This window comes from Salvelinus namaycush, chromosome 30 (genome assembly GCF_016432855.1).
Source record: "Salvelinus namaycush isolate Seneca chromosome 30, SaNama_1.0, whole genome shotgun sequence".
NCBI lineage: Eukaryota > Metazoa > Chordata > Actinopteri > Salmoniformes > Salmonidae > Salvelinus > Salvelinus namaycush.
Genome location: NC_052336.1, coordinates 22,440,861 through 22,512,949, shown reverse-complemented (window position 1 = coordinate 22,512,949; position 72,089 = coordinate 22,440,861). Strand labels below are relative to the sequence as shown.

Here is a 72,089-nt window from a genome sequence, read left to right as displayed (position 1 = left end):
CAATTTCCAAACGCTTGAAGGTACCACTATTGTACAAACAATAGTACGCAAGTATAAACACCATGGGACCACGCAGCCATCATACCGCTCAGGAAGGAGACGTGTTCTGTCTCCTAGAGATCAAATCAAAGTGTATTTGTCACGTGCGCCGAATACAACAGGTGTAGACCTTACAGTGAAATGCTTACTTACAGGCTCTAACCAATAGTGTGAAAAAAAGGTGTGTGTGTGTGTGTGTGTGTGTGTGTGTGTGTGTGTGTGTGTGTGTGTGTGTGTGTGTGTGTGTGTGTGTGTGTGTGTGTGTGTGTGTGTGTGTGTGTGTGTGTGTGTGTGTGTGTGTGTGTGTGTGTAGGTAAGTAAAGAAATAAAACAACAGTAAAAAGACATTTGAAAATAAGAGTAGCAAGGCTATATACAGACACCGGTTAGTCAGGCTTATTGAGGTAGTATGTACATGTAGGTATGGTTAAAGTGACTATGCATATATGATGAACAGAGAGTAGCAGTAGCGTAAAAAGAGGGGTTGGCGGGTGGTGGGACACAATGCAGATAGCCCGGTTAGACAATGTGCGGGAGCACTGGTTGGTCGGGCCAATTGAGGTAGTATGTACATGAATGTATAGTTAAAGTGACTATGCATATAAGATAAACAGAGAGTAGCAGCAGCGTAAAAGAGGGGGGGGGGGGGGCACACAATGCAAATAGTCCGGGTAACCATTTGGTTACCTGTTTAGGAGTCTTATTGGCACTCCGGTACCGCTTGCCGTGCTGTAGTAGAGAGAACAGTCTATGAATTGGGTGGCTGGGGTCTGACAATTTTCAGGGCCTTCCTCTGACACTGCCTGGTGTAGAGGTCCTGGATGGCAGGCAGCTTTGTCCCAGTGATGTACTGGGCCATACGCACTACCCTCTGAAGTGCCTTGCAATTGCCGTACCAGGCAGTGATGCACCCGGTCAGGATGCTCTCGATGTTGCAGCTTTAGAACCTTTTGAGGATCTCAGGACCCATGCCAAATCTTTTTTGTTTCCTGAGGGGGAATAGGCTTTGTCGTGCCCTCTTCACGACTGTCTTGGTGTGTTTGGACCATTCTAGTTTGTTGTTGATGTGGACACCAAGGAATTTGAAGTTCTCAACCTGCTCCACTACAGCCCCGTCGATGAGAATGGGGGCGTGCTCGGTCCTCTTTTTCCTGTAGTCCACAATCATCTCCTTAGTCTTGGTTATGTTGAGGGATAGGTTGTTATTCTGGCACCACCCGGCCAGGTCTCTGACCTCTCTATAGGCTGTCTTGACGTTGTCGGTGATCAGGCCTACCACTGTTGTGTCGTCAGCAAACTTAATGATGGTGTTGGAGTCGTGCCTGGCCATGCAGTTGTGGGTGAACAGGGAGTACAGGAGGGGACTGAGCACACACCCCTGGGGAGCTCCAGTGTTGAGGATTAGCGTGGCAGATGTGTTGCTACCTACCCTCACCACCTGGGGGCGGCCCGTCAGGAAGTCCAGGATCCAGTTGCAGAGGGAGGTGTTTAGTCCCAGGTTCCTTAGCTTAGTGATGAGCTTTGAGGGTACTATGGTGTTGAACGCTGAGCTGTAGTCAATGAATAGCATTCTCGCAAAGGTGTTCCTTTTGTCCAGGTGGGAAAGGGCAGTGTGGAGTGCAATAGAGATTGCATCATCTGTAGATCTGTTTGGGCGGTATGCAAATTGGAGTGGGTCTAGCGTTTCTGGGATAATGGTGTTGATGTGAGCCATTACCAAATCAATCCCAGAACAACAGTAAAGGACCTTGTGAAGATGCTGGAGGAAACAGGTACAAAAGTATCTATATCCACTGTAAAACGAGTCCTATATCAACATAACCTGAAAGGCCGCTCAGCAAGGAAGAAGCCACTGCTCCAAACCGCCATAAAGGAAAAGAGGAAAAAGGGGGAGGCTTGCAAGCTGAAGAACACCATTCCAACCGTGAAGCACGGGGGTGGCAGCAACGAGTTGTGGGGGTGCTTTGCTGCAGGAGGGACTGGTGCACTTCACAAAATAGATGGCATCATGAGGCAGGAAAATTATGTGGATATATTGAAGCAACATCTCAAGACATCAGTCAGGAAGTTAAAGCTTGGTCGCAAATGGGTCTTCCAAATGGACAATGACCCCAAGCATACTTCCAAAGTTGTGGTAAAATGGCTTAAGGACAACAAAGTCAAGGTATTGGAGTGGCCATCACAAAGCCCTGACCTCAATCCTATAGAAAATGTGTGGGCAGAACTGAAAAAGCGTGTGCGAGCAAGGAGGCCTACAAACCTGACTCAGTTACACCAGCTCTGTCAGGAGGAATGGTACAAAATTCATCCGTCTTATTGTGGGAAGCTTGTTGAAGGCTACCTGAACCGTTTGACCCAAGTTAAACAATTTAAAGGCAATGCTACCAAATACTAATTGAGTGCATGTAAACTTCTGACCCACTGGGAATGTGATGAAAGAAATGAAAGCTGAAATAAATCATTCTCTCTACTATTATTCTGACATTTCACATTCTTAAAATAAAGTGGTGATCCCAACTGACCTAAAACAGGCTATTTTAACTTGGATTAAATGTCAGGAATTGTGAAAAACTGAGTTTAAATGTAAGGTGTATGTAAACTTCCGACTTCAACTGTTATATATATATATATCACACGCACAGTATATCACCACTGTTAAAGTTATTGTACGTGAAGCTTATACAATGAGGTAATTTTCTAATCTCATTGACAAGGATGTTTTGGTAGGGATGGTGTGTAATGTTATTTATTTGAGTTGGCCAGAGGGGGACAGCCTGATGTCTAATGCTACTTATTAAATGCTGGAATCCAATAAAACACACATTTACAGTTTCTGTATTATTTATCTCATATTAACATAAAGGGCTAAGCTTTTTGTTGAACGTTCATCTTTACCCTATGTATTGTGTGATTGTGTACATGAGTTGTTGTTGCTGCCCTCTTGGTCTCTTGTATAGAGTACAACTATTTATTTCACATCGTGTAGTCTCTAGATGTGTGTGTGTGTGAGAGCGTGTGATGTGTATGTTCTGTGACAGGGATTATTTGGGGGACGTTTCTTTGAAATGCATGCACTCAACACATTTTTATACTGTGTAACGATGGCAAGATTGAAATGTTGTGGACTTGTTTGTCCAGCTATGTGGGTGAAGATTTTTTAGAGACGATTACTTGGCACAGGGAAATAAAGATCAAAGATTCACCTGATCATGGGGTCATCTAAGTGATTTTACTGATTGGATGAAAGAGAGATGTTACCATGGGGATGATGTATGGAGGGGGTTAGGATTGATACAATTCTTCTGGAATGGGAGGAGTCTTCATACTCCCTCCATGGGTCCTAAAGTATCAAGTTTCATTCCACTTAGTCCCCTTCACCTCCTCTCCTTACAACTCTTTTGCCTTAGACTTCGTGTATGTTTCCATCGCTGCTCTTTCTCTTGGTTCTCTTTTTTATTGTCGATGTCTGGTGAAAACCCACTCTCCAAAACAGAAGCGTTTCAGGAAATTGAAAAGATGATCATATTTTCCCATGAACAAACATAAAATTATGAAACTTCAGAAGGATTCATTTGTCCTAGAGTCATGAAATGTTCAGAGTACATTGAGGTGAGTTAGTGCTTTCAATAAAATAATAGTTTTAAAAAATTGGGCAAAACATTTAGTTTGGTTTTCATCAGACAGCAAGCGACATCATAGAAAGTGCTTGTACCGTTTTTTTCATAACAAATTTATAGGCCAAATCCCTCCTGGATAAGAATTGCAATAGGACTGGATATCTCATGATGGATTGAAGATCAGTTTTTTTTGTGGTGGTGAAAATATAGTTTTATTACAATGTTTGTAAATAATTTCACAGACGCGTTGGATCACTCCTTAGTTTTGTGGTTGATACTGGGTTGTTTCCACAGAAATCACAACGTGCATGTTATTTAACATCAATACCACGACGTAGCAGGCACACAAATGCAAACTTAACCTCAAATGTCACATATAATTTACTTGCACGTTTGTATATTAAACAGCACAACTACATTTTACAACTGCTAATGGACTAGATTGTGGGCCAAGCCAACTGTCTACAAATAATCCATTTCACCAGGATTCTTGGAAAAATATAAAACATATTTTGCTATCTTTGTTTGCCAGTTGTCCAGCATAGTCTTGTTAGGTTTAGGAACCTATTTCTGCTGGTGAGGAATGACTTGGACAAGCTGAGGTACCCTAATTTCAAACTCCAAACATGTTCCTCCTCCGTGTTAATACATCGGCTAAATGTGTGTTCAGAGAGTTTGTTAAGAGTTTAATTCTTTAAAGCACATTTCAGCCATTTATTTCAGACATTCGCCACAATGTGTGATTCCTCAGTCAAACCATTCACAGCATCAGAGCACTTAAAAGACGACCACCCGGAGAAGAAAGACAGGCTGTCCTCTATACAAGCCATTACTTTACAGTCACTTTGAGCAACTCTTCATGTCAAACTATTGGTATATATTCATTGTAATATTCCTGGTATCTCTTTAGTTTTGTTTGCACCTAATGGAGGACTTCTAAACCCAACCTCCTCTCCTCTTCAAAAAGAAAGGAGGACCAAGGCATTTTTCATATAATTAATTAAAATGCTTTAATTTGTTTGCATGTTCAATGGAAACAAAGTTAAAAACCCCTTTCCATCAGGGTGTCTCCCAGCTAGGGCTGTGTTACTTTTCTCTGAGAGCACAGAGAAAACAACGCTTTAACCTTCTCATCAATCTGGAAGCTACAGCCCCACACAGTCCCTATAACATTGGGAATAGTGCTTAAATTGATCTTGAAATTAAAATATTATTACAATAAATTGTTATCTGTCTCGTAACATACTTTGCTCTGTCTCTGTGCTCGGTGCATTTCCTTTGGGTGAGGCACGTGGTGGGATTTTGGGAGGCCACACTAAACAGGACATATTAGGACTATAGTTTTGTGTGTGCTCAGCGCCTGGGACCCTATGCCATGTGTGTCCTGTAATGTTTGTGGTATTAACATTTTGCAGTTTCTCAATAAAAAAATGAATAAAAAAATACACTGTAAAGAATGGTTGTGGCTTATTTGTCCTGCCTCAGCACATTATCATTCCAATGTAGGCGTATCACCTTTCGCACATTGAAATCTACATATTTTTTTACCAAAGCTATATGGGCCTTTCAATAATAAAACAAAAATAATTGGGGAAAACATGCTAAACAGAAAGTGCAAAAAATAGAAAAACTTTTTTTTTTTAATTAATTAAAAATATATATATATATGAGCACACTTATGCTTAGATTCAATCAGATCAAGCCTTAACCAGTGATCGCCGACACAGAGCTGGCGTTTTGGCTGTGTCAGAGGTAAGTTAGAGAGCTGTCAAGTCAGTGAGCGGCTACTTGTGTGGTCATCGTCACGAAGACACAGCTGTCCTACTCGCGTTAGAAGTTCAGAACGAGAAACTGTAGGCTATACAGAAATAATGACATTCAAACTGAAAATCATTAAACAAAATAATACGGATTTATATCAGCCTAATGGAGATGTAAGCCTAGATTACACATTCCAGTGTTCGAAAATGTAAGGCTGCATGGTACTATTATTAATGCGACATCCAATGGTAATGTCCGCGATAGGTATAACGCCAGGAGCTGTTTGATGATTTGACATCTCCAATGCTGTTAAACCGACATTGCCTAAATAAAAATAAACCTGCTCTGCAGTTGTCAGAACTGATTGAATCTAACCCTAAACACATGTTTTTAGTGTCGTGCAGCAGCTGGATGCATCTCGGTTGAACACGCTTCAGTGGTTAAAGTGGGGATAGATGCCTATTCTGGCCAGTTCAGGCCCAATAGCGTAGAAACAGGAAGAGGCCTGTAAGGTTGAAAAAAGCGGTTGTGACTCCATGGAAGTGACTTTTTGTAGCAGGTTAGGAGAACATTTTAGCTAGCCCTAACCCAGTGGTTCCCAAACTTTTTATAGTCCCGTACCACTTCAAAACATTCAACCTCCAGCTGCGTACCCCCTCTAGCACAAGGGTCAGCGCACTCTCAAATGTTGTTTTTTGCCATCATTGTCAGCCTGCCACATACACACACTATACGATACATTTATTAAACATAAGAATGAGTGTGAGTTTTTGTCACAACCCGGCTCGTGGTTAGTGACAAAGAGCTCTTATAGGACCAGGGCACAAATAATAATATAATAATAATCAATAATTCCGCTCTTTATGTAACCATCTTACATATAAAACCTTATTTGTTCATCGGAAATTGTGAATAACTCACCACAGGTTAATGAGAAGGGTGTGCTTGAAAGGATGCACATAACTCTGCATTGTTGGGTTGTATTGGAGAGAGTCTCAGTCTTAAATCATTTCCCACACACAGTCTGTGCCTATATTTTGTTTTCATGCTAGTGAGGGCCGAGAATACACTCTCACATAGGTACGTGGTTGCAAAGGGAATCAGTGTCTTAACAGCGCGATTTGCCAAGGCAGGATGCTCTGACCGCAGCCCAATTCAGAAATCTGGCAGTGGTTTCTGATTAAATTACATTTTCACAGAACCGCTTGTTACAATTTCAATGAGGCTCTCTTGTTCAGATATCGGTAAGTGGACTGGAGGCAGGGCATGAAAGGGATAACGAATCCAGTTGTTTGAGTCATCTGTTTCGGGAAAGTACCTGCGTAATTGCGGACCTAACTCACTCAGGTGCTTCGCTATATCACCTTTTACAATGTCCGTAAGCTTGAGTTCATTTGCACACAAGAAATCATACAATGATGGAAAGACCTGTGTGTTGTCCTTGTTAATGCAGACAGAGAAGAGCTCCAACCTCTTAATCATAGCCTCAATTTTGTCCCGCACATTGAATATAGTTGCGGAGAGTCCCTGTAATCCTAGATTCAGATCATTCAGGCGAGATGCAAGCGGTCATCATGCAAGCGGTCAGACAAGTGAAAATTATGGTTAGTAAAGAAAACTTTAAGCTTGTCTCTCAATTTAAAAAAATCTTGTCAATACTTTACCCCTTGATAACCAGCGCACTTCTGTATGTTGTAAAAGCGTTACATGGTCGCTGCCCATATCATTGCATATTGCAGAAAATACATGAGAGTTCAGGGGCCTTGCTTTAACAAAGTTAACCATTTTCACTGTAGTGTCCAAAACGTATTTCAAGCTGTCAGGCATTCTCTTTGCAGCAAGAGCCACTTGGTGGATGCTGCAGTGTACACAAGTGGCATCGGGAGCAACTGCTTGCACGTGCGTTATCACTCCACTATGTCTCCCTACCAACACATATTGACCACCAAAGTCCATTTGATGTCACAAAGCTGTTCAGTACTTTAAAATATCCTCTACTGTTGTCCTGGTTTCCAGTGGTTTGCAGAAGAGGATGTCTTCCTTAATTGACCCCCCATAAACGTAACAGACATATACCAGGAGCTGTGCCAGGCCCGCCACGTCTGTTGACTCATCCAGCTGTAACGCATAGAATTCACTGGCTTGAATGCGAAGCAGTAATTGTTTCAAAACATCTACAGCCATGTCACTGATGAGTCATGAAACAGTTTTGTTTGATGAAGACATTGTATCGTTTTTTTTGGCCTTTGCCCCCAGCATTGTCCCAGCCATATCCGCGGCAGCAGGAAGAATTAAGTCCTCCACAATAGTATGTGGCTTGCCTGTCCTAGTAACTCTGTAGCTCACCATATAAGATGCTTTTAGCTGCTTCTTATTAATGGTATCTTGCTTTTATACATGTCTTGCTACTCGAAAGTCATCTTAATTCTCGCTCAAAAAACTACCATGGCTTATTTTTCAAATTGGCATGTTTTGTTTCTAAATGTCTGCGCAAGAGTGAAGGTTTCATCGAGTTGTGAGATAGTGCTTTTGTACATATAAACACACTGTGGCTGAGGAAAGGCACTTCTCCCAATATAAGTGAACCCCAAATCATATTTGCGCCTCTTCGATGGTCCAACGTCCCTGTCTGTTGTTCAGTGCTTTCCCGGATAAGGGGGCAGTAGCTCTTCGGCTGCATCAGATTCACAACTGTCAGTGTCCATGCTAGCTGGGCTAACAACAAATGTAGAATTACTGATGCTAGCATTGGATGTGTTCGTGGAAGCAGAACAACTTGTCATCGACAGGTGCAGGTGTAGTACTGCTGGTAGTAGCAGTACTAGTAGTATATGTCTCTATGTGTCTCTATGTACATGGGCCTTACTTTTTTTAACCATTTATCAATTTTCGAGCAAACAGATTGAGCAGCAGCTATGTTTGGCTACATACGCACCGTTAATGGAATTCCCCGCGAGAGAGTAACGGTTAATGTGATCGGATGTTAATTATTTGACTAGGCTACCTGTATTTGACATTGTGTTGTTATTTCGCTGAACACTAGATAGTTTCATTTTATTTTTTGCAGTGAAACGAGGCTACTCAGGCGAGGGAAAAAAACTCACTCAAATGTATAGCCCCGTTGGAAAATAGAAATGGACTGTTTGAAAATGTGAAGAAACGTTTTTTACATTTTTTAAAATGTATTTAAATGTGAATCACATTTTTCTTGGACGTACCCTCAGCGGCATTGCATGTACCCCTGGGGGGATGCGTACCCCGGTTTGGGAAAACCTGCCCTTACACATTACAAGAGCTGCTCTTTAAAGATGATAAGTCTGTCTTTGTATACAATATTGACACCTAGTGGTGCAATAGAGCCTAGGTCCCTGATCATAGACCACAGTATCAGACTGGGTTGTTAATCTGGTATCAATGCCACAACCAGGACATTACCTACAGTGTTTTATAATGGCGTGTCTTTACTTACTAGATCTACGTACTATTACATTAATAGCAAAAGTAAATCAATAGAGTCATTAAATTACCACAATGAGCTTTTTATCCTTGAATTTGCATGGGATTGTGCTCCCGTACACAGGACTACTATTTATGTGTGTGCACCTGATATGTAAATGTAAATATGAATGAGAATAGGGGCTGTATTTTATCTCATTGTGGAGAGAGTTGACAGTGAAGAACATGTAGAAGGCAGAGCAGTCAGTCAACCAGCACCTACAGACAGACAGACAGACAGAGAGAGAGAGGGAGGGTGGAAAACAAGATCTTATACACAGTCACGTACATATGAAGACAGGGACACAGTCAGTCAGTTTTTTACAGAGAGAAAGAGAGTCATTGGTGATATGAAAATCCATATAATTATCACGATATTACTTACATTTTAACAGCACCACCGTCTTGCTGGTATTTGTTGTATTCTACTGTAACTACTATGCCAGGTATTCCTGAAAGAGATTAGGAACATTTTCATTGAATTGCCCCACACAATCTAGTAAATCTATATAAAATATCTGGATGAGCAGTGACAGAGTGGCTAAGTTGCAATAGATAGTATAGAATAGATAGTGTAGTATACAGTATATACATATGAGATAAGTAATGTGAGATGTAAACATTCTTAAAGTGGCGTTATTAAAGTGACTAGTGCTCCATTTACTAAAGTGGCCAATGATATCAAGTCTGTAGGTAGGCAGCCGCCTCTCTGTGCTAGTGATGGCTGTTTAACAATCTGATGGCCTTGAGATATAAGCTGTTTTTCAATCTCTCTGTCCCAGCTTTGATGCACCTGTACTGACCTCGCCTTCTGGATGGAAGCGGGTGAACAGGCAGTGGCTCGGGTGGTTATTGTCCTTGATGATCTTTTTTGCCTTCCTGTGACATCAGGTGTTGTAGGTGTCCTGGAGGGCAGGTAGTTTGCCCCCAGTGATGCGTTGTGCAGACCGCACTCTAGAAAGCCCTGCGGTTGAGGGCGGTGCAGTTGCGGTACCAGGCAGTGATACAGCTCGTCAGGTTGCTCTCGATTGTGCACCTGTTAAAAGTTAATGATGGTTTTCGGTGACAAGCCACATTTTCTCAGCCTCCTCAGTTTCAAGAGGCGCTGTTGCACCTTCTTCACCACACTGTCTGTGCGCTTGCACATAGATACTCGTCACTATATCTCTGTGCATTCAAATTGCCATCAATAAAATGCAATTGTGTTCGTTGTCTGTAGCTTATGCCTACCCATACCATAACCCCACCAGGGGGCACCCCTTTCCCCTTTCCCCTCTGTTCAGCAACCAACGCCATACACGTGGTCTGCGGTTGTGAGGCCGGTTGGAAATTCTCTTGTACGACGTACAGAAATGAACATTAAATTCTCTGGCAACAGCTCTGGTGGACATTCCTACAGTCAGCATGCCAATTGCACACTCCCTCAAACTTGAGACATCTGCGGCATTGTGTCTTGTGACAAAACTGCACATTTTAGAGTGGCCTTTTATTGTCCCCAGCACAAGGTGTACCTGTGTAATGATCATGCTGTTTAATCAGCTTCATGCTGTTTAATCATGCCACACCTGTCAGGTGGATGGATTATCTTGGCTAAGGAGAAATGCTCACTTACAAGGATGTAAACACAATTGTGCACAAAATTTGAGAGAAATAAGCTTTTTGTGCACATGGAACATTTCTGGATCTTTTATTTAAGCTCATGAAACATGGGACCAACACTTTACATGTTGAGTTTATATTTTTGTTCAGTGTAGTTACGGCCCTGAGCTGGAGGGGTCTCTGGATCTCTTCAGCTTTCATCGGTTTAAGGTACACTACATATACATAGACAAACATTGGCATAGAATGGCCTTACTGAAGAGCTCAGTGGCTTTTAACGTGGCACCGTCATAGGATGCCACCTTTCTAACAAGTCAGTTCGTCAAAATTCTTCCCTGCTAGAGCTGTTATTGTGAAGTGGAAACGTGTAGGAGCAACAACGGCTCAGCCGCAAAGTGGTGGGCCACGCAAGCTCACAGAGGAGTGGTAGGCCACACAAGCTCACAGAACGGGACAGCCGAGTGCTGTGCTCGGTTGCAACACTCACTACTGAGTGCCAAACTGCCCCCCCATGGCCGAGCAGACGCACACAAGCCTAAGATCACCATGTGCAATGCCAAGTGTCGACAGGAGTGGTGTAAAGTTTGCTGCCATTGGACTCTGGAGCAGTGAAACGTGATGAATGAGTGATGAGTCACGCTTCACTATCTGGCAGTTTGACAGACGAATCTGGGTTTGGCGGATGCCAGGAGAACGTTACCTGCACGAATGCATAGTGCCAACTGTAAAGTTTGGTGCAGGAGGAATAATTGTCTGGGGCTTTTATTCATGGTTCGGGCTAGGCCCCTTAGTTCCAGTGAAGGGAAATCAGCATACAATGACATTCTAGACAATTCTGTGCTTCCAACTTTGTGGAAACAGTTTGGGGAAGGCCCTTTCCTGTTTCAGCATGACAATGCCCCCGTGCATAAAGTGAGGTCCATACAGAAATAGTTTGTTGAGATTGGTGTCGAAGAACTTGACTGGCCTGCACAGAGCCCTGACCTCAACCCCATCGAACACCTTTGGGATGGATTGGAACGCCGAATGCGAGCAAGGCCTAATTGCGCAACATCAGTGCTCAACCTCACTAATCTTCTTGTGAAGATTGTGGCTGAATGGAAGCAAGTCCCTGCAACAATGTTCCAACATCTAGAGGAAAGCATTCCCAGAAGAGTGGCTGTAATAGCAGCAAATGGGTGACCAACTCCATATTATTGCCCATGATTTTGGAATGAGATGTTCGATGAGCAGGTGTCCACATACTTTTGTTCATGTTAGTGTATAAGTGAATTTTTCCCAATATTTTTGGTCCCCTAAAATGTGGGGACTATGCACAAAAAGTGCTGTAATTTCTAAACCTGATACGGGTGAAAATAGCCTCAAATTAAAGCTGACAGTCTGCACTTTAACCTCATATTCATTGTATAATTTCAAAAGTGCTGGAACAACAACAAAAATGGTCACTGTCCCAATACTTTTTGAGCTCACCGTATTTGCATATGTTATGGTCTTGTGAAGGCTGGCTGGATTCTGGCAAGGAGGATGTTCTTTTATCTCATTATGTCTACAGATTCTCCCTTCTCCCTGGTTTTGTTTTTACTGAAATGTTGATACTGGAGACTGTTATCAGAAGTAACTATGTAAACTATAATTTATAGTGTAGCTGTTAAGAAATGCATTGCCATTAATTGGAAGGTTGTTAATCCTCCCACAATGTCGAAATGGATGGCAGGAATGTCAAGTTATGTCTCACTAGACTTGATTTATTACAAGATTAAGGGTATACTGGGCAACTTTCATAAGGTCTGGATGCCTTATATGGAATACAGTATGACAAAAGGAGTGTTTTTTGGTATTTCTTTCAAACCTTTCCCTTGGGAAAAAAAGGTGGAAAGGAAGTTGTGTTGGTGAGAGAGTTGAGTTATTGACTAGACTGGTGGGGGTCGGGCGTGCAGGTGGCTCGGGCTGGCTGGGCTGTCTGGCTGAAATGTGATATAGAGGATGTCTTGATAAAGTCAAGTATTTGTACTTTATTTGAAAGAGTTGTTAATTTGTTAGTCTATTGGTTAAAGGTGCGACACAATATTGATTATTGAAATATCATTGATCTAGTTCAGTCTTATCAATCACGTAAACATATCATCTCTTCCCTAGCTAAAAGACCATGGGTCATATTAGATTGTGTAGAAATGCAGGAAATTAGCTTTAGATGCCAAAAAAGGCAGACCCCAGTGCAGGTTATGTTCCCCCACTTCTAAAAAAAAAAGTTGTGCCCCTGTGTACATTTTATATTTCTGTATTTCATTTTCAAAACATTTGCAAAATGTTCTAAAAACATATATTTTTTACTTTGTCATTATTTGGTATTGTGTGTAGAGGGGTGAGAACAAATATATATTTAATACATTTTGAATTCAGGCGGTAACACAACAAAATGTGGAATAAGTCAAGGGGTATAAATACTTTCTGAATGCCGACTTGGGAGAATGACGATCGGCAAAAGACAGCTAATCAGTATCAGAAGTAAAAATACAGACTGGCCTGCTACTGTGCCTTTCTATAATCTGTCCAGAGTAGTCCCACAACTGATCCAAATGGAATGGAACATTTAAATCCCAGGGCTTTTGGGTCATTATTCAAAAACATGGTCTGTGCAGTTTACAGCCTACAGTAAAATTGTACTCACTTGTACTCTGAAAACTCTGAAAACTGAAAACAATAATGCTAGTCTAGGTAGGATATTTTTTATTATCCATAAACAAGGTTAATAGGGCACCTTTTTGAGTTGCTTGTCTTCACTGTTCTTGCATACGCAATGACACGCAAATACATTATTTACACAAATGACACAATCCAAAAACATTTTTCTTTGTAACAATTCAATTCACATCCCTGCAAATATAGTTATGTTATGATAAGGTACCATCTACTTGACTAATATAGGCTTAACGTTATCTCAGGTATCCCATAGGCTAGGAGGCTATATACTGTAGGTCTGTTCTGCAAAAACCAAAGACATCAAAGTTATCCAAAACGTAACCGATGGACTACAAAAGGACATTCTCTTTCAGAGGATTTTTGATGACAATCAATGAAACGGAAAGGCACCACTTGACAGTTGATCACTCCATCTTACCCTCATGCACAATGGTGAGTGATAGATCGGATAGCCAAACCTATTTGATTCTTTTCAGAGACGAGGATGAAAACCATTTGAACCTAATTGATATGTTGCGTATTTGCCTGGGACTATGCACATCAAAAGTGAATAGGCATGGAATGTGCGTCACAAAATACAATAAAATGCACAACAAAAAAGTGAAATAAACAGCACAACATTGAAAAGTAAAAAAAATTGTATTATGAGCACAGTAAGCTTATGAGCAAACCTGGAAACACATTTTTATTTGTGTGATTACGCTTTAATTTATGCTTATGTTTGCCTGTAGTGGCATGTTAAAAACCTACATACTAAATATTGTGCTTCTGTGGTAATAAAATGGAAGCAGTGGTATTAGTAGTAAAAGGTTTAACCGTGTTAGTCAGGGACTGGCCTCAGCTGGATGCATCGCCCTTGAAGAAGTTACAGTGGTTGCCGTGGAGACAGATTCTTTCTCTGGCCGAGTTAAAGACCAATAGCGTAGAAACAGGAAGAGGCCTGTAGGTTGTAATAAGCATTTTGACTGAATTACAAGATGACACGTCTGTCTTTCTATACAATAGTGACTCACAGTAGTGTAATAGAACATGCTGTAGGTCCCTGACCATAGACCACGTTATTTGACTGGGTTGTTAATCTGGTATCAATGCCACAACCAGGACATTACCTACAGTGTTTTTATAAAGGCATGCTTTTACATAGACCGATGTAAATATGTTTTCCATGCCCCTAGATCTATGTACTATTACATTAACATCAGTTAAATTACCATAATGATTTTTATCATTGACTTTGCATCGGATTGTGCTCCCGAACAAATTGACTACTGTGTTTGTATGGGCTGTTTCTTATCTCACCATGGAGAGAGTTGACAGTGCAGAAGATGTAGAAGGCTGTCTCCTTCAGGGGGCCAAACTGGAAGAGCAGGACCCCCCAGGAGACCCCCAGGAGCCAGGCCAGACCCAGCAGACTGAGTACTGTCCCCCTGCTCATACTTCTCTCCCTCAGGACAGGACTCTGACGGTGGGCCCTCACCACCTTCACTGTCACAGACCCAAAGCACAGCACGTTCACCACGAATGTCAGCACAAAGTACGAGAAGGACACCGTGGTCAGAGCAGAGTCAGTCAGCCAGCACCTACAGACAGACAGACGGACAGACGGAGAGAGGGAGAGAGGGAGAGAGGGAGAGAGAGAGAGAGAGAGAGCCGAGCCACAGTCACGTACATATAAAGACAGGGACACAGTCAGTCAGTTTTTTTACAGAGAGAAAGGGAGTCATTGGTGATATGAAAATCCATATAATTATCACGATATTACTTACATTTTAACAGCACCACCATCTTGCTGGTATTTGTTGTATTCTCCATATTTGCCACAAGCAACAATTATGGTAACTACTATGCCAGGTATTCCTGAAAGAGATTAGGAACATTTTCATTGAATTGCCCCAGTTGAGTCAAACACCAAGAGACAGCGTAGATACTTTAAATACATTAATGAAAGCTGAAGAGATCCAGAGATCCCACCAGCTCAGAGCGGATCAAGCTGGACAATACCATGTGCAGCTGAGTGAAACTGTTTCACTTCTCACTGATCATGCCTAGTCTAATCATACTTGTCTTCACCGTTGAATTACTGCACTCACCCCATCCTACCAGGCCCAGTTTGAGGAGGTATCTGTTGACGTGGATGCTGAAGACCCGGATGATGAGCAGGTAGAGGTGGAAGCCTTCCAGGGAGAACCAGGTGAGGGTGCACAGCAGGGAGTAGTGGGTGGCTGCTGCCATAGCAACACACAGGCCGTGGACACCAAGAGAGGCCAGGCTGCCGTTGATGAGGAAGGTCAGGTTGAGGCACAACAACGCTGCGCACAGGTGGATGTGGATGCACAGGGAATCATCAGATTTACCCCTTCTGGAGGAAGGGAAGTTATAATTCAATTGATTGTCAAAATCAACAATATAGCAAATCTCATTGTTATGGCAGTTCCTATCTAGGTTCCTTCTACTAACTCTTTGGGGTCAGGTTATTGTAAAAGCACTGTATGACAACTGCTGATGTAAAAAGGGTACTTTGAATCTCAAAACTTGTTTTTCCAATGAGGATGTTCTGTCTGAGAGGCATTGTGTGTGGTGGATAGTGGTTTGCATGTCGTGGACATAAGTATTAGTTTTGTCGGTAGACTCTGACCTGAGGTGGATGAGGAGAGCCAGACACAGGAAACAGAGGGATATTCCACAGCCCACCCTGGACAACAACGTCAGCAACCACACAGAGGAGGAGCTCAGATTGTCACTAGAGACACTGCCCGGAGACTGCCGTCAACACACACACACACACAGTGTTCAATGTTGGGCTTAAATTAGTCCGTATCGTGGTATAGCACGATTGAAATGTAAAGGTCATTTCAGATTGATCGGACATGTAAGTCGCTTAGCGTGAATGGAGTCTCCGCGAACACGGGAACATTGCACTTAAATTTAAATCGCGCTATACCGCAGATCTTCCGCAGTACGATTTGAGTCAACCCCTTAATCAATTGGTCGAAAGAATGTTAGTTAGGTCACAACAAATTATTTCTCACCATAAGCACAGCGAAGAATGAAAGGTGGTTACAAGAGCACACTGTTTCATTTTCATTTTTCTTAGTGAGACATCCAAAGGAATTCCAATGTGCAACTTTACCTGTGAAACAAAGACACACAGTAAAATATTTCCAACATATACTTTTGTTGTGTATAGTGCTTCATAAAACTATTTTGTTTAGTTAATAAGTAACACTACCATTTTCACCATCCCAGAATACACACGCTAGTGATTTGTTTTCCTATCAGAGAGAATAGAACCTGATTAGTCCCCTTCACCTATTCCAATCCACACCATATCATAAACATGAATTTTTGGAGCTGTCAAGCAATTGATAGATTGCAGACAGGTGAAAGAACAAAAATATTATAAATATTTAAAAAAAGAGAGTTTGATGGTTGATTGTGATGTAAATATGCACTGCTCACTAACCAGTGATGCATTCTGGAAGCGGAACGTGATATTAATATAGTTACTGAGGCCTGAGATGTCCTCTCCCACATTGATGGATACCACTCGACTGTTTAGGAGCTCAGTGTTGTTCTCCACCACCTAGTAGGGATCAGAAGAGAGGATATATATATATATATATATTATAATGTCAGAGAGGACCACAATTTTCCTCAGAACCAAATACTTTAAAGGATATACGTTTCTATAGGCACTGGGCATGATATTTGAGTCATAACAACAAGCAACAACATATTTCTCAGTAAACTTGTTCTCTTTTATTTGATGTTAAGTCAACAGGTTGTATTGTAGTGTATTTTGAGCATAGTGTGACTGGTAGCTAGCAAAGTAGCATGGCAATGAATAGTGGTAGAGCAGGCAGACATTTGCATTGTAAATTTACAAAGATGACAAGAGATACAAGTGGTTGTTGGGTCAGGAAACTGTCAACATGTTCAAATAGAGCTACTTTCCATAACAGGCTGTCACGATGCAGTTTGCTTAAGGGATTTATTAAAATGTGCACTCCATCAGTGTATGTTTGTACCAATGTGTTGTCACTACATGATTCACATACTGGAGTTAAATGAGAAAGTACCACAGATGTTTTTCTGTGCTTTTGTTAAAATGAGGATGTCCTGAAACTTTCAAAGCAGAAATACTTTCCCATTGTTCCTCAAAAATGTAGTGTATGATATACCATTTTGTAGCTCTGAGTCTCTACTTTTTACCAATGTAAAAAACCCAATTTCAAATTTTGCTACATAAAACCGAATTCAGGTGGTGAGTCACATATTTCTACATGTGTTATGAGGGCAGGTCTGTTTCATTAGTTATCTCTGAGATGTATTTGTTACTGTTGTTTTACCGGGAACAGGCTGTCATTCTCAAACCAAAATACTCCCAGGTTAACATCCTCTTTCGTGTCTCCCATAGCATCATTCAAAGCCTCAGTAGGAATCTCCAACCAAATGTCATCCATCTTCTCCAACTCGGCCTGGTGGAGATGGAGAAAGAGTTATAAATGTGGTGACTGGCGATATCCACATTTTGCTTTTGACCTCTCTCTCTCTTTCCATGTCTCCATTTCGTTGATGCTCACATTATTGGTGGAGGGTAGAGACATTCTAAATATGAGCAAATTGTTCTTCTTATGTGATGTCACTGAGCCTTTGAGGCTCTCAAGGGTCACTTTCTGAGGTCCCTGCTTGGTAATGTTGTAAAATGTGCTGTTGTAGGGAAACAAAAAAATCACAGTTCTGAATAATCCAGCCAAAAAAGAACCCATGAAAATATGTTTAGTTGTCAGTCAAACATTGACATAGCTCAAATTACATTACAAATACATTTCAGTCAGGGCCGGCCCTAGGCATAAGTGACATAAGCTTGAAAATAAAGGAGAGCCGCACACTCTAGGAGCTCAGATGCAAAAATTGAATTACCAACGTTTCGACAGCAAAGCTGTCTTCATCAGGGTATAATCCTATCCTATTATTCCCTGATGAAGACAGCTTTGCTGTCGAAACGTTGGTAATTACATTTTTGCATCTGAGCTCCTAGAGTGTGCGGCTCTCCTTTATTTTCAAGCTTATGTCACTTATGCCTAGGGCCGGCCCTGACTGAAATGTATTTGTAATGTAATTTGAGCTATGTCAATGTTTGACTGACAACTAAACATATTTTCATGGGTTCTTTTTTGGCTGGATTATTCAGAACTGTGATTTTTTTGTTTCCCTACAACAGCACATTTTACAACATTACCAAGCAGGGACCTCAGAAAGTGACCCTTGAGAGCCTCAAAGGCTCAGTGACATCACATAAGAAGAACAATTTGCTCATATTTAGAATGTCTCTACCCTCCACCATAATGTGAGCATCAACGAAATGGAGACATGGAAGAGAGAGAGAGGTCAAAAGCAAAATGTGGATATCGCCAGTCACCACATTTATAACTCTTTCTCCATCTCCACCAGCCGAGTTGGAGAAGATGGATGACATTTGGTTGGAGATTCCTACTGAGGCTTTGAATGATGCTATGGGAGACACGAAAGAGGATGTTAACCTGGGAGTATTTTGGTTTGAGAATGACAGCCTGTTCCCGGTAAAACAACAGTAACAAATACATCTCAGAGATAACTAATGAAAACAGACCTGCCCTCATAACACATGTAGAAATATGTGACTCACCACCTGAATTCGGTTTATGTAGCAAAATTTGAAATTGGGTTTTTTACATTGGTAAAAGTATGAGACTCAGAGCTACAAAATGGTATATCATACACTACATTTTTGAGGAACAATGGGAAAGTATTTCTGCTTTGAAAGTTTCAGGACATCCTCAATTTTAACAAAAGCACAGAAAAACATCTGTGGTACTTTCTCATTTAACTCCAGTATGTGAATCATGTAGTGACAACACATTGGTACAAACATACACTGATGGAGTGCACATTTTAATAAATCCCTTAAGCAAACTGCATCGTGACAGCCTGTTATGGAAAGTAGCTCTATTTGAACATGTTGACAGTTTCCTGACCCAACAACCACTTGTATCTCTTGTCATCTTTGTAAATTTACAATGCAAATGTCTGCCTGCTCTACCACTATTCATTGCCATGCTACTTTGCTAGCTACCAGTCACACTATGCTCAAAATACACTACAATACAACCTGTTGACTTAACATCAAATAAAAGAGAACAAGTTTACTGAGAAATATGTTGTTGCTTGTTGTTATGACTCAAATATCATGCCCAGTGCCTATAGAAACGTATATCCTTTAAAGTATTTGGTTCTGAGGAAAATTGTGGTCCTCTCTGCCATTATAATATATATATATATATATATCCTCTCTTCTGATCCCTACTAGGTGGTGGAGAACAACACTGAGCTCCTAAACAGTCGAGTGGTATCCATCAATGTGGGAGAGGACATCTCAGGCCTCAGTAACTATATTAATATCACGTTCCGCTTCCAGAATGCATCACTGGTTAGTGAGCAGTGCATATTTACATCAACAATCAACCATCAAACTCTCTTTTTTTAAATATTTATAATATTTTTGTTCTTTCACCTGTCTGCAATCTATCAATTGCTTGACAGCTCCAAAAATTCATGTTTATGATATGGTGTGGATTGGAATAGGTGAAGGGGACTAATCAGGTTCTATTCTCTCTGATAGGGAAAACAAATCACTAGCGTGTGTATTCTGGGATGGTGAAAATGGTAGTGTTACTTATTAACTAAACAAAATAGTTTTATGAAGCACTATACACAACAAAAGTATATGTTGGAAATATTTTACTGTGTGTCTTTGTTTCACAGGTAAAGTTGCACATTGGAATTCCTTTGGATGTCTCACTAAGAAAAATGAAAATGAAACAGTGTGCTCTTGTAACCACCTTTCATTCTTCGCTGTGCTTATGGTGAGAAATAATTTGTTGTGACCTAACTAACATTCTTTCGACCAATTGATTAAGGGGTTGACTCAAATCGTACTGCGGAAGATCTGCGGTATAGCGCGATTTAAATTTAAGTGCAATGTTCCCGTGTTCGCGGAGACTCCATTCACGCTAAGCGACTTACATGTCCGATCAATCTGAAATGACCTTTACATTTCAATCGTGCTATACCACGATACGGACTAATTTAAGCCCAACATTGAACACTGTGTGTGTGTGTGTGTGTGTTGACGGCAGTCTCCGGGCAGTGTCTCTAGTGACAATCTGAGCTCCTCCTCTGTGTGGTTGCTGACGTTGTTGTCCAGGGTGGGCTGTGGAATATCCCTCTGTTTCCTGTGTCTGGCTCTCCTCATCCACCTCAGGTCAGAGTCTACCGACAAAACTAATACTTATGTCCACGACATGCAAACCACTATTCCACCACACACAATGCCTCTCAGACAGAACATCCTCATTGGAAAAACAAGTTTTGAGATTCAAAGTACCCTTTTTACATCAGCAGTTGTCATACAGTGCTTTTACAATAACCTGACCCCAAAGAGTTAGTAGAAGGAACCTAGATAGGAACTGCCATAACAATGAGATTTGCTATATTGTTGATTTTGACAATCAATTGAATTATAACTTCCCTTCCTCCAGAAGGGGTAAATCTGATGATTCCTGTGCATCCACATCCACCTGTGCGCAGCGTTGTTGTGCCTCAACCTGACCTTCCTCATCAACGGCAGCCTGGCCTCTCTTGGTGTCCACGGCCTGTGTGTTGCTATGGCAGCAGCCACCCACTACTCCCTGCTGTGCACCCTCACCTGGTTCTCCCTGGAAGGCTTCCACCTCTACCTGCTCATCATCCGGGTCTTCAGCATCCACGTCAACAGATACCTCCTCAAACTGGGCCTGGTAGGATGGGGTGAGTGCAGTAATTCAACGGTGAAGACAAGTATGATTAGACTAGGCATGATCAGTGAGAAGTGAAACAGTTTCACTCAGCTGCACATGGTATTGTCCAGCTTGATCCGCTCTGAGCTGGTGGGATCTCTGGATCTCTTCAGCTTTCATTAATGTATTTAAAGTATCTACGCTGTCTCTTGGTGTTTGACTCAACTGGGGCAATTCAATGAAAATGTTCCTAATCTCTTTCAGGAATACCTGGCATAGTAGTTACCATAATTGTTGCTTGTGGCAAATATGGAGAATACAACAAATACCAGCAAGATGGTGGTGCTGTTAAAATGTAAGTAATATCGTGATAATTATATGGATTTTCATATCACCAATGACTCCCTTTCTCTCTGTAAAAAAACTGACTGACTGTGTCCCTGTCTTTATATGTACGTGACTGTGGCTCGGCTCTCTCTCTCTCTCTCTCTCCCTCTCTCCCTCTCTCCCTCTCTCCGTCTGTCCGTCTGTCTGTCTGTAGGTGCTGGCTGACTGACTCTGCTCTGACCACGGTGTCCTTCTCGTACTTTGTGCTGACATTCGTGGTGAACGTGCTGTGCTTTGGGTCTGTGACAGTGAAGGTGGTGAGGGCCCACCGTCAGAGTCCTGTCCTGAGGGAGAGAAGTATGAGCAGGGGGACAGTACTCAGTCTGCTGGGTCTGGCCTGGCTCCTGGGGTCTCCTGGGGGGTCCTGCTCTTCCAGTTTGGCCCCCTGAAGGAGACAGCCTTCTACATCTTCTGCACTGTCAACTCTCTCCATGGTGAGATAAGAAACAGCCCATACAAACACAGTAGTCAATTTGTTCGGGAGCACAATCCGATGCAAAGTCAATGATGAAAAATCATTATGGTAATTTAACTGATGTTAATGTAATAGTACATAGATCTAGGGGCATGGAAAACATATTTACATCGGTCTATGTAAAGCATGCCTTTATAAAAACACTGTAGGTAATGTCCTGGTTGTGGCATTGATACCAGATTAACAACCCAGTCAAATAACGTGGTCTATGGTCAGGGACCTACAGCATGTTCTATTACACTACTGTGAGTCACTATTGTATAGAAAGACAGACGTGTCATCTTGTAATTCAGTCAAAATGCTTATTACAACCTACAGGCCTCTTCCTGTTTCTACGCTATTGGTCTTTAACTCGGCCAGAGAAAGAATCTGTCTCCACGGCAACCACTGTAACTTCTTCAAGGGCGATGCATCCAGCTGAGGCCAGTCCCTGACTAACACGGTTAAACCTTTTACTACTAATACCACTGCTTCCATTTTATTACCACAGAAGCACAATATTTAGTATGTAGGTTTTTAACATGCCACTACAGGCAAACATAAGCATAAATTAAAGCGTAATCACACAAATAAAAATGTGTTTCCAGGTTTGCTCATAAGCTTACTGTGCTCATAATACAATTTTTTTTACTTTTCAATGTTGTGCTGTTTATTTCACTTTTTTGTTGTGCATTTTATTGTATTTTGTGACGCACATTCCATGCCTATTCACTTTTGATGTGCATAGTCCCAGGCAAATACGCAACATATCAATTAGGTTCAAATGGTTTTCATCCTCGTCTCTGAAAAGAATCAAATAGGTTTGGCTATCCGATCTATCACTCACCATTGTGCATGAGGGTAAGATGGAGTGATCAACTGTCAAGTGGTGCCTTTCCGTTTCATTGATTGTCATCAAAAATCCTCTGAAAGAGAATGTCCTTTTGTAGTCCATCGGTTACGTTTTGGATAACTTTGATGTCTTTGGTTTTTGCAGAACAGACCTACAGTATATAGCCTCCTAGCCTATGGGATACCTGAGATAACGTTAAGCCTATATTAGTCAAGTAGATGGTACCTTATCATAACATAACTATATTTGCAGGGATGTGAATTGAATTGTTACAAAGAAAAATGTTTTTGGATTGTGTCATTTGTGTAAATAATGTATTTGCGTGTCATTGCGTATGCAAGAACAGTGAAGACAAGCAACTCAAAAAGGTGCCCTATTAACCTTGTTTATGGATAATAAAAAATATCCTACCTAGACTAGCATTATTGTTTTCAGTTTCAGAGTTTTCAGAGTACAAGTGAGTACAATTTTACTGTAGGCTGTAAACTGCACAGACCATGTTTTTGAATAATGACCCAAAAGCCCTGGGATTTAAATGTTCCATTCCATTTGGATCAGTTGTGGGACTACTCTGGACAGATTATAGAAAGGCACAGTAGCAGGCCAGTCTGTATTTTTACTTCTGATACTGATTAGCTGTCTTTTGCCGATCGTCATTCTCCCAAGTCGGCATTCAGAAAGTATTTATACCCCTTGACTTATTCCACATTTTGTTGTGTTACCGCCTGAATTCAAAATGTATTAAATATATATTTGTTCTCACCCCTCTACACACAATACCAAATAATGACAAAGTAAAAAATATATGTTTTTAGAACATTTTGCAAATGTTTTGAAAATGAAATACAGAAATATAAAATGTACACAGGGGCACAACTTTTTTTTTTAGAAGTGGGGGAACATAACCTGCACTGGGGTCTGCCTTTTTTGGCATCTAAAGCTAATTTCCTGCATTTCTACACAATCTAATATGACCCATGGTCTTTTAGCTAGGGAAGAGATGATATGTTTACGTGATTGATAAGACTGAACTAGATCAATGATATTTCAATAATCAATATTGTGTCGCACCTTTAACCAATAGACTAACAAATTAACAACTCTTTCAAATAAAGTACAAATACTTGACTTTATCAAGACATCCTCTATATCACATTTCAGCCAGACAGCCCAGCCAGCCCGAGCCACCTGCACGCCCGACCCCCACCAGTCTAGTCAATAACTCAACTCTCTCACCAACACAACTTCCTTTCCACCTTTTTTTCCCAAGGGAAAGGTTTGAAAGAAATACCAAAAAACACTCCTTTTGTCATACTGTATTCCATATAAGGCATCCAGACCTTATGAAAGTTGCCCAGTATACCCTTAATCTTGTAATAAATCAAGTCTAGTGAGACATAACTTGACATTCCTGCCATCCATTTCGACATTGTGGGAGGATTAACAACCTTCCAATTAATGGCAATGCATTTCTTAACAGCTACACTATAAATTATAGTTTACATAGTTACTTCTGATAACAGTCTCCAGTATCAACATTTCAGTAAAAACAAAACCAGGGAGAAGGGAGAATCTGTAGACATAATGAGATAAAAGAACATCCTCCTTGCCAGAATCCAGCCAGCCTTCACAAGACCATAACATATGCAAATACGGTGAGCTCAAAAAGTATTGGGACAGTGACCATTTTTGTTGTTGTTCCAGCACTTTTGAAATTATACAATGAATATGAGGTTAAAGTGCAGACTGTCAGCTTTAATTTGAGGCTATTTTCACCCGTATCAGGTTTAGAAATTACAGCACTTTTTGTGCATAGTCCCCACATTTTAGGGGACCAAAAATATTGGGAAAAATTCACTTATACACTAACATGAACAAAAGTATGTGGACACCTGCTCATCGAACATCTCATTCCAAAATCATGGGCAATAATATGGAGTTGGTCACCCATTTGCTGCTATTACAGCCACTCTTCTGGGAATGCTTTCCTCTAGATGTTGGAACATTGTTGCAGGGACTTGCTTCCATTCAGCCACAATCTTCACAAGAAGATTAGTGAGGTTGAGCACTGATGTTGCGCAATTAGGCCTTGCTCGCATTCGGCGTTCCAATCCATCCCAAAGGTGTTCGATGGGGTTGAGGTCAGGGCTCTGTGCAGGCCAGTCAAGTTCTTCGACACCAATCTCAACAAACTATTTCTGTATGGACCTCACTTTATGCACGGGGGCATTGTCATGCTGAAACAGGAAAGGGCCTTCCCCAAACTGTTTCCACAAAGTTGGAAGCACAGAATTGTCTAGAATGTCATTGTATGCTGATTTCCCTTCACTGGAACTAAGGGGCCTAGCCCGAACCATGAATAAAAGCCCCAGACAATTATTCCTCCTGCACCAAACTTTACAGTTGGCACTATGCATTCGTGCAGGTAACGTTCTCCTGGCATCCGCCAAACCCAGATTCGTCTGTCAAACTGCCAGATAGTGAAGCGTGACTCATCACTCATTCATCACGTTTCACTGCTCCAGAGTCCAATGGCAGCAAACTTTACACCACTCCTGTCGACACTTGGCATTGCACATGGTGATCTTAGGCTTGTGTGCGTCTGCTCGGCCATGGGGGGGCAGTTTGGCACTCAGTAGTGAGTGTTGCAACCGAGCACAGCACTCGGCTGTCCCGTTCTGTGAGCTTGTGTGGCCTACCACTCCTCTGTGAGCTTGCGTGGCCCACCACTTTGCGGCTGAGCCGTTGTTGCTCCTACACGTTTCCACTTCACAATAACAGCTCTAGCAGGGAAGAATTTTGACGAACTGACTTGTTAGAAAGGTGGCATCCTATGACGGTGCCACGTTAAAAGCCACTGAGCTCTTCAGTAAGGCCATTCTATGCCAATGTTTGTCTATGTATATGTAGTGTACCTTAAACCGATGAAAGCTGAAGAGATCCAGAGACCCCTCCAGCTCAGGGCCGTAACTACACTGAACAAAAATATAAACTCAACATGTAAAGTGTTGGTCCCATGTTTCATGAGCTTAAATAAAAGATCCAGAAATGTTCCATGTGCACAAAAAGCTTATTTCTCTCAAATTTTGTGCACAATTGTGTTTACATCCTTGTAAGTGAGCATTTCTCCTTAGCCAAGATAATCCATCCACCTGACAGGTGTGGCATGATTAAACAGCATGAAGCTGATTAAACAGCATGATCATTACACAGGTACACCTTGTGCTGGGGACAATAAAAGGCCACTCTAAAATGTGCAGTTTTGTCACAAGACACAATGCCGCAGATGTCTCAAGTTTGAGGGAGTGTGCAATTGGCATGCTGACTGTAGGAATGTCCACCAGAGCTGTTGCCAGAGAATTTAATGTTCATTTCTGTACGTCGTACAAGAGAATTTCCAACCGGCCTCACAACCGCAGACCACGTGTATGGCGTTGGTTGCTGAACAGAGGGGAAAGGGGAAAGGGGTGCCCCCTGGTGGGGTTATGGTATGGGTAGGCATAAGCTACAGACAACGAACACAATTGCATTTTATTGATGGCAATTTGAATGCACAGAGATATAGTGACGAGTATCTATGTGCAAGCGCACAGACAGTGTGGTGAAGAAGGTGCAACAGCGCCTCTTGAAACTGAGGAGGCTGAGAAAATGTGGCTTGTCACCGAAAACCATCATTAACTTTTAACAGGTGCACAATCGAGAGCAACCTGACGAGCTGTATCACTGCCTGGTACCGCAACTGCACCGCCCTCAACCGCAGGGCTTTCTAGAGTGCGGTCTGCACAACGCATCACTGGGGGCAAACTACCTGCCCTCCAGGACACCTACAACACCTGATGTCACAGGAAGGCAAAAAAGATCATCAAGGACAATAACCACCCGAGCCACTGCCTGTTCACCCGCTTCCATCCAGAAGGCGAGGTCAGTACAGGTGCATCAAAGCTGGGACAGAGAGATTGAAAAACAGCTTATATCTCAAGGCCATCAGATTGTTAAACAGCCATCACTAGCACAGAGAGGCGGCTGCCTACCTACAGACTTGATATCATTGGCCACTTTAGTAAATGGAGCACTAGTCACTTTAATAACGCCACTTTAAGAATGTTTACATCTCACATTACTTATCTCATATGTATATACTGTATACTACACTATCTATTCTATACTATCTATTGCAACTTAGCCACTCTGTCACTGCTCATCCAGATATTTTATATAGATTTACTAGATTGTGTGGGGCAATTCAATGAAAATGTTCCTAATCTCTTTCAGGAATACCTGGCATAGTAGTTACAGTAGAATACAACAAATACCAGCAAGACGGTGGTGCTGTTAAAATGTAAGTAATATCGTGATAATTATATGGATTTTCATATCACCAATGACTCTCTTTCTCTCTGTAAAAAACTGACTGACTGTGTCCCTGTCTTCATATGTACGTGACTGTGTATAAGATCTTGTTTTCCACCCTCCCTCTCTCTCTCTGTCTGTCTGTCTGTCTGTAGGTGCTGGTTGACTGACTGCTCTGCCTTCTACATGTTCTTCACTGTCAACTCTCTCCACAATGAGATAAAATACAGCCCCTATTCTCATTCATATTTACATTTACATATCAGGTGCACACACATAAATAGTAGTCCTGTGTACGGGAGCACAATCCCATGCAAATTCAAGGATAAAAAGCTCATTGTGGTAATTTAATGACTCTATTGATTTACTTTTGCTATTAATGTAATAGTACGTAGATCTAGTAAGTAAAGACACGCCATTATAAAACACTGTAGGTAATGTCCTGGTTGTGGCATTGATACCAGATTAACAACCCAGTCTGATACTGTGGTCTATGATCAGGGACCTAGGCTCTATTGCACCACTAGGTGTCAATATTGTATACAAAGACAGACTTATCATCTTTAAAGAGCAGCTCTTGTAATGTGTAAGGGCAGGTTTTCCCAAACCGGGGTACGCATCCCCCCAGGGGTACATGCAATGCCGCTGAGGGTACGTCCAAGAAAAATGTGATTCACATTTAAATACATTTTAAAAAATGTAAAAAACGTTTCTTCACATTTTCAAACAGTCCATTTCTATTTTCCAACGGGGCTATACATTTGAGTGAGTTTTTTTCCCTCGCCTGAGTAGCCTCGTTTCACTGCAAAAATAAAATGAAACTATCTAGTGTTCAGCGAAATAACAACACAATGTCAAATACAGGTAGCCTAGTCAAATAATTAACATCCGATCACATTAACCGTTACTCTCTCGCGGGGAATTCCATTAACGGTGCGTATGTAGCCAAACATAGCTGCTGCTCAATCTGTTTGCTCGAAAATTGATAAATGGTTAAAAAAAGTAAGGCCCATGTACATAGAGACACATAGAGACATATACTACTAGTACTGCTACTACCAGCAGTACTACACCTGCACCTGTCGATGACAAGTTGTTCTGCTTCCACGAACACATCCAATGCTAGCATCAGTAATTCTACATTTGTTGTTAGCCCAGCTAGCATGGACACTGACAGTTGTGAATCTGATGCAGCCGAAGAGCTACTGCCCCCTTATCCGGGAAAGCACTGAACAACAGACAGGGACGTTGGACCATCGAAGAGGCGCAAATATGATTTGGGGTTCACTTATATTGGGAGAAGTGCCTTTCCTCAGCCACAGTGTGTTTATATGTACAAAAGCACTATCTCACAACTCGATGAAACCTTCACTCTTGCGCAGACATTTAGAAACAAAACATGCCAATTTGAAAAATAAGCCATGGTAGTTTTTTTGAGCGAGAATTAAGATGACTTTCGAGTAGCAAGACATGTATAAAAGCAAGATACCATTAATAAGAAGCAGCTAAAAGCATCTTATATGGTGAGCTACAGAGTTACTAGGACAGGCAAGCCACATACTATTGTGGAGGACTTAATTCTTCCTGCTGCCGCGGATATGGCTGGGACAATGCTGGGGGCAAAGGCCAAAAAAAACGATACAATGTCTTCATCAAACAAAACTGTTTCATGACTCATCAGTGACATGGCTGTAGATGTTTTGAAACAATTACTGCTTCGCATTCAAGCCAGTGAATTCTATGCGTTACAGCTGGATGAGTCAACAGACGTGGCGGGCCTGGCACAGCTCCTGGTATATGTCTGTTACGTTTATGGGGGGTCAATTAAGGAAGACATCCTCTTCTGCAAACCACTGGAAACCAGGACAACAGTAGAGGATATTTTAAAGTACTGAACAGCTTTGTGACATCAAATGGACTTTGGTGGTCAATATGTGTTGGTAGGGAGACATAGTGGAGTGATAACGCACGTGCAAGCAGTTGCTCCCGATGCCACTTGTGTACACTGCAGCATCCACCAAGTGGCTCTTGCTGCAAAGAGAATGCCTGACAGCTTGAAATACGTTTTGGACACTACAGTGAAAATGGTTAACTTTGTTAAAGCAAGGCCCCTGAACTCTCATGTATTTTCTGCAATATGCAATGATATGGGCAGCGACCATGTAACGCTTTTACAACATACAGAAGTGCGCTGGTTATCAAGGGGTAAAGTATTGACAAGATTTTTTTAAATTGAGAGACAAGCTTAAAGTTTTCTTTACTAACCATAATTTTCACTTGTCTGACCGCTTGCATGATGACCGCTTGCATCTCGCCTGAATGATCTGAATCTAGGATTACAGGGACTCTCCGCAACTATATTCAATGTGCGGGACAAAATTGAGGCTATGATTAAGAGGTTGGAGCTCTTCTCTGTCTGCATTAACAAGGACAACACACAGGTCTTTCCATCATTGTATGATTTCTTGTGTGCAAATGAACTCAAGCTTACGGACATTGTAAAAGGTGATATAGCGAAGCACCTGAGTGAGTTAGGTCCGCAATTACGCAGGTACTTTCCCGAAACAGATGACTCAAACAACTGGATTCGTTATCCCTTTCATGCCCTGCCTCCAGTCCACTTACCGATATCTGAACAAGAGAGCCTCATTGAAATTGTAACAAGCGGTTCTGTGAAAATGTAATTTAATCAGAAACCACTGCCAGATTTCTGAATTGGGCTGCGGTCAGAGCATCCTGCCTTGGCAAATCGCGCTGTTAAGACACTGATTCCCTTTGCAACCACGTACCTATGTGAGAGTGTATTCTCGGCCCTCACTAGCATGAAAACAAAATATAGGCACAGACTGTGTGTGGGAAATGATTTAAGACTGAGACTCTCTCCAATACAACCCAACAATGCAGAGTTATGTGCATCCTTTCAAGCACACCCTTCTCATTAACCTGTGGTGAGTTATTCACAATTTCCGATGAACAAATAAGGTTTTATATGTAAGATGGTTACATAAAGAGCGGAATTATTGATTATTATTATATTATTATTTGTGCCCTGGTCCTATAAGAGCTCTTTGTCACTAACCACGAGCCGGGTTGTGACAAAAACTCACACTCATTCTTATGTTTAATAAATGTATCGTATAGTGTGTGTATGTGGCAGGCTGACAATGATGGCAAAAAACAACATTTGAGAGTGCGCTGACCCTTGTGCTAGAGGGGGTACGCAGCTGGAGGTTGAATGTTTTGAAGTGGTACGGGACTATAAAAAGTTTGGGAACCACTGGGTTAGGGCTAGCTAAAATGTTCTCCTAACCTGCTACAAAAAGTCACTTCCATGGAGTCACAACCGCTTTTTTCAACCTTACAGGCCTCTTCCTGTTTCTACGCTATTGGGCCTGAACTGGCCAGAATAGGCATCTATCCCCACTTTAACCACTGAAGCGTGTTCAACCGAGATGCATCCAGCTGCTGCACGACACTAAAAACATGTGTTTAGGGTTAGATTCAATCAGTTCTGACAACTGCAGAGCAGGTTTATTTTTATTTAGGCAATGTCGGTTTAACAGCATTGGAGATGTCAAATCATCAAACAGCTCCTGGCGTTATACCTATCGCGGACATTACCATTGGATGTCGCATTAATAATAGTACCATGCAGCCTTACATTTTCGAACACTGGAATGTGTAATCTAGGCTTACATCTCCATTAGGCTGATATAAATCCGTATTATTTTGTTTAATGATTTTCAGTTTGAATGTCATTATTTCTGTATAGCCTACAGTTTCTCGTTCTGAACTTCTAACGCGAGTAGGACAGCTGTGTCTTCGTGACGATGACCACACAAGTAGCCGCTCACTGACTTGACAGCTCTCTAACTTACCTCTGACACAGCCAAAACGCCAGCTCTGTGTCGGCGATCACTGGTTAAGGCTTGATCTGATTGAATCTAAGCATAAGTGTGCTCATATATATATATATTTTTAATTAATTAAAAAAAAAAAGTTTTTCTATTTTTTGCACTTTCTGTTTAGCATGTTTTCCCCAATTATTTTTGTTTTATTATTGAAAGGCCCATATAGCTTTGGTAAAAAAATATGTAGATTTCAATGTGCGAAAGGTGATACGCCTACATTGGAATGATAATGTGCTGAGGCAGGACAAATAAGCCACAACCATTCTTTACAGTGTATTTTTTTATTCATTTTTTTATTGAGAAACTGCAAAATGTTAATACCACAAACATTACAGGACACACATGGCATAGGGTCCCAGGCGCTGAGCACACACAAAACTATAGTCCTAATATGTCCTGTTTAGTGTGGCCTCCCAAAATCCCACCACGTGCCTCACCCAAAGGAAATGCACCGAGCACAGAGACAGAGCAAAGTATGTTACGAGACAGATAACAATTTATTGTAATAATATTTTAATTTCAAGATCAATTTAAGCACTATTCCCAATGTTATAGGGACTGTGTGGGGCTGTAGCTTCCAGATTGATGAGAAGGTTAAAGCGTTGTTTTCTCTGTGCTCTCAGAGAAAAGTAACACAGCCCTAGCTGGGAGACACCCTGATGGAAAGGGGTTTTTAACTTTGTTTCCATTGAACATGCAAACAAATTAAAGCATTTTAATTAATTATATGAAAAATGCCTTGGTCCTCCTTTCTTTTTGAAGAGGAGAGGAGGTTGGGTTTAGAAGTCCTCCATTAGGTGCAAACAAAACTAAAGAGATACCAGGAATATTACAATGAATATATACCAATAGTTTGACATGAAGAGTTGCTCAAAGTGACTGTAAAGTAATGGCTTGTATAGAGGACAGCCTGTCTTTCTTCTCCGGGTGGTCGTCTTTTAAGTGCTCTGATGCTGTGAATGGTTTGACTGAGGAATCACACATTGTGGCGAATGTCTGAAATAAATGGCTGAAATGTGCTTTAAAGAATTAAACTCTTAACAAACTCTCTGAACACACATTTAGCCGATGTATTAACACGGAGGAGGAACATGTTTGGAGTTTGAAATTAGGGTACCTCAGCTTGTCCAAGTCATTCCTCACCAGCAGAAATAGGTTCCTAAACCTAACAAGACTATGCTGGACAACTGGCAAACAAAGATAGCAAAATATGTTTTATATTTTTCCAAGAATCCTGGTGAAATGGATTATTTGTAGACAGTTGGCTTGGCCCACAATCTAGTCCATTAGCAGTTGTAAAATGTAGTTGTGCTGTTTAATATACAAACGTGCAAGTAAATTATATGTGACATTTGAGGTTAAGTTTGCATTTGTGTGCCTGCTACGTCGTGGTATTGATGTTAAATAACATGCACGTTGTGATTTCTGTGGAAACAACCCAGTATCAACCACAAAACTAAGGAGTGATCCAACGCGTCTGTGAAATTATTTACAAACATTGTAATAAAACTATATTTTCACCACCACAAAAAAAACTGATCTTCAATCCATCATGAGATATCCAGTCCTATTGCAATTCTTATCCAGGAGGGATTTGGCCTATAAATTTGTTATGAAAAAAACGGTACAAGCACTTTCTATGATGTCGCTTGCTGTCTGATGAAAACCAAACTAAATGTTTTGCCCAATTTTTTAAAACTATTATTTTATTGAAAGCACTAACTCACCTCAATGTACTCTGAACATTTCATGACTCTAGGACAAATGAATCCTTCTGAAGTTTCATAATTTTATGTTTGTTCATGGGAAAATATGATCATCTTTTCAATTTCCTGAAACGCTTCTGTTTTGGAGAGTGGGTTTTCACCAGACATCGACAATAAAAAAGAGAACCAAGAGAAAGAGCAGCGATGGAAACATACACGAAGTCTAAGGCAAAAGAGTTGTAAGGAGAGGAGGTGAAGGGGACTAAGTGGAATGAAACTTGATACTTTAGGACCCATGGAGGGAGTATGAAGACTCCTCCCATTCCAGAAGAATTGTATCAATCCTAACCCCCTCCATACATCATCCCCATGGTAACATCTCTCTTTCATCCAATCAGTAAAATCACTTAGATGACCCCATGATCAGGTGAATCTTTGATCTTTATTTCCCTGTGCCAAGTAATCGTCTCTAAAAAATCTTCACCCACATAGCTGGACAAACAAGTCCACAACATTTCAATCTTGCCATCGTTACACAGTATAAAAATGTGTTGAGTGCATGCATTTCAAAGAAACGTCCCCCAAATAATCCCTGTCACAGAACATACACATCACACGCTCTCACACACACACACATCTAGAGACTACACGATGTGAAATAAATAGTTGTACTCTATACAAGAGACCAAGAGGGCAGCAACAACAACTCATGTACACAATCACACAATACATAGGGTAAAGATGAACGTTCAACAAAAAGCTTAGCCCTTTATGTTAATATGAGATAAATAATACAGAAACTGTAAATGTGTGTTTTATTGGATTCCAGCATTTAATAAGTAGCATTAGACATCAGGCTGTCCCCCTCTGGCCAACTCAAATAAATAACATTACACACCATCCCTACCAAAACATCCTTGTCAATGAGATTAGAAAATTACCTCATTGTATAAGCTTCACGTACAATAACTTTAACAGTGGTGATATACTGTGCGTGTGATATATATATATATAACAGTTGAAGTCGGAAGTTTACATACACCTTACATTTAAACTCAGTTTTTCACAATTCCTGACATTTAATCCAAGTTAAAATAGCCTGTTTTAGGTCAGTTGGGATCACCACTTTATTTTAAGAATGTGAAATGTCAGAATAATAGTAGAGAGAATGATTTATTTCAGCTTTCATTTCTTTCATCACATTCCCAGTGGGTCAGAAGTTTACATGCACTCAATTAGTATTTGGTAGCATTGCCTTTAAATTGTTTAACTTGGGTCAAACGGTTCAGGTAGCCTTCAACAAGCTTCCCACAATAAGACGGATGAATTTTGTACCATTCCTCCTGACAGAGCTGGTGTAACTGAGTCAGGTTTGTAGGCCTCCTTGCTCGCACACGCTTTTTCAGTTCTGCCCACACATTTTCTATAGGATTGAGGTCAGGGCTTTGTGATGGCCACTCCAATACCTTGACTTTGTTGTCCTTAAGCCATTTTACCACAACTTTGGAAGTATGCTTGGGGTCATTGTCCATTTGGAAGACCCATTTGCGACCAAGCTTTAACTTCCTGACTGATGTCTTGAGATGTTGCTTCAATATATCCACATAATTTTCCTGCCTCATGATGCCATCTATTTTGTGAAGTGCACCAGTCCCTCCTGCAGCAAAGCACCCCCACAACTCGTTGCTGCCACCCCCGTGCTTCACGGTTGGAATGGTGTTCTTCAGCTTGCAAGCCTCCCCCTTTTTCCTCTTTTCCTTTATGGCGGTTTGGAGCAGTGGCTTCTTCCTTGCTGAGCGGCCTTTCAGGTTATGTTGATATAGGACTCGTTTTACAGTGGATATAGATACTTTTGTACCTGTTTCCTCCAGCATCTTCACAAGGTCCTTTACTGTTGTTCTGGGATTGATTTGGTAATGGCTCACATCAACACCATTATCCCAGAAACGCTAGACCCACTCCAATTTGCATACCGCCCAAACAGATCTACAGATGATGCAATCTCTATTGCACTCCACACTGCCCTTTCCCACCTGGACAAAAGGAACACCTTTGCGAGAATGCTATTCATTGACTACAGCTCAGCGTTCAACACCATAGTACCCTCAAAGCTCATCACTAAGCTAAGGAACCTGGGACTAAACACCTCCCTCTGCAACTGGATCCTGGACTTCCTGACGGGCCGCCCCCAGGTGGTGAGGGTAGGTAGCAACACATCTGCCACGCTAATCCTCAACACTGGAGCTCCCCAGGGGTGTGTGCTCAGTCCCCTCCTGTACTCCCTGTTCACCCACAACTGCATGGCCAGGCACGACTCCAACACCATCATTAAGTTTGCTGACGACACAACAGTGGTAGGCCTGATCACCGACAACGTCAAGACAGCCTATAGAGAGGTCAGAGACCTGGCCGGGTGGTGCCAGAATAACAACCTATCCCTCAACATAACCAAGACTAAGGAGATGATTGTGGACTACAGGAAAAAGAGGACCGAGCACGCCCCCATTCTCATCGACGGGGCTGTAGTGGAGCAGGTTGAGAACTTCAAATTCCTTGGTGTCCACATCAACAACAAACTAGAATGGTCCAAACACACCAAGACAGTCGTGAAGAGGGCACGACAAAGCCTATTCCCCCTCAGGAAACAAAAAAGATTTGGCATGGGTCCTGAGATCCTCAAAAGGTTCTAAAGCTGCAACATCGAGAGCATCCTGACCGGGTGCATCACTGCCTGGTACGGCAATTGCAAGGCACTTCAGAGGGTAGTGCGTATGGCCCAGTACATCACTGGGACAAAGCTGCCTGCCATCCAGGACCTCTACACCAGGCAGTGTCAGAGGAAGGCCCTGAAAATTGTCAGACCCCAGCCACCCAATTCATAGACTGTTCTCTCTACTACAGCACGGCAAGCGGTACCGGAGTGCCAATAAGACTCCTAAACAGGTAACCAAATGGTTACCCGGACTATTTGCATTGTGTGCCCCCCCCCCCCCCCTCTTTTACGCTGCTGCTACTCTCTGTTTATCTTATATGCATAGTCACTTTAACTATACATTCATGTACATACTACCTCAATTGGCCCGACCAACCAGTGCTCCCGCACATTGTCTAACCGGGCTATCTGCATTGTGTCCCACCACCCGCCAACCCCTCTTTTTACGCTACTGCTACTCTCTGTTCATCATATATGCATAGTCACTTTAACCATACCTACATGTACATACTACCTCAATAAGCCTGACTAACCGGTGTCTGTATATAGCCTTGCTACTCTTATTTTCAAATGTCTTTTTACTGTTGTTTTATTTCTTTACTTACCTACACACACACACACACACACACACACACACACACACACACACACACACACACACACACACACACACACACACACACACACACACACACACACACACACACACACACACACACACACACACACACACCTTTTTTTCACACTATTGGTTAGAGCCTGTAAGTAAGCATTTCACTGTAAGGTCTACACCTGTTGTATTCGGCGCACGTGACAAATACACTTTGATTTGATCTCTAGGAGACAGAACACGTCTCCTTCCTGAGCGGTATGATGGCTGCGTGGTCCCATGGTGTTTATACTTGCGTACTATTGTTTGTACAATAGTGGTACCTTCAAGCGTTTGGAAATTGCTCCTAAGGATGAACCAGACATGTGGAGGTCTACAATTTTTTTTCTGAGGTCTTGGCTGATTTCTTTTGATTTTCCCATGATGTCAAGCAAAGAGGCACTGAGTTTGAAGGTAGGCCTTGAAACACATCCACAGGTACACCTCCAATTGACTCAAATGATGTCAATTAGCCTACCAGAAGCTTATAAAGCCATGACATCCTCTTCTGGAATTTTCCAAGCTGTTTAAAGGCACAGTCAACTTAGTGTATGTAAACGTCTGACCCACTGGAATTGTGATACAGTGAATTATAAGTGAAATAATCTGTCTGTAAACAATTGTTGGAAAAATTACTTGTGTCATGCACAAAGTAGATGTCCTAACCGACTTGCCAAAACTATATTTTGTTAACAAGAAATTTGTGGAGTGGTTGAAATAAGAGTTTTAATGACTCCAACCTAAGTGTACGTAAACTTCCGACTTCAACTGTATATTGTCGGAAGTTTACATACACTTAGGTTGAAGTCATTAAAACTCGTGTGTGTGTATATATATATATAATCTCACTACAGGGTGCATTTGCTGGGTTATATCCAAGTGTCACAAATGAATACACAGTTGGAAAATCTTAGTTCATAGTCAATCAAATACGCTAATGTTGAGATGGGTTTAAATAATTAGCATTATTAGTTATAAACCCAATCTTATGTAAGAACTCTGTAGAGGGCACGTTTTATACTGTACTTTACTGCTATAAATACATGTTTTTCTCTCTTTGTGCAACAGTCATCTACTTACTAACCCACCAGCAGTATCTAGGCTACAGCCCTAAAATAAAAGGACTCCATGTGAGGGTCTTCTGAGGCAGGTAACTTATGGACCCGCCCTAGATCTGTGCTTATCCCTCACATGAACCAAATTAAGAGCAATGCCTCCTGATTTATCAAAACACATTTAAAAATAATAATAATAATAATCTTCAAGTGCAAACATGTCAAGAGCCATTTTGGTCAGGCGGTAACCCACCCCACACACCAGAAAGTCTGTGAGACTACAAACACGGGACATTAATAATGATTATCACAACTTCACTAGTTCATTATGCTCTTGTGCCTGACAGGAAACTCAATGAGGAGCCACACTATGACACAGTCCGTGGTGTCTCCCTCAGACCAAGGGCCTCCACAACAATGATGAGGTTCGAGGGAGTGGCTACATCTTTGTGACATTTACATTATTTACCATGTCTAAATTCTCTCTTAACATTGGTTTTAAAGTGGCCATATGTCAGTAACTGTGTATTCCATTCATGCAGTACACACACAGAGGACAGGGTTCCACTACCATTATGAACAGCCTTGGATCTCTTCACAAACCAATGGCAGGAAACCAAGAGAAAACAACAAACGAAGTCATGACTTCAGAGGCATGTGGCTCTCCCTCCCTCCCTCCCTCCCTCCCTCCCTCCCTCACCGCCTCTTTATATCCTCCCAGAAAAATCTATGTCTATTTTCTTTATCACACAGAACAGAATACAAGGCAAAGTCAGGTTGTTATGTCTGCTACAAGTTTAAAAAAAAAGTTTTTTTAAAGAAAGATGAAAGACAAGTGGTCCATTGTTTCTCTGTGGAATTAGACCAGGTGTTTGGTTGGCTGATAGTCCAGGGACAGTCTCTCTTCCACCCACACACACACAGACTTGGAAGCCAAGGCCAGTTCTTGGGAGGAAACTGTTGTCTTACATACGTGTCTGTCAGATTGAGGTTATGGGTTGGAGCTAGCGCCACAATCATTATCATGCTGAAGCTGGATGGTAGGAAGGGGTCCTTCTGTTCTGACCACCAATAAGAGCTATATGGGGACGTCCTGAGCCCGTAACATTGAACTTTGCTAAGAGCTGGCATGAGGTACAAGTAGAGGTCTTTCGCGAAGGGGGTTGAGGTGAATCCCGTCAGAAAAAAAACACGATTTCACAGGGGTTAGAAGAGAGGACACCCACTAAATCACATCCTTACAGCTCACACCCCTCCTCCTCCTGTTCCTCCTCCACGCCCACAGCAAAGCAGAGAGAGATGCACCATGCCACAATGTCAGCTCACTAAGAGGCAACATGCCACTGCCGGCTCACACAATGCACTTTGACCCCACAGTGAGGGATTCTGGGGGTTGAAGTTCCTTCAGGTAACCAGCCTTTGAAGAGAAGACCAGAGGCGCTGTCATGTCCTGCTTCACAGAGCTACCAGCTTTAGGGGAGGTCCTATGACCCCACCCCAACCTGATTGGCTGGAGGGTAGATGAGGGGGCGTGGAGTCGAGGTGAGCACTGCAGAGAAAGGAGAATGGGAGGAGTGTTCGGGTACAGAGTAGGGGTGTGGTGGAGGCTAGGGGTCTGCAATGCACCCCTGGGATCACTGGCTGGGGTAGGTGGGGTAGCGGACGGGCGAGTGTTGGCTGTGTGCCAGGGGCATGGTAGCGTGGCGTGGCTCTGAGGGCAGCCGGGTGGAGAGCAGGTCTGCATCAGCGCCAGTCTGAGAACCACCAAACATGTCACCTACAGGACAGGACAGGACACAAGAGACAGACGAGAAAAAGTCATGTCTACAGGTGCAGCCTACTCCATAAGCTTCTGTATGATTCGTTAAACTCCAGACCCCATGTTCAAACGTTTACACTTTCCATATTCAGACCAATGTTCCCACTCTAGCCCCAGTGCTGTGTGGTTGAGATTGTAGTCTAGGCTGTGGTTTACCATGGGCTGGGTCCATGCCCCCCTGAGTGCCAGTGATATGGTGCCAAAAGGCACTGCGGGGCAGGATGGCCGTGGGGGTACAGGGGTAGGAGCCCGTCTCAGAACCTTTAGACAACTGACAGAGAGAAAAAAATTATAAAAAACACAGTATTATATAATCACCAGAGAGAATACTGTGTGTATGTGTGTGTGTGTGTGTGTGTGTGTGTGTGTGTGTGTGTGTGTGTGTGTGTGTGTGTGTGTGTGTGTGTGTGTGTGTAACTATGCCTTACTCTGCTGTTCTTCTCCATCTCCATCAGAACTCTCTTGTGCTGCTCAGCGATGGCCAGGGTGGAGGAGTGGACTCTCTGGTAGATCTGTTCTCCCTCCCGCGTCTGGAATGTGTACAGGCCTTCTCCACTGTCACACATCCTGGAACACACCAACACACACTGCTCAGTACAACATGCATGTGCATACAGGCCATAATATAGGTAATATCGACAATTCACCATATATAGATATGTTTTTGCAAACAGTCCTTTTGCAGGCACACTGTATTTACCACAAATTGTTCTCAAGCAATTGACAGCCAATAGTACTGCATTCTAACCACCACCAGGGGGCAGTCTGGGACTACGTTCTCCCTACTGGCAGTACACTCTTATCTTTGTCCTTTGGGGGGCACCCTGCAAGTGGACCGAATCCTTTCTTTTCAAGTTTATCAAAGCACAGGAGGAGATAAGAACGCCTCGCTCACCATTGATTTTCCTCTAATCTATTCAATCAATCTCTTTATGAGGCTCTCCTGGGCAGGGCACCTGTCTGTCTGTCTGTCTGTCTGTCTGTGTGCGAGCATGAGTGTGTGTGGTCTGTATGCGTTTTTCATCAAGCAATCTATGGGCTAGGCACATACAACTGGTTACACAGTCCTGCTTTTCTGCAGCTTTTGCATTCTTCTCCCCATGCCTCACTCTCCATACCTCTCCCGCCCACCCTCCCTCAATGAGTGTTTCCCTCACCGTCCAGCCTCAAAGGTGAAGCGCGTGGCATCTCGTCCGTAGCGGCGCAGGGAGCAGAGCGGCCAGGTGACCAGTTTGGTGCGAGGGTTGTGGATGTCCCACAGGTAGATATTCTCATGGGTGATCTGCATCATACACTCCCCATAGATGTCCAGGTTAGGACAGGGCAGTAGGAACACATTGAAACGCTCTGACAGGGAGACAGGAAGGGATATTACTAGTCTTAGTTCAGCATGACATACCACACATTATAAAGTGACTTGTAGAAGCCAGGACCCGTATCCACAACACATCAGAGAGTAGGAGAGATGATCAATTTAGCAATAATAATAAGACACTGGTAGCAGCAGCTGTGTTGTGTGTGTAGCATGAATGTATGTGTGTGTGTGTGTGTGTGCGTGTGTGCTAAGGTGCGGAAAGTCAGTGCAGGTGGTCAGTCCAGTTCAAGTGTTCAGCATTCTGATGGCTTGTAGATAGAAACTGTTGGTATCAGACCCCATGTTCCAACGGTAAAGAAGTGAACAGCTCGTGGGTGGGGTATGCGTTTGAAAAATATAAACTCAGCAAAAAAGAAACGTCCTCTCACTGTCAACTGCTTTTATTTTCAGCAAACTTAACATGTGTAAATATTTGTATAAACATAACAAGATTCAACAACTGAAACAAACTGAACAAGTTCCACAGACATGTGACTAACAGACATGGAATAATGTGTCTCTGAACAAAGAGGGGATCAAAATCAAAAGTAACAGTCGGTATCTGGTGTGGCCACCAGCTGTATTAAGTACTGCAGTGCATCTGCTCCTCATGGACTGCACCAGATTTGCCAGTTCTTGCTGTGAGATGTTACCCCACTCTTCCACCAAGGCACCTGCAAGTTCACAGACATTTCTGGGGGGAATGGCCCTAGCCCTCACCCTCCGATCCAACAGGTCCCAGACGTGCTCAATGGGATTGAGATCAGTGCTCTTCGCTGGCAATGGCAGAACACTGACATTCCTGCCTTGCAGGAAATCATGCACAGAACGAGCAGTATGGCTGGAGGCATTGTCATGCTGTAGGGTCATGTCAGGAGGAGCCTGCAGAGAGGGTACCACATGAAGGATGAGGATGTCTTCCCTGTAACTCACAGCGTTGAGATTGTCTGCAATGACAACAAGCTCAGTCCGATGATGGTGTGACACACCGCCCCAGACCATGATGGACCCTCCACCTTCAAATTGATCCCACTCCGAGTATAGGCCTCGGTTTAACGCTCATTCCTTCGACGATAAACGCAAATCCGACCATCACCTCCTGGTGAGACAAAACCACGTCTCGTCAGTGAAGAGCACTTTTTGCCAGTCCTGTCTGGTCCAGCGACGGTGGGTTTGTGCCCATAGGCAACATTGTTGCCGGTGATGTCTGGTGAGGACCTGCAGGCCTACAAGCCCTCAGTCCAGCCTCTCTCAGGCTATTGCGGACAGTCTGAGCACTGATGGAGGGATTGTGCGTTCCTGGTGTAACTCGAGCAGATGTTGTTGCCATCTTGTACCGATCCTGTGCAGGTGTTGTTACACGTGGTCTGCAACTGCGAGGACGATCAGCTGTCCTTCCTGTCTCCCTGTAGCGCTGTCTTGGGCGTCTCACAGTACAGACATTGCAATTATTGCCCTGGCCACATCTGCAGTCCTCATGCCTCCTTGCAGCATGCCTAAGGCACGTTCACACAGATGAGCATGGACCCTGGGCATCTTTCTTTTGGTGTTTTTCAGAGTCAGTAGAAAGGCCTCTTTAGTGTCCTAAGTTTTCATAACTGTGACCTTAATTACCTACCGTCTGTAAGCTGTTAGTGTCTTAACGACCGTTCCACGGGTGCATGTTCATTCATTGTTTATGGTTCATTGAACAAGCATGGGAAACAGTGTTTAAACCCTTTACAATGAAGAACTGTGAAGTTATTTGTATTTTTACAAATTATCTTTGAAAGACAGGGTCCTGAAAAAGGGACGTTTCTTTTTTTGCTGAGTTTATATATACAGTATACAGTGCCTTCGCACTGTATACTGTATTCAGACCTTGACTTTTTCCACATTTTGTTACGTTACAGCCTTATTCTAAATGAAAAAAAAATAAGATCATCCTCATCAATCTACGCACAATACCCCATAATGACCAAGCGAAAACAGGTTTTTAGAAATGTTTGCAAATGTTTTCAAACTAAAAAACTGAAATACCTTATTTACATAAGTATTCAGACACTTTGCTATGAGACTTGAAATTTATCTCAAGTGCATCCTGTTTCCATTGATCATGCATGAGATGTTTCTACAACTTGATTGGAGTCCACCTGTGGTAAATTCAATTGACTGAACATGATTTGGAAAGGCACACATCTGTCTATATAAGGTCCCACAGTTAACAGTGCATGTCAGAGCAAAAACCAAGCCATGAGGTCGAATGAATTGTCCGTAGAGCTCTGAGACAGGATTATGTCGAGGCACAGATCTGGAGAAGGTTACCAAAAAAATTCTGCAGCATTGAAGATCCCCAAGAACACAGTGGCCTTCAACATTCTTAAATGAAAATACACTCTTCCTAGAGCTGGCCGCCCGGCCAAACTGAGCAATCGGGGGAGAAGGGCCTTAGTCACGGAGCTGACCAAAAACCCAGTCGTCACTCTGACAGAGCTCTAGAGTTCCTCTGTGGAGATGGGAGAACCTTCCAGAAGGACAACCATCTCTGCAGTACTCCACCAATCAGGCCTTTATGGTAGAGTGACTAGACAGAAGCCACTCCTCAGTAAAAGGCACATGACAGCCCGCTTGGAGTTTGCCAAAAGGCACCTAGACTCTCAGACCATGAGAAACAAGATTCTCTGGTCTGATGAATCTAAGACTAAACTCTTTGGCCTGAATGCCAAGCGTCACGTCTACAGGAAACCTGGCACCATCTCTACGGTGAAGCATGGTGGTAGCAACATCATATTGTGGGAGTGTTTTTCAGCGGCCAGGACTGGGAGACTAGTCAGGATTGAGGCAAAGATGAATGGAGCAAAGTACAGAGAGATCCTTGATGAAAACCTGCTCCAGAGTGCTCAGGACGTCAGACTGGGGCAAAGGTTTACCTTCCAACAAGACAATGACCCTAAGCACACAGCCAAGACATCGCAGGAGTGGCTTCGGGACAAGTCTCTGAATGTCCTTGAGTGGCCCAGACTTGAACCCGATCTAACATCTCTGGAGACCTGAAAATAACTGTGCAGCAACGCTCCCCATCCAACCTGACAGAGCTTGAGAGGATCTGCAGAGAAGAATAGGATAAACTCCTCAAGTACAGGTGTGCCAAGCTTGTAGCAATCACACCCAAGAAGACTCTAGGCTATAATTGCTGCCAAAGGTGCTTCCACAAAGTACTGAGTTAAGGGTCTGAATACTTATGTAAATGTGATATTTCTGGGGGGTTTTCAATAAATTAGCAAACATTTCTACAAACTTGTTTTTGTTTTGTCATTATGGGTTATTGTGTGTAGATTGATGAGGGGAAAAACGATGTAATACATTTTAGAATAAGGCTGTAATGTAACAAAATGTGGAAGAAGTAAAGGGGTCTGAATAGTTTCCGAAGGCACTGTATATATATATTTTTTTATTGTGACATACTGTACACCGGATAGGTGCAGTGAAATGTGTTGTTTTACAGGGTCAGCCATAGTAGAACGACACCCCTGGAACAAATTGGTGTTATGAGCCTTTCTCAAGGACACATCGACATATTTTTCACCTTGTAGGCTCGGGTCTAACCACTAAGCTACCTGATGATGATGCGGGCCTTCCTTTTTTTTCATGGTTCAAAACCATTTTAATTAATTTCACAACAAACATACAGTTGAAGTCGTAGTTTACATACACTTAGGTTGGAGTCATTAAAACTTGTTTTTCAACCACTCCACACATTTCTTGTTAACAAACTATAGTTTTGGCAAGTCGGTTAGGACATCTACTTTGTGCACGACACAAGTCATTTTTCCAACAATTGTTTACAGACAGATTATTTCACTTATAATTCACTGTATAACAATTCCAGTGGGTCAGAAGTTTACATACACTAAGTTGACTGTGCCTTTAAACAGCTTGGAAAATTCCAGAAAATTATGTTATGGCTTTAGAAGCTTCTGATAGGCTACTTGACATCATGAGTCAATTGGAGGTGTACTTGTGGATGTATTTCAAGGCCTAGCTTCAAACTCAGTGCCTCTTTGCTTGACATCATGGGAAAATCAAAAGAAAATCAGCCAAGACCTCAGAAAAAAAATTGTAGACCTCCAAAAGTCTGGTTCATCCTTGGGAGCAATTTCCAAACGTTTGAAGGTACCACGCTCATCTGTTCAAACAATAGTACGCAAGTATAAACACCATGGGACCACGCAGCTGCCATACCGCTCAGGAAGGAGATGCGTTCTGTCTCCTAGAGATGAACGTCCTTTGGTGTGAAAAGTGCAAATCAATCCCAGAACAACAGTAAAGGACCTTGTGAAGATGCTGGAGGAAACAGGTACAAAAGTATCTATATCCACAGTAAAACGAGTCCTATATCGACATAACCTGAAAGGCCACTCAGCAAGGAAGAAGCCACTGCTCCAAAACCGCCATAAAAAAGCCAGACTATGGTTTGCAACTGCACATGGGGACAAAGATCGTACTTTTTGGAGAAATGTTCTCTGGTCTGATGAAACAAAAATAGAACTGTTTGGCCATAATGACAATCGTTATGTTTGGAGGAAAAAGGGGGAGGGTTGCAAGCCGAAGAACACCATCCCAAACGTGAAGCACGGGGGTGGCAGCATCATGTTGTGGGGGTGCTTTGCTGCAGGAAGGACTGGTGCACTTCACAAAATAGATGTGGATATATTGAAGCAACATCTCAAGACATCAGGCAGGAAGTTAAAGCTTGGTCGCAAATGGGTCTTCCAAATGGACAATGACCCCAAGCATACTTCCAAAGTTGTGGAAAAATGGCTTAAGGACAACAAAGTCAAGGTATTGGAGTGGCCATCACAAAGCCCTGACCTCAATCCTATAGAAAATGTGTGGGCAGAACTGAAAAAGCATGTGCGAGCAAGGAGGCCTACAAACCTGACTCAGTTACACCAGCTCTGTCAGGAGGAATGGGCCAAAATTCAGACAACTTATTGTGGGAAGCTTGAGGAAGGCTACCCGAAACGTTTGACCCAAGTTAAACAATTTAAAGGCAATGCTACCAAATACTAATTGAGTGTATGTAAACTTCTGACCCAATGGGAATGTGATGAAAGTAATAAAAGCTGAAATAAATCTTAATCTCTACTATTATTCTGACATTTCACATTCTTAAAATTAAAGTGGTGATCCTAACTGACCTAAAACAGGGATTTTTTACTAGGATTAAATGTCAGGAATTGTGAAAAACTGAGTTTAAATGTTTTTGACTAAGGTGTATGTAAACTTCCAACTGTAATTCCAATGCTGTTGTATTAGCAATATCTTTGTATCCTGCTCTCCTCCTCATTGTTGTCTCCTTACATGTTATCATAGTAACCATACATACAGTATGTGTATTTGTGACAGAAACGTGAGGTAACAGAAGGAGTTGTTATTTCCTCCATATTTTTAAAGCTTTGGTTTAGATCACAAAACGGCACAAATAACCTCATTTATGCATGATATATTAGATAATTAAACAGCTAGAGGCAACAAGTCAACAAATGCATCACTGCTCCTATGAAGCAACAGAAGTGAACATGACAGCTCCCTGTGAATACATACTTAGTGGTACACCAGTACTTAGAAGTAATCATCTATGAGGATATAGTGGAGAATCCTCTGTTAGTTGCTGAGGCAGTCATGCCATTCTCCGTGGGGCTGTCAGTCTTTCTTCTTAATTTTTATTCCAAACAAGCTGCAGAGCTTCATCAGCATCAGCTCCACTATCTCTTCCTCCTCTGAGGGCTTCTGATGTATTTTCTCTTGAGTAAACACCACCAGGATGACTGAGATGAACAGGTTCAGAACCACAAAGGTCATGAATATAATGCAGGAGCCGATGAGGAACGCACCAAGCACCGGGTTGTAATCAAGAACCTCGTCATAGTTGAAGATGCCCAGTTACAAGCTAACCGTGGTCAGAGCAGCATCCAAGAGAGTCCTATAAGAGTACAGCTTCCAGCCATACATCACATAAGAAGTGATAGAATAGGCCAGGAACATAATGGTGATGACCACGAGGAAGCCTGATATGTCAGTCCAGGCTCATTGCAGTGCGGCTGTGATCATGTGTAGCTTGGGGTTGAGCCTCAGCAGATGCCACAGTTTGACTGTAGCCAGTAGCACCAGGAATGCGATCAGACACCCCAGCACTACATCTTCTGTGGCTGTCTCATGGAAACTGGCAAACTAGTCTTTATGGTTGTGGTAGTACTCCATATCCCGGTTCCCTAACAGGCTCCTCTTAATGAAGACAGACAGTGCGCTCCAGCTCAGGAGGATGATGGGGAGCTCCAGACGGTTGCACTTTGTCTTGAATTAAGCCCACTTCGGCTGCTTCATCAGCTTGCCCTGAACATACATGTAGTAGAGGATAAAGAGGAAATAGATGACCTCAGAGGCCATGACAAAGATGTGGAGTCCACCGGTAGGCTGGTATAGTCGGACACTCCGCAGGTCACTGCGAAACTGGAACGCTCTACAGCTGTGGTCTCCAGCATGAGTGTGACAATGTGAACTCTACAAAGACTGCTCGGGTGAACATATCAAGCCAGGTGTTGTCAAACAGATACTGAAGGGTACTGCTAGCGTTCTGTGACTCACAGAACTCACTCCACCACAAACCCCCCTCCCCTGTAGAGGACCACAACCGTAGCCAGATGGGTTGGGCTCTGAGTCGGGCCTGGGTTTGGTACTGCCATGGGCTGCGGAGGGTCTTTGAGGTGTTTTCACTCGTAGAGTGGTTCCAGCCTGGCCCATAGGAGCCCATGTCATCCACCTCCTATGAGTATGGACCATGACAATCAGGTACAGCCTGGTGCATGGAGCGGGCGATGCGGCAAGATTTCCTCTGCACCCTCACCTGGCGAAGACGGGCATTACCAACCAGTTTGGAGTTTCATCTGTGATGGAACCTGGGAACTCTCCAAAGAGGTTGCTGAGCAGAGAGGTATTTGCCCAGGTGAACGCATCTCTGTGGCTCATGCTGTCTGAGATCCCTTGGCTGAAGCTGCCAAATGTGCTGAGTCAGGAAGTAAGCGTTAGGGTCCCGCTGAACATACGCCACCAGGAGCAACATCCATATGAACCCCATGTAGGTGAGAATCTCTTTGATGAGGGCAAAGACCTTCTGCTCCTTGATCATGTTGTTCCTCATCCTTTCGATGTCTGTGGGAGGAGGGGGCTGGTGGAAGCTGCATGTGCTATCCCTCCTGACAGCCCACACTACATCAGGGTCATCTGGGTTTCAGAGCTCCAACTGAAACTTTGGATCCCCATACTCCTCCTGATCAACTTTCTTCAGAACGAGCAGGCCCCGTTTCGAGTAATTGTCCAGGATTGGTGGGAGTACGGTCCCAGTGATGTTCTGAGCCATCTTCACCACCCGCTGGAGTGCCTAGCAGTCGTGAACAGAGCAATTCATGTACCAAGCCCAGGGCTCTGAGCTGGTGTCGAGTTTGGAGGGAACTATAGTGTTGAATGCTGAACTGTAGTCAATGAACAGAATTATCACGTAGGTTTTCCTCTTGTCCAGATGTGTTACGGCCATGTGAATAGTAATGGAACTGGCATCTTCCGTAGATCTGTTGGAGCGGTAGGTAAATTGGAGTGGGTCCAGTGTGTCTGGCATGCTGGTCTTGATGTGGTGCATGACCAGCCTCTCGAAGCACTTCATGATGACCAGGGTAAGTGCTACGGGCTGATAGTCATTAGGCATGTCACCTTGTTTTTCTTTGGCACTGGGATGATTGTGGTTTCCTTGAAGCAGGTGGGGAAAACAGGGTGAATATATCAGAGAAGATGCCCACCAGCTGGTCAGCGCACACACTGAGGATGCCGTTTTCTGAGTATTCACTCTTTTGACAGTTCTCACTCTCAAGTCAGCCTTGGAGAGCAAAATCACCTTGCCGTCTGGAGCAGCGAGAGTCTTCCTGGATGGCTCGGTATTGTCTGCTTCAAAGCGTGCATAGAATGTGTTAAGCTTGTCGGGAGGGAGGCTTCGGTGGGCACCACACAGCTGGATTTGCCTTTGTAGTATTTGATAGTCGGTAGTCCTTGCCACATGAGTCGTGAGCCTGAGTTGTTGAACATCAATTCAAGTTTGAGTCTGTATTGTCATTGTGGGTCCCTAATGGATATGTTGAGCTCGTACGTGTTTCCCTTATACACATCGCGCGCCACCGGGTCATCTGGGTTTGTTCTTCTGACATTGAATGCTGCAGAACTTGACTGGCCTGCACAGAGTGCTGACCTCAACCCCATCGAACACCTTTGGGATGAAATGTATAGCCGACTGCAAGCCAGGCCTAATCGCCCAACATCAGTGCCCGACTTCACTAATGCCCTTGTGGCTGAATGGAAGCAAGTCCTCGCAGCAATGTTCCAACATCTAGTGGAAAGCCTTCCCAGAAGAGTGAAGGAATTAATTTCACACATGCTTGGTTAAAATTCCCCATGACAATAAAGACTGCTTCCGGGTGTGAGGATTCTTTCTGGCTAATATACAGTTTGCTGAGTGCCGCCTTGGTGTTCGCTTGTGGCGGTATGTACACAGCTGTGATAATAACATGCGTGAATTCCCTGAGCATATAGTGGGGTTGGCATTTAAGCATCATAAACTCCAGGTCAGATGAACAGGAGCTGAAGATGTTTTCAACTTCGGTACACCAGGAAGTGTTGATGAGGAAGAGTACACCTCTCCCTACTCTTACCAGAAGCCCCCGTTCGATCCATACGGAAAATGGAAAAGCCGTCTGGTTAAATAGCAGAGTCGAGTGTCCATAAACCGTCCCACTGGGAACAAACTGGTTGAATCAATGTTGTTTCAACGTAATTTGTCAATGTATTGTGACGTGGAATCTTTTTCAATAACTAGGTTTTCCATCCAATCTTTTAATGTGAGTAAAGTACATGTTGGATAAAACATTTAATGACAGGCCTGATTGAAACAGCACATTTTTCTGTAAACTTTCCAAATGTCGACAAAACAAAATACGCTAGACAATGTGGAATCTTATTGTGTGTGTAAAATTAATTATGCGACAGATGGCAGTGGAAACGCCTTCATGAACAACTGGAGAGAAAGTACCAAGACCAGAATGGGCACATTTGTTACAGCCTATAAGGCAACATTTTTATGTGGCAAAACTATCAGCAGAGTTGAAAATGCGATGGATGGAGGGGGGGGGGGGGGTACATGGGAAAATCATTTTTATGTGCACTACATCATCAGACACAGCCTGATTTGATTTAGTCCTCTTCTTTAACTTTGATTCTTGGTTGAGATGAAGATGTGAATCCAACATATGATTTATTAATTTGTAGACAAACTGGAATTTGTTGACAACCAAACAATACAAAATCTCTTTTGCAATACAGTATCTTAACAAATGATATGTTGGATTCACCTCTAACTAAAGCAAAAATAAAAGTTAAAGAATAGGATTAAGCCAGTGGCTCAGATGAAACTATCCCAAGCATTAGATATCCTTTAAATGTTGAAATTTGGTTGCGTTGTCAACCAAACACATTTCAATATTACTTTAGTAATATAGTAAATAGCCTAAAGTTAAGGCTATTATACAAACGTATACAACAGTAGTTATTCAACCTTAAAATGAGTAGCACATCCACGGCCACATTGAGGTTAGCATACTGTAACTATAAAATGTCATCATAGAAAGTGGGCATGTTCAAGACAGCGAGTAAAGGCTGCAGATCTGTAGAAATCTTCACCATTGCTGTAATAATCTGCGCAGAATACTGAACAGCGTTGATCACTTGCACCACGTACTTTTAATGTCATCTCAACCGCAATCCAGGTCATTTGGTCGTGCTGTTAGATGAAGCACAGTGATAACACATGAAGATGTAGAAATACTAAATATCTGCCATTGTATTCCTATTTGAACTTTGTTGTGCTTTTTAAATGGTTGAAAGCGCAGTGATAACACATTTAGATGACAACTGAACCAACACTCAGACATGGTTTATTTCCATTACAATTCGGTTGTGTTTTTAGATGGTTGAAAGCATAGTGCTAACTTCCTCTTCTTCGTTGCCTTCGGTTATCTTGGTCAGCAGCAACAGGTAAGCCCGTGTGGGGAACAAAGGAGTGTAGTATCCCAGATCTGGGAGGCTGAGAGATAAGTGTGTAGCCTACGATTGATGATCCAGAAGTGTTTGTCATCGTAGGAAATTGCAAACATTCTGAGCAAACAAAGAAATAATGAATGCAAAAATAGCCATAAAGCAAAGTCGAGCAGGACTGTGCCATGGTGCTAGTCAGACACTCACCTGTATGTTCACACTGAACACCTGCTGCCAGCAAGTCTGGCTCTCCTAGACTGATGTCATTGAGGCGGGTCCCCAGGCATTCGATTGACAGGGTTTTGAACCACTCCTCTGCTTCTAGCTCTGAGTTTAGACCAATGGGATGCAAAGAGAGGTGTCATAAAACAGGAAACTTCAGAGATGATTGTACACTGTGAGAAAACATCTATTGCAATAAGGTAAGTGTGGTGTGGAGCACCTGATTCACAGGTGAACATGCGCGAGGTGTCATCGGTAAAGACGATGGCTACCGCCTGGCGCTTGGTGTCCCTTGGGAGCCTTGTGACATTCTTCACATTGCTGATCTCGGTCACCTGGGCAATGGGAAAGTTCAAGAGGTCAGCAAACACGGAGAGAGGTTGAAAGGGTCAGACAAGCTGTCTAAATACTGTATGATGTGCTGCCGGTTGACCGGATTCAGTTTTCCGAGAGAAAGGAGAGGAGAGAAAGAGGGAGTGTTGTAGCCAGGTGTAGTGGTCACCCTATGCTCAGACACTTCAGAGAGACCTGGATTCTGGCTGGGAGTGGGAGGCTGGCTTTGATCTGTGTTACTCTCATCTCCTTCAGCCTCCTGTGTGTGTGTCTGTGTGTGTGTCTGTGTGTGTGTGTGTTGATCCTTTCAGACACGCACATTTGCTCGCTGCAGCTAAACAGGGGGCTCAGAGAACAGACTGACTGAATGACTGACTTTCTAATGACACACACCACACACACACCCATATATATCACCCACTCACAGTAATACCATACACGCCGCACACAGACATCATCCTTCAAACTGACATTTGCCAATTGAAACGTGACTTATCATGCAGCACTCTCGGGGGGGGGGGGGTACCTTAGGACAGACTCTGATGTAAGCGGACTTCTCATCAGTGTACTTCTCCAGTCTGCGTGGTCCTTTACTGGACGACTTCTTAAACACCAGCCAGCAGCGGCGGTAAATCTCAACACAAAAACAACAGTCAGTTAACATACTGCAACCAGCCACCCAACAGCAAGTCAATGTCAACATATACACCCCATTCAAGCATAACGATTTACACTCTTTTGCTATCAAGAGCAGGCACACAATGGTTGCCTCTGGTTTACCTGATCAATTAACCAGGAAGCGTTATAAGAAAATCAAAATAGCATTTAGTGATTAGCAATGAGTGAAAGAGAGACACAGAGAGAAAGAGACAGGTAGAAAATGAGAAGGAGTGCGCCGGGTCCTTGTCATCAGTCAAACATTGTTTATGCAAGACAATTCTATTATACATACGATATTGAGTTAAGGAGGCAGACAAAGACACAAACTCTCCTGATGGAATAATGAGAAATCCATCGCAGTAATGCGAACAGGCACACACACACACACACACACACACACACACACACACACACACACACACACACACACACACACACACACACATCAATAAGATAGCTATTGCTTTAGTGGCATTTATCCCCCTTATCTCTGTTATAAAAGGCAGGGTCTTTATTTGATCGATGTTCCACTGTCCTTCTAAAGCAAACCTCCTGTTGCCAGGGCAACCTCAGGACCTGCACAGTACAGTACGGAACGGCCAGGGCCAGCCATCCCTAAGCCAATCCCCACATTCCGCTTTCCCTAACCCATTATCACATCCCTGTTTATTAGCTAGGGGCCACAGAGCCAGTGAAATCCCTTAGTGCACTGACTTAGTAGAATGAATACAAAGACCCCAAACTGAGTGACAATGTCTCACTGCCGTAGACAGACACACACCGGTGTCACTGTGACAGAGATAACAAGACCAATTAAATATGCAATTGTATTTATCCAGAGATTAAACAAGAGCGTCATCAACAAAGGCACACCGTAATGTGAGCGTGCTCAAATGGAGACATGGTGAAAGGAAAAAGCGTTGCTCTGATGTGTCCTTTTTAATTGGTGACAATGAGTTTGAACCTTGAGGAGAGAGGGAGCCTTCAAAAAGACGGCCTCGGCTCCTCTATCGCTGTTCGCCTGTCTGATCCTGGCGGGATGAAAACGTTACCTTCAGTGGGATAGCTGACGGCGTGTTGAGAGCAGGTGCTCACCAGTCCATTATGTCTCAACGATATTAAGCTGTTCAATGGAGAGTTACCTCTGTGTATCTGCCATCTAGCTCCTAATTCTCCCCAATGTTATCCCAAACCAATTGGCTCAGTGCTTCATTGGAGCTGTGTGCGTGTGTGTGTTGGCAAGCTTGCAGTCTACTATCGTGCCCCCCTCCCCCCTTCTTCTCCTCTCTCAGCTCCAGCGTTCAGAGCAATCAGGCCTTGCCAGGCAAACTGACTATGAAGCCTGTTAATTAAGCTAGTGGGTGGAGGAGCAGCGACAGAGATGAAAAAAGAAAGGGAGAGTGAAACAGAGGATATGGTAGACAGGGAAAGAGGGAGAGAGCGAGAGGAGTGGGAGCTGTAAATTCTCCTCCGATACCTTGGTTCATTAAATATGAGGAAGTGATGGACGTCACATCGTTCAGAACTGAACTGAATAGTCATGTATTAGCATACCTTGCCTCAAAAAAGATCATTTGAAGCAATCCAAAATCTATTTCAGTGTCTCTCTGATCACACTATGTGTTCAGCGGCAGGAACAACCCATCTAGACACCACACACACACACACACACACACTCCTCCTCCACCACCTCTGACTGAACACAGCAAACCTAAGGTCACAGGTCAGCCACCTTATCCACCTCTGCTGTCACCAATTTCAAGGGTCTTTGTCCTCCAGAAAAGAGGGGCCATGCTCCCTGCCCTGTCGACCCAGGCCTAATGCATTTTAAACAGACTGACCCAGCCACGTCAAAAAGCACAGGTCCTGACTAGAGGTCGACCGATTAATCGGAATGGCCGATTAATTAGGGCCGATTTCAAGTTTTCATATCAATCGGGAATCGGTATTTTTGGACACCGATTTTTTTTACACCTTTATTTCATCTTTATTTAACTAGGCAGGTCAGTTAAGAACACATTCTTATTTTCAATGACAGCCTAGGAACGGTGGGTTAACTGCCTCGTTCAGGGGCAGAACGACAGATTTTTACCTTGTCAGCTCGGGGGATTCAATCTTGCAACCTTACAGTTAACTAGTCCAACGCTCTAACCACCTGATTACATTGCACTCCACGAGGAGCCTGCCTGTTACGCGAATGCAGTAGAAGCCAAGGTAAGTTGCTAGCTAGCATTAAACTTATCTTATAAAAAACAATCAATCAATCAATCATAATCACTAGTTAACTACACATGGTTGATGATATTACTAGTTTATCTAGCTTGTCCTGCGTTGCATATAATCGATGCGGTGCGTATCGTTGCTCCAATGTGTACCTAACCATAAACATCAATGCCTTTCTTAAAATCAATACACAGAAGTATATATTTTTAAACCTGCATATTTAGCTAAAATAAATCCAGGTTAGCAGGCAATATTAACCAGGTGAAATTGTGTCACTTCTCTTGCGTTCATTGCACGCATAGTCAGTGTATATGCAACAGTTTGGGCCGCCTAATTTGCCAGAATTTTACGTAATTATGATATAACATTGAAGGTTGTGCAATGTAACAGGAATATTTAGACTTATGGATGCCACCCGTTAGATAAAATACGGAACGGTTCCGTATTTCACTGAAAGAATAAACGTCTTGTTTTCGAGATGATAGTTTCCGGATTCGACCATATTAATGACCTAAGGCTCGTATTTCTGTGTGTTATTATGTTATAACTAAGTCTATGATTTGATAGAGCAGTCTGACTGAGCGGTGGTAGGCAGCAGCAGGCTCGTAAGCATTCATTCAAACAGCACTTTCCTGCATTTTGCTAGAAGCTCTTCGGTGTGCTTCAAGCCTATCAACTCCCGAGATTAGGCTGGTGTAACCGATGTGAAATGGCTAGCTAGTTAGCGGGGTGCGCGCTAATAGCGTTTCAAACGTCACTCGTTCTGAAACTTGGAGTAGTTATTCCCCTTGCTCTGCATGGGTAACGCTGCTTCGAGGGTGGCTGTTGTCATTGTGTTCCTGGTTCGAGCCCAGGTAGGAGCGAGGAGAGGGATGGAAGCTATACTGTTACACTGGCAATACTAAAGTGCCTATAAGAACATACAATAGTCAAAGGTTAATGAAATACAAATGGTATAGAGAGAAATAGTCCTATAATTCCTATAATAACTACAACCTAAAACTTCTTACCTGGGAATATTGAAGACTCATGTTAAAAGGAACCACCAGCTTTCATATGTTCTCATGTTCTGAGCAAGGAACTTAAACGTTAGCTTTCTTACATGGCACATATTGCACTTTTACTTTCTTCTCCAACACTTTGTTTTTGCATTATTTAAACCAAATTGAACATGTTTCATTATTTATTTGAGGCTAAATTGATTTTATTGATGTATTATATTAAGTTAAAATAAGTGTTCATTCAGTATTGTTGTAATTTTCATTATTACAAATAAATAAAAACAAATCGGCCGATTAAACGGTATCGGCTTTTGTTTTTATTTATTTGTAATAATGACAATTACAACAATACTGAATAATCGGTATCGGCGTTGAAAAATCATAATCGGTCGACCTCTAGTCCTGACAGCACCTCTACAGGGAGAATTACTCTGGCCACCACGGACAGAAAGACAGACAAAGATTAAGCGAGAGAAAGACCTTTTGTCCCCCCCTTTATCTGTTGAAAGCAAAGGTGCCTGTAACAATGAGATTTGTGGAGATGGTCTCCCATTGTATTCCAAATGTCCCTGCTCCCATGCCATTTCTTAACAGTGAAAAGGAAGTATTTTATAGGTTGCCATTGATATTCCAGGCAGGTAGACATGCTTGCATGGCTCTTTCCCCTGAGGTGGAGCTAATCCCCTGTAAACAGGCCGGGAGGCGTGAGTGACTGAGTGAGTGAGTGAGTGAGTGAGTGAGTGAGTGAGTGAGTGAGTGAGTGAGTGAGTGAGTGAGTGAGTGAGTGAGTGAGTGAGTGAGTGAGTGAGTGAGTGAGTGAGTGAGTGAGTGAGTGAGAGCGAGAGAACCTTGCATTAGTAGGGCATGAGTAAGGAACTATCGATCTCCCCAGTGGGACTGATAAGAGAATGTGAATAGTCAAGTCACACTTACCGAGAGTGGGCTCAGCATTCATAAGGGTTATCAATGATCTATATCGTAGCCATTACACCCCTTTAAGAACCCTTTCAGAGAGTGATATCTGAGCTATTTAGACACATTGACGGGAACACAACAATCCACATACAGCGTTGTGTAAATACATTACCCACATACCCACACACGTGTACTACATCCTGCACCACTAATGTATCTTCCCTATACAGTCGTTCTGCTACTCCACTCAGATTGCCCTCCTCAGTCTAATTGGCTCCACCCTGGTTCTCCTCCTCATCTCAGGCTCCCAACTGCTCCAGAAGGGGCCAGAGGCAGTTAGCCTACATTAATCCCCCTGGCTCCCAGGAGATCCTGCCTGTCACAGCAGCCCAATTGGGACGAGCCCCACCCCGGCCTGATCCCAGGATTAACCGGCTAATAACGGTAACAGGTTGACACCAGGCTGATGTCCAGCTTATTATACAACACACACACAGGACTCACAAACAGAGACAACACACAAAATCAGGACAACAGACACAGGCACACACACACAAACACACACACACGGTTCAGAATATGAGACATGTGCAGGTCTGAATAGAAAATGAATGGGAATGATTGGCATCATCTTATTCAAAACCAATTCACATAAATTCACCTAGAAATCTGAATGGGAAACATAAATCAGCATCCAATCGTTCTAAGCTGATCCCATTGGAAACTCACAATGACTGGCTCCTCAGGGGGGCTGGATCAGGTAGAGAAATAAGAACGGGGGATGAAAAAGGAGAGAGACGGGAATAGAGGAGAGAGATAGAAGAGAGAGAGAGATCTGTCACTGTAGCTGTGGGAACGGGCTCAGAGAGGCAGGGGGATTTGTGAGGTGAAGGGAGTCTGCTTGATTCTCAAAGTGAGCCATTTGATTTCTGATGCTTGTTATTTTCAACATCATTCTCCCTCCCATCAAAACAGTAGTTTGACCTAACTCCATTAGGATTGTCTGAACTTGAGAAAACAACGTTCGGAGGTTTCGCTTGCAATTTTCCCCAACCGCTGCCAGTTACAAGTGGTGAGGAAACAAAACCACAGATCCGTCGTGTGTCAGTGTAATATCTAGCTAGAGGCAATCTACGCATCATACAGTCGGCTCTGTTTATACAGTGGAAAGTCACATGATCATACTGACATTCCTAGACTAGACACACGGTGGTAGGTCAAAACAAGGAGAGATCAGGACAAAGATACCGAGCTGTTATTCCAGAAGGTTCTGTCCAGTCTGAGAGAGTCGGAGTCAGTCAGTTCAATCAGCCCTCTCTCTCTTCAGGTGGGATTAAACATTTAACAGGTCCTCGCTGACATTGTGTTTACCGAAACCACATTTCCTCAGACCTTCTCCATCCTCCCTGATCAACCTTGGCTCGTCTGTTGATTCACCAGTAAAGTGTCTTATGATGCTCCTCCCGGCCTGCTTATAAAACAGGACACAGTCAAGTGGGATGGCTGCGAAGCAATTAGGGCTGTTCCTCCACCGAGCCTAGAAGAGGCGAGGAGAGGCCAGCTAGTACAGCGCTACCGACGCGGACCGAGCGCTAACGGAAGCAGAATGCTAAACAGCCTGTTATTAGTCTGATTGGACTGCTGCAATTTAACTGAAACGCAGCAGGAGGGAGAGGCTGAAAGGGAAAGGTAGAGTGAGGAGATGAGGGAGAAAGAGAGAGAGTTAATTAGCCTGCCCAGATGACTGGGGAAGTCAAGGGTCTTCTGGGGAGAGTGAAAGTGAGAGCTGGAGGGGAGGAGGAAGAGGGGATAGGGGGGAAGGAGAGAGGAGGGGGAGGCCAGAGCAAAGAAGAGCAGTGGTCTGGAACAGCTCTTATAAGCTATGGAGGAGAGACCGAGATGGCGAGGCCAGCTGTCCAGCCTTACAAGGCCAGAGTGGCAGTAGACTGGCAGGGTTTTGGCATGAGAGGAAGGTGACTGTCTGGATACACATTTGACAGGGGAGAAAGATAGTGTGTTTGAGTGCTTGTTCTGGTCTGTGCAGACAGAGTGTGCTCGTATGTGATAAGAGAAGTGGACAGGGGAACTATTATAAATGTTGTGTTTATATACAGTGTCTACAGTATGTGTGAATTCGTGCACATGGTTGCTTTTTTAGGATGTGTGTATATATTTGCATAGCTTGAATCTGTGTAGGCATGTGGTATGCACATACACTACCGTTCACAAGTTGGGGTCACTTAGAAATGTCCTCATTTTTTGTCCATTAAATTGATCAGAATAGAAAGAGGAGTGGGAGGCCCCGGTGCACAACTGAGCAAGAGGAGAAGTACATTAGAGTAGTTTGAGAAACAGACGCCTCACAAGTCATCAAATGGCAGCTTCATTAAATAGTACCCGCAAAACACCAGTCTCAACGTCAACAGTGAAGAGGCGACTCCGGGATGCTGGCCGAGGCTGCAGCAGACAGCTACAGACAGCTTCTGGGTGCTAGACTATCACACCCAGGTCCAGCGCTCCTATGGGACCATCAGCTGTCAATCACAGCCCTTTACCATGCCCTCCTCTCACTGACACACAGAAGAACATTCAGCAAATACAGAGGAATGTTATCCCCAAAAACCACAGGGCTTTCTAAATTTAAACTACAACTACAATATCAGGGAATTGTTTCAGAGATGAAAGCCAGACCACCAACTGGACCATAGTCTTTAGAAGTCTTTAAATCAGGCTCGCTGTGGTGTCAGAGAGACACGGCCAGTTGGGCGGCTAGCCATTGAAGCTAGCGTTAAAACTTCTAACAGAACACAGGCTTTGTTTCAACTGCTAATGCGGACTCACACATTACATAGCAGAACTGGAGGATAAGCAGGAACACGGCTGTAAATAGCATTTGCGACACATAAGCGGGAGTTTATGGCATTATGTTGTTATTCCGCGCAAATTCATAATACAGAACACCTGGGGGGGGGGGATCGACTTAAACAATGACAGAGTGAAGGCCTCTGATTTCACTTTGTGTGCTCACTGCAAGGAGACACAGCGAGGAGGAGAAGAAAACAGAGGGAGATGATGAACGGAAAGAAAGAAAATAAGAGAAATAAGAGGCAGAAATGAAGGAGGAGAAAATAAGGCGTGAAAAAAATCATGCAGTGACAAGATTACAGAGGGAGAGACAGCGAGAGAGAGAGAGACAGCGAGAGAGAGAGAGAGAGACAGCGAGAGAGAGAGAGACAGCGAGAGAGACAGCGAGACAGACAGACAGACAGACAGACAGACAGACAGACAGACAGACAGACAGACAGACAGACACAGACAGAGACAGACAGACAGAGACAGACAAACAGAGACAGACAGACAGACAGACAGAGACAGAGACAGAGACAGAGACAGACAGACACAGAGACAGAGACAGAGACAGAGACAGAGACAGAGACAGAGACAGACAGAACTGGGCCCTGACAGTAAATCTCAGTAAGACAAAAATAATGGTGTTCCAAAAAAGGACCACAAATGCAAATTCCCGGACCACAAATACAAATTCCATCTAGACACCGTTGCCCTAGAGCACACAAAACTATTCGTACCTCGGCCTAAACATCAGCGCCACAGGTAACTTCCAAAAAGCTGTGAACGAGCTGAGAGACAAGGCAAGAAGGGCCTTCTATTCCATCAAAAGGAACATAAAATTCGACATACCAATTACGATCTGGTTAAAAATACTTGAATCGGTTATAGAACCCATTGCCCTTTATGGTTGTGAGGTCTGGGGTCCGCTCATCAACCAAGAATTTACAAAATGGGACAAACACCAAATTGAGACTCTGCATGCAAAAATATCCGACACCTGCTAACTATCAAAATCCAGAAAAAAGCCGTTAAATTCTACAACCACCTAAAAGGAAGTGATTCTCAAACCTTCCATAACAAAGCCATCACCTACAGAGAGATTAACCTGAAGAAGAGTCCCCAAAGCAAGCTGGTCCTGGGGCTCCGTTCACAAACACAAACAGACCCCACAGAACCCCAGGACAGCAACACAATTAGACCCAGCCAAATCATGAGAAAACAAAAAGATATTTACTCGACACATTGGAAAGAATTAACAACAAAAAACTGAGCAAACTAGAATGCTATTTGGCCCTAAACAGAGAGTACACAGCGGAAGAAAACCTTACCACTGTGACTGACCCAAACTTAAGGAAAGCTTTGACTATGTACAGACTCAGTGAGCATAGCCTTGCTATTGAGAAAGGCCGCCATAGCCTGTCTTCTCTTGAGAGCCAGGTCTGCCTATGTGCACACTGCCCACAAAATGAGGTGGAAACTGAGCTGCACTTCCTAACCTCCTGCCAAATGTATGACCATATTAGAGACGCATATTTTCCTTGGATTACACAGATCCACAAAGAATTCGAAAACAAACTCAATTTTGATCAACTCCATCTACTTGGAGTTCTACTGGGTGAAATACCACAGTGTGCCATCACAGCAGCAAGATTTATGACCTGTTGCCACAAGAAAAGGGCAACCAGTGAAGAACAAACACCATTGTAAATACAACCCATACAGTATGTACAGTGGCTTGCGAAACTATTCACCCCCCTTGGCATTTTATTGCCTTACAACCTGGAATTAAAATAAATTTTGGGGGGGGTTTTGTATGATTTGATTTACACAACATGGCTACCATTTTGAAGATGCAAAATATTTTCTCATGAAACAAACAAAAAATAAGACAAAAAACTGAAAACTTGAGCGTGCATAACTATTCACCCCCCCAAAGTCAATACTTTGTAGAGCCACCTTCTGCAGCAATTACAGCTGCAAGTCTCTTGGGGTATGTCTCTATAAGCTTGGCACATCTAGCCACTGAAATTTTTGCCCATTCTTCAAGGCAAAACTGCTCCAGCTCCTTCAAGTTGGATGGGTTCTGCTGGTGTACAGCAATCTTTAAGTCATACCACAGATTCTCAATTAGATTGAGGTGTGGGCTTTGACTAGGCTATTCCAAGACATTTAAATGTTTCCCCTTAAACCACTCGATTGTTGCTTTAGCAGTATGCTTCGGGTCATTGTCCTGCTGGAAGGTGAACCTCCATCCAGAGTCTCAAATCTCTTGAAGACTGAAACAGGTGTAACGATTCTCTAACTCTTCCTCCTCCTCGGACGAGGAGAGGCGAGACGGATCAGATGACCAATATGCAGCGTGGTAGTTTGACATTATATTTATAAAACAAGACAAAAAACGAACTATACTTGAATCTAAACAAAATAACAAAACGAATGTAGACTGACCTGAACGTAAGAACTTACATGTAACGAAGAACGTACGAACAGGGAAAACAGACTACACAAAACGAACGACCGAACAAACAAACAAACCGAAACAGTCCCGTGTGGCGCGACAAACACAGACACAGGAGACAACCACCCACAACAAACAATGTGAAAACACCTACCTTAATATGGCTCTCAATCAGAGGAAATGAAAACCACCTGCCTCTAATTGAGAACCATATCAGGTCACCCTTTAACAAACATAGAAACACATAACATAGACTACCCACCCAAACTCACGCCCTGACCGTCAAACACATACAAAATAACAGAAAACCGGTCAGGAACGTGACATAACCCCCCCCTCAAGGTGCGTACTCCGAACGCACCACCAAAGGTCTAGGGGAGGGTCTGGGTGGGCGTCTGACCACGGTGGTGGCTCAGGCTCAGGGCGAGGTCCCCACCCCACCATAGTCAATCCCAGCTTACGTCTCCCCCTTAGAATGACCACCCTCATATTACACCCACTTAATTTAAATGGTAACCTTAACATAAGGGGCAGCACCGGGACAAGGGGCAGCACCGGGATAAGGTAGCTCAGGACAGAGAGATAGCTCAGGACAGAGAGGTAGGTCAGGACAGAGAGGTAGGTCAGGATAGAGAGGTAGCTCAGGATAGAGGGGCAACTCCGGACTGAAGGGCAGTTCTGGATAAATGGCAGCTCTGGGCTGAGGGGCAGCTCATGACTGGCTGACGGCTCTGGACGCTCATGGCTAGCTGACGGCTCTGGACGCTCATGGCTAGCTGACGGCTCTGGACGCTCATGGCTGGCTGACGGCTCTGGACGCTCATGGCTCGCTGACGGCTCTGGCAGATCCTGTCTGGTTGGCGGCTCTGGCAGATCCTGTCTGGTTGGCGGCTCTGGCAGATCCTGTCTGGTTGGCGGCTCTGGCAGATCCTGTCTGGTTGGCGGCTCTGGCAGATCCTGTCTGGTTGGCGGCTCTGGCAGATCCTGTCTGGTTGGCGGCTCTGGCAGATCCTGACTGACGAATGGCTCTAGCGGCTCCTGACTGACTAACGGCTCTGACGGCTCGGGACAGACGGGCGGCTCTAATGGCTCGGGACAGACGGATGGCTCAGACGGCGCTGGGCAGACGGATGGCTCAGATGGCGCTGGGGAGACGGATGGCTCAGATGGCGCTGGGGAGATGGATGGCTCAGATGGCACTGGGCAGACGGATGGCTCTGGCCGGATGAGGCGCACTGTAGGCCTGGTGCGTGGTGCCGGAACTGGAGGCACCGGGCTAAGGACACGCACCTTCAGGCTAGTGCGGGGAGCAGGGACAGGGCACACTGGACTCTCAAAACGCACTATGGACCTGGTGCGTGGTACCGGCACTGGTGGCACCGGGCTGAGGGCACGCACATCAGGACGAGTACGGGGAGAAGGAACAGTGTGTACAGGGCTCTGGAGACGCACAGGTGGCTTAGTGCGTGGTGCCGGAACTGGAGGCACTGGGCTGGAGACACGCACCATAGGGAGAGTGCGTGGAGGAGGAACAGGGCTCTGGAAACGCACTGGAAGCCTGGTGCGTGGTGTAGGCACTGGTGGTACTGGGCTGGGGCGGGGAGGTGGCGCCGGAAATACCGGACCGTGCAGGCGTACTGGCTCCCTTGAGCATTGAGCCTGCCCAACCTTACCTGGTTGAATGCTCCCCGTTGCCCACCCAGTGCGGGGAGGTGGAATAACCCGCACCGGGCTATGTAGGCGAACCGGGGACACCATGCGTAAGGCTGGTGCCATGTATGCCGGCCCGAGGAGACGCACTGGAGACCAGACGCGTTGAGCCGGCTTCATGACACCTGGCTCAATGCCCAATCTAGCCCTACCAGTGCGGGGAGGTGGAATAACCCGCACTGGGCTGTGAACACGTACAGGAGACACCGTGCGCTCTACTGCGTAACACGGTGTCTGCCCGTACTCCCGCTCTCCACGGTTAGCCTGGGAAGTGGGCGCAGGTCTCCTACCTGCCCTTGGCCCACTACCTCTTAGCCCCCCCCCCCAAGAAATTTTTGGGGTTTCTTCGCGGGCTTCCAGCCACGTCTCCTTGCTGCCTCCTCATACCACCGCTCCTGGGCTCTCGCTGCTTCCATCTCCTCACGAGCGCGGCGATATTCCCCAATATGAGCCCAGTGTCCTTTTCCCTCCAATACTTCTTCCCATGTCCAGGATTCCTGTTTCGTAGGCCACTGCTCGAACTCACGCTGCTTGGTTCTGGTGAGGTGGGTGGTTCTGTAACGATTCTCTAACTCTTCCTCCTCCTCGCACGAGGAGAGGCGAGACGGATCAGATGACCAATATGCAGCGTGGTAGTTTGACATTATATTTATAAAACAAGACAAAAAACGAACTATACTTGAATCTAAACAAAATAACAAAACGAATGTAGACTGACCTGAACGTAAGAACTTACATGTAACGAAGAACGTACGAACAGGGAAAACAGACTACACAAAACGAACGACCGAACAAACAAACAAACCGAAACAGTCCCGTGTGGCGCGACAAACACAGACACAGGAGACAACCACCCACAACAAACAATGTGAAAACACCTACCTTAATATGGCTCTCAATCAGAGGAAATGAAAACCACCTGCCTCTAATTGAGAACCATATCAGGTCACCCTTTAACAAACATAGAAACACATAACATAGACTACCCACCCAAACTCACGCCCTGACCGTCAAACACATACAAAATAACAGAAAACCGGTCAGGAACGTGACAACAGGTTTCCCTCAAGAATTTCCCTGTATTTAGCACCATCCATCATTCCTTCAATTCTAACCAGTTTCCCAGTCCCTGCCGATGAAAAACATCCAACAGCATGATGCTGCCACCACCATGCTTCACTGTGGGGATGGTGTTCTCGGGGTGATGAGAGGTGTTGGGTATGCGCCAGACATAGCATTTGCCTTGATGGCCAAAAAGCTCAATTTTAGTCTCATCTGACCAGAGTACCTTCTTCCATATGTTTGGGGAGTCTCCCACATGCCTTTTGGCGAACACCAAACGTGTTTGCTTATGTTTTTCTTTAAGCAATAGATTTTTCTGGCCACTCTTCCGTAAAACCCAGCTCTGTGGAGTGTACGGCTTAAAGTGGTCCTATGGACAGATACTCTAATCTCCGCTGAGGAGCTTTGCAGCTCCTTCAGGGTTATCTTCGGTCTCTTTGTTGCCTCTCTGATTAATGCCCTCCTTACCTGGTCCGTGAGTTTTGAGGGGCGGCCCTCTCTTGGCAGGTTTGTTGTGGTGCCATATCCTTTCCATTTTTTAATAAATGGATTTAATGGTGCTCCGTGGGATGTTCAAAGTTTCAGATATTTTTTTATAACCCAACCCTGATCTGTACTTCTCCACAACTTTGTCCCTGACCTGTTTGGAGAGCTCCTTGGTCTTCACGGTGCTGCTTGCTTGGTGGTGCCCCTTGCTTAGTGGTGTTGCAGACTCTGGGGCCTTTCAGAACCGGTGTATATATACTGAGATCATGTGACAGATCATGTGACACCTAAATAAAGTCCACCTGTGTGCAATCTAACTAATTATGTGACTTCTGAAGGTTGTACCAGATCTTATTTAGGGGCTTCATAGCAAAGGGGGTGAATACATATGTACGCACCACTTTTACGTTGTTTAAAATAAAATAAAAAAATTAAGTTATTTTTAAAATTTCACTTCACCAATTTGGACTATTTTGTGTATGTTCATTACATGGAATCCAAATAAAAATCTATTTAAATGACAGGTTGTAATGCAACAAAATAGGAAAAACACCAAGGGGGATGAATACTTTTGCAAGGCACTGTATGTTTATTTACTTGAACCGTTTGCACATCGTTACAACACTGTACATAGACATAATATGACATTTGAAAATGTCTTTAGTATTTTGGAACATCTGTTAGTGTAATGTTTACTGTTAATTTTTATTGTTTATTTCACTTTTGTTTATTATCTACTTCACTTGCTTTGGCAATGTTAACATATGTTTCCCATTCCAATAAAGCCCTAAAATTGAATTGAAATTGAATTGAATTGAGAGAGAGACAGAGACAGAGATCAGAGACAGAGATCATAGAGAGAGAGAACAGAGAGAGAACAGAGAGAGAAAGAGAGAGAACAGAGAGAGGAGGGTGTAAACCAAACTCAGATAATCCACTGCTTGGCTTCCCCGGGGAGCTATGTGTCACCATGCTACCACGGTAACCCCAATCCTGCTGAGTGCACACTTCCTAGCGACTCCACCACAGAGGCACGAAGGAGAGAGAAAACGAGGCGGGGAGGACATAGAGAGAGACAAGCCTAACTACTGTGGGGGTGCTCTCCTCAGGTCAGAAACCCAAGACCCGGCCTCCTGTAATAATTACAGTCAGAGAAGCGAAGAGACGTCATGCCATGAGACAGAGATAGAAAGCGCTGTAAGGAAGGTATGAGGAAGGTATGAGGTTCATTGTACAGGGTTAGCAGGGCTGGGGGATGCTGACGAAGGGATTATATGTGGGTGGAAGAGGGTAGGACAGTAGATATGGTTAGGGGATAGAAGAGAGGGTTTAGCCTGATGGTCTCTTTGGGACTATCCAACAAGGCTCCAAGTCATAATAAACATGTATGTACACCACAATAAGAGATACTGGGCCACAACCAGCTGAGAGAGAAACCAGTGTGTGTGTGTGTGTGTGTGTGTGTGTGTGTGTGTGTGTGTGTGTGTGTGTGTGTGTGTGTGTGTGTGTGTGTGTGTGTGTAGTCCACTGTCTCCTCTGGGTAGGTAGAGAGATACAGACATGGGTAATCTCTCCTTAGAGCTACAGTGTCTGTAACTGAGTCTGTGCATTACAGAGGACTGCCACACCACACTGACACTAAGCCTGCATCTTTACCCCTGAGCCAAGAAACACGGCCGCAGGATTAAACCACTACTGCACAAACTACTTGCCTAATACTATTTTTGGTTCCAAGTGAACCCTTTTGCCACTAAAAGGTTCTAAGTAGAACCTTGTTTACCACTGAAGGGTTCTACCTGGAACCATAAATGGTTCTATGGGGAAAACGAAGAAGACCATGAGAGGACCACACAGAGAACAGCCCTGCCATACAAATCTAACCCTTCTTTTACCAGGCTGTGTCCTCACCAGACAGTATACCTTCCTCGTCTGATAAAGGCGTTTTCTCACAGAACAGGTTGAAGCCAGTTAATTATTCCACTGACACACAACGTGTCACAATCACTCCGCCTCCGTGTTATCAGTCTCCTTCTGATAACGCCTGGACTTGACCTCAGCGTGAGGACACACCTCAGTCTGGCTTCACGCCAACACAGACAAAACAATACTGCGAAATGAGGGAAACCAAAACGAGACGTTTAAGGAGAATTTTCTGTGAATAAATATCTGAATGAAAATCCTCTACGGTTTCTAGGAGAATCAATACAACTAAAGCAGATACATTGTGCTCGGTAGTCGTTATGATGACTAGAAATGCTGGAGGCTAAAATGTCAAATGTAAATCAGGCAGTCTGCGCCATACTGACTAATATTCATAAGTGTATAATTAAAATATTTCATTTGTGTTCATTGACATAATTCATCTGACTCATCCCCAAAAGACTAATTCCAACAACCAGATGTACGTCATTCAGCTCTGACTCATATGCATTACCATACTGATATGCATACTTCATGTTCATATTCATGGCTTGATGCAGAGGTGAAGAGAAAATCAATGAATACATCGACCAACAAACTCTGTCACGACACTACGGAGCACAAACAGGCCGTTATCGTCCATTACTTCCTTTTTTCTTTTCTCTTTCATGAGATATAGACAGTTAAAAAATTATCTTTATCATCCCTTGGGCAGACATGCAAAAGCACACACACACACACACACACACAACCCCCTCGCTAAGGACGGAGATTCCCAAAAGACCCCCAGTTCAGTTTGGGGCTCCACTCACCCCCAGTTTCCTGCTGCGCATGCGGACGTATCCCTGCTTGACGATGTCGTTGAAGTTGGAGGCCATCTCTGTGGGAGCTGGGACCTGCTAGGGCCTACTGAGGCTAGCATCCAGTCCTTCAGTCCTGCAGTCCAGCGCTGCACCTAACCCTCCCCCCTCCCCCCTCTTCCCCTCTTAAGTCCTGGGGTTACCTTCTCCCTCCTCTATATCAGCCAAGTCTTCCTTTTCAGATCCTGTTGCCCTCAGACTGCCCTCACTCCTCTAATGCAGCTCGTTGTCCCCTCATCCCTTCGTTGCAGAGTCCCTAAAGAAAGAGAGGAAGAAGAGAGAGAGGAGAAGAAACAGGGGATCTATTATTCATTAAAGTGGCAGGAGAGAATGGTAGTGGCTTGCAGACACACAGAACATTATCCTCCATTATTCATTGCTTTGGCAGACACCATTATTGAGGGCAAGTAGGTAGCATGGCTTCTGTGACACATCATTATGTATAGTGTACAGCACAGCCTCCGTCTCGGAGCTACTGGAACTACCATTAGAACGGGCTTGGAAACAGAGAGTCTTCTGGAGACCATCCTTCCCAGTCAAGCAGGAAGAAAAGAGAGTAAATGAGGAGAAACTCATTTTAAGTTCAGCCAGACAGCTGTAAACCAAAAGCAGACTATTACTTCATCATTATTTAGAATGCTTTCTGAAAAATCCTAAAGCTACTTCAATAACAACGGAAATCAAAAGAATGTTGGAGACACATCATGGAGACTTCTTGCGTAAATGAGCCAGATCTGTCTGACCCAGTATTGAGAGCAGCCACATGTTATGCAGAGCTCTACAGTGAGGGGATGAGGTGAGGGGGACTGTAGTTCTAATGGTATCATTGCCCCTTACTCAGACATTCAAACGCACACATGCACACGCACACACAGATGCAATTTAAGCATGCACACAAGGACACACACATACAGACACACACAACTACACATCACAAACTCCCTTGAGGGCATTGCAGAGTGAGAAAGACTGGCAGGCAGAGTGTTTCCTGTGACCACATGATGCCATCGTCAGTGTTCTGCTCTAATGGTGTAAGCTGTTTGTTCACCCGCACCCACCCGCAATTGCTAATATGTGAGAGGTTATAGACCTACAGTCAGTGTCCAGACTTCAGTTTCCATTTAACCCATCTGAACATTAGGCTACAGTTCCCTTGACGTGCCATAGGCCTATTTGAAGTCCCTGTCTTGTGACTGGCAATTTGTATAGCGCCTCACAATCATCACACATAGCATAGCATAACTGCTATCATCCTCTTTTAACACTCCACCAAATCTTTCCCAAACATAACTTTTCTGGCCCTCCCTTCTCTTCATTTTCAACTATCCCTTTCGCAGCTTTTCTCTATTGAATTAAAACTCGGACATTGTCCTTTTTGCCTCTGTGGATCGACTTGAGCTTTTTCTGCCCTTTCCCAAATACATCTTGCGATTGGCGTGTAGGCTATTTGGTGCTTGCACAGTTAGATCCTGTTAGATCCTGAAGCTTAGGCGTACGCACTAATGCCAGACAGCCAAAAATAATGAAAGAAAAACCTCAATGTAACCTATAGATATAAACTGCACAATAATTGAATGGATTTTTGAAGGTGTCGTTTTCTCTTTATTTAACCCACCCTTTATCCACACAATATTTAACGATGCTGAACCTGCCCGCCCCACGGATATAACTGCGGGGACTGCGGGTTATAAGTTAACCCACGCATCACTATTCTGCTCGCTGAGGCAGATCTCAGTGGGGTTCATCTTCTCCCTGAGGAACTGGCGCTAAATCTCCCTGACTATGGTGGAACAGAGACATCCAACTTTAACAAGGACCCCATTAACCAGGACAGAGCCAGGCTAATCGCTCACAGCACTGTTGGTTTAGAGAAGTGGCTCACACACACTGGGGAGGGGGCTAACACGCACGCACGCACCCAACATATAGAGCTAAACATCTGCAGACTGGCTCCACTGTGGCCCTCTGGGACTGCTGGTGTCACCATGGTGGATAACCTAGCTTGCCAGGGCTATAACAACATTCTAAGAAAGTGGTACCTGGCAAAGACCCACGGCTGGGAACAAGAATATATGTCGGCTGAGGAGAGGATCCTTATGTGGATGGGATTGGCTCAATGTTAGCATAGTGGGAGTGCTTCAGACACACTTGATGTGCCATTATATCTTGGAGCACAATTGGAAAGCGATTAAATCCCATGAAAGCTATTCAGATGAGACAAATGTGCACCCCGGTGAGATAAAATCACTCTCAGGGCCATGCTTAGTGAAGCAGAGCTTCAATAGTGTACGTATGGAGGGGATTGAAGAGTCAGTGGAGGATAGCACAACTCTACACATTACTACACATTACACATGCAGTATTACAGATGTAGTCACCTATTACAAACAACGTCCATGGTCAGCAATGAATAACCTGGAGAACGGGGATTGTTGTCTGCAGCCAGAGGTGGGCTGGTGTGTGAGGAGGAGCAATAGAGTGCCAGAGTGCCCACAATGGAGGATCAGCTTGTCAAAACCCAACGTAAAAATTGCCATTGAGTCTGATCCTGCACCGATTGATTCTGTGCCTCTACAGCAAAACACCAGGGCCCCGTTCCAGACTCCCTCCTCTACCCCCTCTACCCCCCTCTACCCCCCCCCCCCCTCTCCACCACCCCATAACCATGGAGATGTGCTGATTTACCTTTTTTTGTGTGTTCACGGTCGATACACATCAGCAGCTTTTTCCCCCCGAGACGGACAGTAAACGGCCCGCAGGTGATGTATCACTGAGCAACACATTAGCATTAACATGTGTGGAGAACACATTGTCCCTACAGAAACAAAGCCTTATCACGCCATGTGTCATCTTTCGAAAAACAGGAAACCATTCCATTGTACTCTGCTTGTTTTACACGACGGAGCATAGGCACTAGGCCAGCACAGAGCTGGGAGTGGGATTTTAAAAACAGACAGACAGTATCGTCAGTCACTACTTTATAATGTGTGCTTATGATGGAGGGAACACAGAAGTGTCTGTCGGGACCCAGGTGCCGGGGATGGTAATAAGCAGATAATGAATTCAGAGATTAGTGAATCCCACTTCGCTCCTCTCCCAACGAACGAGGAACAAACAGCTTGTTAAAGAAGGACGTGAGGTGAGACGAGGGGGTAGCAGTGTTGAAATGAAGGCGAGGCAGGAACACCTGTTCTGGCTGTAAGTGTAGGTTGAGACAAAAGGCTGCAGACAGGCCTGTCTCTGGGAACAGAGCGACTTGATAACAGGCTGCTTTGAGGAGGGCCTTTCGTGTGTTGTCTGTTCTCTACTTTTTTAGAGGATAAGTTATATCACACAGCTGGCTGCTAAACCTCTTCTTAAATCCCATCAGCTCCTCTCAGCCACACATTTAGGGAGGAAGCTGGAGTTGCACTGCATACAAATGACTACGAAGCACAATGTGCCAGGAGCACAAATTAAGAAGGAGAATGCTACTATGGAAAATAAGCAAAATTCAGAGGGTTAAAAAAACACTTTTCAGTACATCCACTGTAACCATGGGAACCTAAACGTGTCTTCCCAAAAGGCCTGTCTGCGCTATGGGAGAAGAGAGGAGACAATGTAAAGCTCCCTGACAGAGAGAGCAGAGATATGCCATGCTCGGAATAACAATAGGGAACCATGTCTGTGAGCTTGATCTCATATCTCATTTACAATCATTGAGTCATTTAAAGGGAAAATCGTAGCAGAAGTCAGTTGCAAACTGAAAACTTGGACACATCAGTTATGCAAAACCTACTGTGACTTATTTTACTAGATTGTTTTTTCCATATTGTAATCTTTGAAAAACCAAGATGAGGCTAACCAATGTTCACATAAATGTTTTCGCCACTGAGCAAATTTCAGGTCTGATGAGCGCAAACTTCAACGTTGTGAAAATGCTGTGCAACTTCTGGCGCGTTTACTGTGAACACTGCGTTTGTACCCACTTTAAGTTACAGTTATAACAGTGGCCAAGTACGCTACCGTCGCTATTTGATCCTAATGTAGACCTACCATAAAAAACAATGGAGGAAATGCCTACATTCCTTGAAAAAAAAAGGGATTGACATGAACCTGTTTGTCCTTCAGACAAGGAGGTGACTGAAAATGTGGTGTTGTTTGATGCAAGAAACCACTTCACAAAATAAAATTCATTATTTTTCCCATACCATTATAATAGAGAATCAGACAAATTATGCTACCCTCTGCCTATTGGCTACTTAGCTTATTCAAGCCTGTCTCAAAATACAACACTGCCCCTTTAATAGATAAAAAAAATATCTTTACCTGCCTAGCAAAGAATATGAACAAATGTGAACAGGTGGCTACATGCAGCTCTAGCTTTGATCTCAAAACAAGCGCATCTACTCGCAACCCCTCACGCTGTAAACACAGTCCAGTTCAGTATGGGCCTGAGTCATGCCTTACATACAATAGAATCCTACTCCAATGTGCTCTGCCTAACAGAAAATCTCTTGCATACTTTGTTTTGTTTCAGGTTGTTGCATTGAAAATAGCTAATATTGCATTGATTCGAGCACAATTCACACAGTAGAGGGAAACGTTGACAGTGTTAATAACTAAAGGGGAAAACTAGAAAGTTGAGTGGAGTTCAATCTCATGCTTCTCTGTGCGGGCTGAAATTTATTCTGTGAGGCAGTCCCGGGGGAGCTGTGCGCCCGTGTGCAGCTTTAAGGGAACATTGAGGCCAACTCTACTCTATGGATGTCTTGAAATGCACTTTCCTCTCTTCGCTTCTCGCTTGATGACTGGCCCTACCTGCGCCCTCTCTCCATTGTATTGTCGATGTCAGAGTTCGATACTGATTCCACTCTGCCCTGTTGCTGGAAGATGGATTGAACCACCCACACAGAGCCAGCAGCTACATGGACCTCCTGACCTGTTGAGATGAGGGAGGGGTGGTAGCTAGAGGCAAGGATGTGTGTTAAACCACAGATTATCCATTATATATATAT

At 43.6% G+C, this 72,089-nt stretch overlaps 1 protein-coding gene across 1 annotated transcript; it reads right to left on the bottom strand.

Annotated features, from left to right (window-relative positions):
• Positions 1–38,421: 38,421 nt before the first annotated feature.
• Positions 38,422–67,110, bottom strand: LOC120025059 (docking protein 4-like). Its single transcript, XM_038969496.1, has 8 exons — positions 67,045–67,110; positions 51,474–51,581; positions 50,835–50,949; positions 50,600–50,719; positions 40,083–40,272; positions 39,354–39,492; positions 39,082–39,196; positions 38,422–38,883 (listed from the first exon to the last, which is right to left on the bottom strand). Exons 1-8 carry the CDS (start codon positions 67,108–67,110, stop codon positions 38,741–38,743), a joined length of 996 nt encoding a protein of 331 aa, XP_038825424.1. The 3' UTR covers positions 38,422–38,740.
• Between the last annotated feature and the right edge of the window lie 4,979 nt (positions 67,111–72,089).

Coding starts and splice junctions, on each gene's coding strand:
- LOC120025059 (XM_038969496.1), bottom strand. CDS start 67,110: ATGGCCTCCAACTTCAACGACATCGTCAAGCAGGGATACGTCCGCATG. Junction 51,582..67,044: donor TGCGCAGCAGGAAACTGGGG/GTGAGTGGAGCC, acceptor TTTTGTGTTGAG/ATTTACCGCCGCTGCTGGCT. Junction 39,493..40,082: donor TTCACCTTTGAGGCTGGACG/GTGAGGGAAACA, acceptor GGTGTGTTCCAG/GATGTGTGACAGTGGAGAAG.